This window comes from Grammomys surdaster, unplaced genomic scaffold (genome assembly GCF_004785775.1).
Source record: "Grammomys surdaster isolate TR1022 unplaced genomic scaffold, NIH_TR_1.0 125941, whole genome shotgun sequence".
In the NCBI taxonomy this organism is placed as follows: domain Eukaryota; kingdom Metazoa; phylum Chordata; class Mammalia; order Rodentia; family Muridae; genus Grammomys; species Grammomys surdaster.
The window spans coordinates 1981695-2053598 of record NW_021620763.1 but is presented as its reverse complement, the minus strand read 5'-3'; the positions used below and the strand labels follow the sequence as shown (position 1 = coordinate 2053598).

Below are 71904 nucleotides of genomic sequence, written 5' to 3'. Positions count from 1 at the left end.
CAATTGAGAGAATGACTCCATCAGATTGTCCTGTAAGCAAATGAGGCAGTTTCTTGATTAATGATTGACATGGGAGGGCCCAACTCATTGTGAGTGCTGCCATTCCTAGACAGGTAGTCTTGAGTTGCATAAAAATGTAGGTTAAGCAGCCCATGTGCAAGCCAGTAAGCAGCACTACCCATAGTCCCTGCTTCAGGTCCTGCCTTGACTTCCCTTCATGATGGATCTTAGTGTTTCCTCTCCAAGTTGCTTTTGATCATAGCATTTATCACAGCAACAGAATCAAGTAAGGATATTATATAAAACTGCTTGTATTACATTATAGTTACTAACTGAACATTGCTGATATGCCAGAAAGCTATTACATTTTTTTTCGAAATCACCCTTTTTTTTCTGTATTTTATTTTGTGCTGGGTATTAAATCCAAGGCCTCATGAATGCTATGACTGAGTACATCCCCAAACCATTTTTAATCATTTTTAATTGACTAACTGTGTGTGTGTGTGTGTGTGTGTGTGTGTGTGTGTTTGAGACAAGATCTCATCGTGTAGCTTTGGCTGGCCTGGAACTTGGTATGTAGACCAGATTGGTCTTGAATTCATAGAAATCAGCCTGACTCTGCCTCCTTAGTGCTGGGATTTCATTAAATAATTACTTTTTTTTAGAAGTGGGTCTTAATTGCTTAGGCTGACCTGGAACTTGTAGCAATCCTCCTGCATCAGACTCCTGAGAGCTGAGATAACAGGCATGAGCCATAATGGCCGGTTCTATTTCAGTTGCTTCTCTTGGTGCTGTACTGGACAGTTCTACATTGCGTGGACTCTTTGATTTGCACTTTACACATGTTAGTGCCTTGTCATAACCACCCTTGGAAGGATTCATTTCTATTGTCCCTGTTCATTTGTTTTTTTACAGAGAGACCAATTGACTTAATTAAAGCCATGCTGGTAAAGGCTTGCCTCAGTGTTCCCTCTGTACAATGTTACTTACAAATAATACATTTACGTCTAATTCTGCAAGGATTCTGCCTCATTTTTTTCTCTTTTACTCTTTTTGAGTGTTATGTTGACGAAAACCCTAAGAATTTGATTGACAAGAGCAACATCTGGTCCTATGACTAGGTAAACAAGGCACTTACTGTAGGTGCAGAATTTGTGAAGCTTCAGAAAGTTCTACACTCAGAACTGAAGCATTTTAATAGAGTTCCTACTGTTTCAGGTTGGAATCAAGAACAAATCACTGATGATATTAATTGAAATTTATGGATTTTGTCCTTTAAGGACTTTTTTTTTTTTTTTTTTTTTTTTTTGGTTTTTCGAGACAGGGTTTCTCTGTATAGCCCTGGCTATCCTGGAACTCACTCTGCAGATCGGGCTGGCCTGGAACTCAGAAATCCACCTGCCTCTGCCTCCCAAGTGCTGGGATTAAAGGCATGCACCACCACTGCCTGGCCTTTAAGGACTTTTTAATATTAACTTTTATTTTAAAATATTTTGTTTTACAGATGACTGAAAGGGTCTTTTGGCATGTGCAGTTTTAGCTGGCATGAATATTTTCATGCTTCTTGAGGTTGTCAGCTGTTCTCAGTTTCTCTATTCTGGGCCACTAGGTCTTCTCTCTTGTCCCTATAGTCCCATCTCTGAGAATCTGTAGGGCGTCCCCTCACTCTCTGAGAGGCAGGTTGCTTCTGTTTCCTTTCCACTAGACTATTTCTCATATGCATGTGTCCGTGTGAGGCCCATGTGTCCTTCATAACTAAAGGGATATGCTTTGATTCCTAGATCACTAAAATCCTTCATTAGAAATGGCATTGAATGGGGATAAGGAGATGGCTCAGTAGTTGGAGTGTATACTGCACAACCATGAAGATCGGAATTCAAATCCCCAGCACTTACGGGAAAAGCCAGCCATGGCTGCTCACACATTTCATACATATTCACACGTAAGTATGAATGTTTTATGTACATATATGTATGTGTGCCATGTGTATGTCTGGTGCCCAGAGGGGTCAGAAGAGAATGTTGGATTCCCTGGAACTAGAGTTACAGAAGGTTATAATCTGCCCTCTGGATATTGGGAACCAAAATTCTTCTGCAAGAATGAATGCTATTAACCGCTTAGCCATCTCTCCAGCCCCCCCCCCCAACACATTCATAATCCCAGAACAGGATGGGCGGAGACAGGATTTCTGGGGCTCACTAGCCAGCCAATTCAGCCAAAATATGATTAGCTCCAAGTTCAATGAGCGACCTTGCCTGAAGGGAATAAGGCAGAACACAACAGAGCAGGACACTCAAGCCCTCCTCTGACCTCTGCACACACATTCGTGGAGTGCACACATCCACAATCATGTGCAAACACATGCATGTGCATGTAACACACATATATACACCTACACACACACATTCTCAGGATCATAGAAGCTGATCAAGTTGTTTTGTTGTTGTCATTTTAAGACAAGATCTCAGTGAGTAGGTCTGAATGCATGAAACTCATTATGTAGATCAGGTGGGCCTCAAACTCACAAAGATCTGTCTTCCAAGTTCTAGGATTAAAGGCATATGCCATCAAACCTGGCAATTATTTTTAAATTCTCAGCAAAAAGATCACATGGGACTGAATTTCACAGGAAGCAAAAATCATCTCCCATTGTTTGGTTACCCATAGAATTAGTGGATTGCCATGTTTTCTTATTTACTTATTCTTTTTGTAATGCTTGGACTCAACCCTGAAACCTTGTGAATGCTAGGCAAGGGCTCTACCATGGAACTTCCTCCTTAGCCCTTGATTTTGGAGAAAAATCCAAAATGTACTATGTACCACAAGGCTAGCCTTAAATTCATTATCCCTCCTGTCTCAGCTTCCCAGATGCTGGGATTGCAGATGTATATTAGTTTCTTATCATGATGTAGCAATAAAATTTATTTTTTTCTTTTTTTAATGGATATTTTATTTATTTACATTTCAGTTGTCATCTCCTTTCCCAATTTCCTCTCCCTAGAACCTCCATATCCCATCCCCACGCCTCCTTTCCGCTTTTATACCATTTTAATTACATGCAAGTATTAAGGTCAGTTCTACTTTGAGGGACTAGCAAGACAATAAACACAAATAGTCAAAGAACAAGCAAGGCAATAAACAAAATTCCACGAATACTCCTGTGATCACTGTTTCTAAGGGCTTATCAGGATGATCAAAATATCTGAGCCAAGTTCTCTGTCCTGGTCCAAAGTCATTTTTATGTCTGAAGCCTACTTCCTTATTCTAGCCTAAAATTTAGATTCCTATCTGAAATTACTTCTTTGTTCTAGCCTAATATTTAGATTCCTGCCTCAAATTGCTTCTTTGTTCTAGCCTAATATCAGATTCCTGCCTGAAGCCTACTTCTTTGTCTTTGGCCAATGTCATATTCCTGCCAAGCAGCCCATTTCCTTGTCCTTGGCCCATGTCAGATTCTTGCCAAGCAGCTCCAAAAGCTCTCCACCTCTCCCCCTTTTATATTTCATTAACAAGATTGAGCCTGTCTTAGGTCATTCTGACAAGAATGCCTTCCTTACCCATCATGGAATATGCATTATCAAAAGCAATGCACTTCTGTCATAGGTTGGTAAGGCTCTGAGCAGAATCTTACCAGTCCTTGGCTTACAAAAGCAAGGTAAGGGAGGAAGAGTTTATTTGGCTTGCACTTTGAGGAAAGAGTCCTTCACAGAAATGGAGGCATGGTAGTAGGAGAGTGGGGTAGCTGGTTACACAGAGTCAACAGTCAAGAAAGCAGAGAGATAAAAGCTGGTGCTCCACCTACTTTCTCCTTTTTATTTGGTTCAGGACCTCAGCCCATGGAGTGCTGCCACCACATTAGGGTATGTCTCCCCACCCCAAATAATGTAGAAACTTCTCATTAGACATGCCCAGAGGTTTGTTTCAATGGTGATTCTAAATTCCATCAAAGGATAATCAAGGTTAACATTTACACAGGTGTGCAGCACGACCCCAGTTTATAGAAGGAAGGGTTTTTATCCTTCTAGACAGAAGGAGTCTGCTGTGCTGGGGAAGCATGGGACAAGCAAGCATGACAGCAGGAGCAGGAAGGTGAGAGTTCACATCCTGGACCACAAGCAGGAAACAGAGAGCAAACTGGGACTAGCACAAAGCTTTAAAATCTCAAAGCCCTCTCCCAGTGACATATTTCCTGCAAGGCCACACCTCTCAAAGCTACTCAAGCACCACCACCAACTGGGGACGAAGTGTTTAAATATTTATATAAGCCTATAGAGACCTATTTGCATTCAAACCACCACACCTGGCTACCGCCATTTTGTTTTAAACTCCTTTATTTTACATTAGTCCTGAGTGAAGTACACTTTCAGTGATGCTCTTATCAACCTTAGCAGATTTTCTTCCCTGACAGTCTAGAGAAATTTGGCTCATACTTCCCCATGGTGAGGGAGGCATGGCTAAGACTGTCACTCAATAGCTTTGCCTGCCTCCTGAGATCTTTCACTATGTTTTACAGGAAACCACAGAAAGTTATCCCATACAGCAATGCTCTACAGAACAACTTCCTTCTCCCTGGTCTCCTGGGATCTGAGTAGTTAGTGCGGGAAGACAATGATGGGGCTTGTGAACTGGAAAAGGCAGCCACCCATCCTCTGTCTTCTCACGGTTTAGCTGGGTTGGCCGGGTTGGCCGGCTCGGCTGGGAGTGTCGTGAAGATCTTTGACTGACTCAAGCAGGGCAGTCCTGTGTCATTTTTTTTCCCCCAGGAGGACTTGCTGACTGGATTGCCACTGACATACAAGTAAGGCCTGCATGGGAAAGCAAGCCCTAAGTAACAGGGAGACTCCCTGATGGTGTAGACCAACACACAGGAGCACTCCTTTGTGACCAGCAAATGAATACAGCATTCCCATCCTGCCAGCGTGCCCTGGAGGACTGAACAGACAAGAAGGAAGACAAGGCATGCTCACCAATGAGAGTATCTTAAGTAGAGGGAAGGGTCAGAATTGCAGTAAATTAACAGAATGGTAGCAGTTACAGAACATTTTGATTGTGGATAAAAGAAAAATATCAGAACATCTTTTTAAAAAGAAGAGATTTTCACATTGTATACTGGGGTACATGACAGGAAGTTCAACACACCTCCAGAGACGCACCTCCTTCTTTTTCTTTTCTACTCATAGTGTATTGGCTTTTCTATGTTATAAAAGGGCGACTAGGCCTCCAGTAATTGTGCCCATATCCATAGTAGGAAAAGTAGGGAGGCCAAGGAGCAAGTTAGCTGGGTCTGGCCTTTTTCTGTAGAAATGCCTAAGCATCCCCAGAGTATGCTTTTGGTTTCTTTCTTTGACAAGACTTGTGTCCTGGGGTCATCATCCCTGGATCAATTCCCTAGCAAAGTCTCGAGAGTTCCTGGTTGTTTTAACCAGGCAGTTTAACCATCTCTGTGTTTCTCCTTGTCATTAGAGGTCCCCAAGGGTAACTGGAGAGACTGGGATTCTGTTGAGGAGAAGGGACAGATGTTGGGTAATATCTGTTAACAAAAATTGTATGTCAGAAAGGCTGTAACAGCATTGACCACATTGTTTGCAAACTGAGAAAGCAGAATCCTGTGTTCAAAAATTAAGAGTCTCAGACTACCAGTGGTTAAGTCATTGTGGGACCCTTCTGAGTTCACGGACCTGTGTGACCTTGGAAGCATGGGGCGCATGAGGGGGGCAGAGACAGGACCCCTGCACTTCTTAGAGAAAATAGCTTGAGGAAAGCTGACAAAATGGGGACATAGAAGACAGTGAATAGATGCCAAATGCATGCACACTTTCTTTCTCTGCCCTGAGTAGCTTGGGTTGGAGCTTGGGGGTGCTGTATGTTCACATTGGGCAGATAGGAGAGGGACTGCAGATGGGTGCTGCATTCACCTAGGGCCCCCAGAGGTGGGACATAGTCCTTCAGAGGGAGGAGCCAGTTGGATGCAGCCCCACTCTTCCCAGACACTCACTGGACCCAGCCTCAAGGTGCCTTAGGCAGTTCACCTGCAATACAAGCTAGCAACGAGTGTTGCAGGGGTCATCTGAGGAGAACTCACTCCAGAGGAAAGACCTCATTGTTCCCTTCTGCGTGGATATGGAGGCCACCCACCCCTGCCTAGTGTCTTCCCACCACCACTGTCCCCAGGCCTGCAATACTAATTTGGAGGATGTCAGCTTTCAGAGACTGAGTATGAATGGTAGATGGCTGGGTTCAGGGAGAGGAGGGAAAGAACAGGCCCTGGGAGCAGGATTTGTTTATGCAAACCCATCCTGCCCCTTCCACCTTAGCCATCACCCCAGCAGCTGTGCCCTACAGTGATGAGCACAGGGCTTTGGTGACGTCACCCCCTCTGCTGCCAGGAGACATAAATTCCATTTCCCAGAAGATGCAGCAGACTGTAGCTTCTGGGCAAACAGTAACACTAGCAGTAAACATTGGCAGAGAGATTTTCAAATGGAAGAACTGTGTAGACCTGGAGCAGTCAGGCTGCAAATCCCCTAATGGGGAAGGGTCTCATGCTTCAGACAAGAAGACAGGATTCACAGTGGCCAAAACAGTAATTTGAAGCCTCGCCCAAACATATCAGCTCCTAAGCCTAATCATTAAACAACAACAACAAAAAATCATGTTTAACTGAGGGAGGAAACTATAGAAACCAGGCAGAAACCCCCTCCAGAAAAACAAACAAACAACCCACCAGGTCACCATTCATTCATAGAGGAGTGACAGAAAAGATGTCACTCTGGAAGGGGAGCAGTGGAAGGAAGAGGGAGGGGGAAGAGAGAGGAGCAAGGGGGGGCAGTCATTGCCCAAGGGAAGTCTAGGAGGTCACAGTTTTAGTCACCTCTGAAGGAGGTCATCAAACAGTCCACAGACTCTGCCATGTAGACAGGCAGGGTTCACCTGGAACACACACACACAAACACACAGGGGCAGGGGGTAAACTTCAAGCTGTCTTCTAGAGATAACTTGTGGACTTGTGGGAAAAGGCCACCTGTGACGTTTTTAAGTAATTGAAGTCAAGTTCACTCGGTGTCCCTCTGAAGAGTCAGTCACTCCCAACCCACCAGAGGAGGGAGGCAGAGACTGCCTTCATCTTGCACACTGTCATGGTACTTAACATTTCCCAGAATGCCTTTACCAAAGGAGAGGCTTGCATCTGGGACAGACTCCAGCTGTGCCAGGCCTATCACACACAGCCTCAGGTTGAGGACAACCCTGCCTAGGGAGCTGTCAGGACCACCTAATGTAGCAGTGTTAATACAGCTTCCGGTGCCATTCACTCCATCTCAAACCCCTGTGCAGTGAGTTTGAAACCTCCAGGGATTCCCAGTGGAACCTGACACTAAGTCCTATTCTAGATTCTTTTTTTTTTCTTTTATCAGCTGAGAATGTAGCTCAGTTGGTAGAGTACTTGCCTAACGTGTATGAAGCCCTGAACTTACTTTCCAATGTTTCATGAATGTGGGGCCTGGTGTTCACTTATAATCCTAGCACTTGGGAGGTAGAAGCAAGAGGGACAGAAATTTAGGGTTATCCTTAACTGCCTAGAGAGTTGGAGGACAGCTTAGGCTACAAGAATCCTTGTTTGAAAAATAAAATGATATATTTTTTAAAAAATGATATTTTTTTTTTAAAAAAAGGACATGAAACTCTGTCTCAAAAATAAGAGACCAAATATAAAAGAATGGGCGCTTACCAGAGACTGGAGGTGGGGGGGGGGAATGCATCAAAAGGGAGATGTGGATCAGAGGGGGTTAAATTGAGTTAGACAAGAGGGAGAAACCATTCTGGAGATCTACTGTTCAGCACTAATAGCATTAATCATGCATTGGTAAAAGATACATAGACGTTCTCATACAGCCAGACGTGATGGTAAAGGCGTGAGGCTTGAGAAGCTGAGAGAGGTGGTCAGCAGGTGTTTGGTCACAGCCGGGGCTGGAGAGAGAGCTCCTGGCCTGTTGGAGCCATATAGCAAGATCCTATCTCAAACAAGTAGGTATAAAAATAAATATGACTTGGAATACAAATTGGAGGAGAGAGGGAGAAATAGATCTCCCCTGACTGAAGGAGCTTGCCCTGTTTTAGGGAGTTGGTCTTTCCTGAGCCTTAAGCTGGGTCAGAGCTGCTGGGAATGAGAAAGACTTGGTCCAAGGCTTTTTCTCCACAGGGTGTTTGATCCATCCAGAAACCTAAGCCTTTGGTACCTCAGCCAAGAGCTCTCCTGGGAGAGTCAAGGCAAGAGCAGATGGGGAACCAGGCAGTGGTTATACCTGGGGGAATGACACTGTTTCTCTTTCATCTTTATGTCACAAAGGCTAACATTTACTACACCCAAAACTGTTTACTGACTACATGAGCAATCCATTTGAGATAAACAAACAAACAAACAAACAAACAAACAAACTTAATCTGATTTTTGACTCTGCAACTCAAGCAAACCCCAAAGCTCTCTCAACTCCTTCCTTTGGCAAGGTGCTTCATCCATTGTTGGGAGTCAGAGAACTGAAACCATGAAGAAGCTGATCAACTAAAATGTTCTAGAGGGGCTGGAGAGGTGGCTCAGCAGCTAAGGGCTTTGTTGATCTGGCAGATCCCAGTACCCAAATGGCAGCTCACCACCATCTGTAATTTCCACTCCAGGAAATCTGATGCCCTCTTCTGATCTCTGTGGACACACACACACACACACACACACACACACACACACACGTGTGTGTGTGGTGCACTTAAATTCAGGCAACACACACTTATAAGTATAAAAATAAACATAATTTTTTGAAGTGTGCTAGAGATGTAAACGTTTAAGAGGACTGAGGCTAAGGTTGGACATGTTTCCCTTGCTGTTTGTCTGACTGTAGACATGCCATGCTGGTCTGTGGTTTCCACCTTGGTCTAATAAGCATTGAAGAGATGGCAGGTGAAGGCTGGGAAGAGAACCCAGAATCAATCTCCCCTTTCTTACTTAGGAGCAGCAATGTCCCTAAAAGAGCATCCGCAGTTACCATGGCAACCCAGACTCTTTCCACTTCACATCCTCATGTCCAGAACAATAACCCATCTTAGCCCTCTGTGTTTGTGTCTATGAGTGTGCCTTGTGGGAGTGAGAGTGATCTAATATTAGGACACTGTGCACTCAGTGCTCATTAAGAGACCAGAAAGTGCTCACAAGGAAGACTTTTATTTACCTCATCTAATAGGACACAGGAAATGGGCCATCTTTGATACGTTAGACCAGAGTGAGGGTACACTGCTGCCTCTAGACTCCTGTGTGGTTTTGCCAGCTTATGAGCTGAGAATGGCTTTCATATTTTTAAGTGTTTGAAAACTCAGAGCAGTGGTTCGTGACACTGTGTGACCAAGCGTCTCTGCACACGCGTCTCTGTGCAGAGCAGTGTTCTCTCAGCCCACAGTTCCTTTCTTTATGAGTTGTCCGTGGCTTCTTTCTTAATTAGGACAGAGCTGAGAGTGAGGCTATCTGATCCACCAAGCCCCAGGTTTTGGGTCTCATTGTTCAACTCAAGAAGCTTTCACTGAGAGTGGACACATGGAAGGCTCTGCCCAGCCCAGGGTCACTAGAGACCAAGTGTTGCCTCCAAGAGGCCATGGCCAGGATCTGAATGCTAACACAATACACTTCTAGGGAATCTGGGTCTTTGCAAAGAGTCCTGCATGCTTGTTTATACAAAGGAATTCTAGAAGAAAGTGATGTGGACCTTGTCAAGGTCTAGACCAGTCTGCTTCCAGGAGATTTCGGTTCCTTAGCAGAGCCCTCTGGTCTGTTGGCACAAGTCTAATTGGTAGCACTCTTTATGGCTGCCTATATATGGGTGGTTCTCACATCCAGGTGTTTCCCTGTGCCAACCTGTTCCAACTGGCATTTTGCAAATAGGTGCAGGTATACCCAACCTTGATATGCTGAAGGCCCTTGGGCCACAACTTCAATAGTCCATTGGTCCCCTGCCCTCTGTGGATAGCTGTGTCCCTGTTCCTCCAGTGGATTGCTTTATGGCTTCTCTGTCGCCCTTTTATTACACTTACTGCCTGCAATCAGCTCTCTCCCTCCTATTCTCAGCCTGCCTCCCACAGACTTATGTCTCCTTCCCTGGTGTCCTCACTGAGCCTTTCCTGATGTCACCTTTAGGAATGCTTCTCATGAGAGACATAGGTCAGATTCAAGCACATTCAACATCAATAAACTATTAAAGTAGCAAGCTAATGTTCAGAGCTGGCCAAGTATAGTTCAAGGTCTCACAGGCCCAGGGACACTGGGCTCCAGGCCTGGTGAGTGTGCAGTGTTTGTACAGTGGCATTTGTGAGCTGCTTTACAACACTGGAGAGTCTAAGTGGGCTCTGGAAATTACTAACTGTAAGTTGCATTGACTTTTGACTAGGTAAGGACTTGATAAGATCCAGGGGAAGGTGCAAAAGACAGCAGTCTATATGGTGCACGATGAGGACGCGATAGGATAAAGGATATACCCAGGCCCCACCAGAGGTCGTGATGGGTGATGCGTTCATCGCTTTTCTCATTGCACTGACAAAATGCCTGGAAACAGCAGCACAAAGAAGGAAGGGTTTATTGTGGCTCCGGGTTGAATGGTACCATCCATCATGTGAGGAAGGCAAGATAGCAGGGGTGTAAGGCAGCTCATCACACCACTGTGTGCTCAGTCCGGGACCCCAGCCCATGGGATGGTGCCACACACAGTCAGGGAGGATCGTTCCACATCAATTAACCTAATCTAGACAATGCTTCACAGACATTCGAAGAGGGTTGTTTCTAAATCTCATCAAGGCTACAATCAAATTGACTATCACATATGACAAAGTAACAGGAATGGCACTTCGGCAAAATAAACTCTGATTTTAGGGGTCTACATTGGCTTTCTATTGCTGGGATAAATATTGTGACCAAAAGCAACTTGGAGAGGAAAGGCTTTATTTGAATTATATTTCCAGATCACAGTCTATAATCGAGAAAAGCCAAGATAGGAACTAAAGCAGAGACTATGGAGAAACACTGCTCCTCACTGGTTTGCTCTCCAGGCTCACATTCAGTTACTTTTCTTACACCTATCAGGTCTGCCAGCCCAGCAGTGACATGGCTCACAGCAGGCTAGCCTTACTCCAACCAGGAGCAATCAAGAAAATGCCCCCACAGACATGCCATAGGCCAACCCGTGAAGGCAATTCCACAATCGAGGTTTTCTCTTCCCAGATGTCTCGAGTTTGTGTCAAGTTGACAAAAACTAACCATCCTATTGGGAAAGGGCTGAAAGGGTTGTAAAATACCCACACAGGTTAAAGACTCAGACTGAAGGCTGTGTTGTTCTGGGTTGTGTGACCTGCTCTTCTATACCTGCTCTGGGGTTCTCCTTGGCCTACCTGGGAAGCAAGCTTCTTTGTATACTGATCCAATGTGCCAGACTCCCTGAGTTCTCAGCAGTACCTCTGTGAGGGCGAAGGGTGGGGTTGAAGGATACGTCTGGTCTGAAGGATTTGCAAAGTGGCAGATGACTTGATATGAGAACCTCCTATTACAGTCTCTTACATAGTTTCTATGCCCTCTGAACTTCCTGGTGTAAACTTAAGTTCTCAGAAAAAAATAATGTTTAGTCAAGAGTCAAATCATCCCAGGCTACTTTTAGCTGCTTAGAAAGTCATTCACAACTTACCCCTGTGCCTCACCTAATGTCCTTATGACTGTCAAAACCCTTAAGATATATTCTTAGAAGCTTACAACATTATGGAGGGCATCTGAGTCCTATAGCAAAGTCATCCTCACTTTGCTTTAACCACCCACCTATGGCCCTTACCAATGTAGTTGGTAAATGCTTTGATTTATGACTTTCTTTGCTCTGCTAATAAAAATCTCATAGAACCACTTCCATGGTGGAACATGTCTTTGGAAACATTCTAAGTTAATGTTCCTGGGCTATTGTGATTTATCTTTGACTCCAGAATAAACTATTCCTTATTTCCTTTGAAGTGAAAGCTCTCTCTCTCTCTCTCTCTCTCTCTCTCTCTCTCTCTCTCTCTCTCTCTCTCTCTCTGTGTGTGTGTGCGTGTGTATCCAGTGGAAAGGTGTGTATGAACAAAATGTATGTGTTTCGAATAGAATATACATGTAGTATTGACATTACACCTGTGTAGATCTCTGTGTTATAAACTACTTTCAAAGGCATAGTTTTGACACTGAGGGGATGCAGCTAATTATCAGCATTAACAAATAAGATGGTGAGAAGACTATTGAGACAATGGTCCAAGGCTGCCTCCATCCATTGTAACATAGATGCAGAGTGCTAGACTGCTTTGATGAGAAGTGAAAATGGGTTTTCTTTAGTAGACAGACAGACAGACAGACAGAGACAGACAGACAGACAGTTACTTAGTTTTAGATAGCATCTAACTCTGTAGCCCAGGCTAACCCCAAACTGCATCCTCCCACCCCAGCCTTTTGAATGCTAGGATCCTAAGCATCTAAGATCCCAGCAAACCCAGAGTGCTGGGCTAATTTTCAAGACAGAAAACCTTCCCTGCAGACTCTTCTTCTGGCTGTATTAGGTTAAAGGGCTTGGTATTCTTCTTGGCTCAGTCACTGGATGAAGATGGAGAACTGGCTTGGATGGAGGCCAAAACTGGAGACTCTGCAAATTTATCATCACTGATGCCAGCAAGGCTCCTCATATCACTTTGCCTTTATACCTTGCTGTACCATGTTTTTGTAAACTAGTGACTCTCATGCTTAAGTGTATATCACACTCACCTAGATGATTTATTGAGGCCCAAATTACTGGACCTACAGAGTTTTGGACTTTTGAAGTTGGAAGAGAGGCCTGGCATTCTTCATTGTCAAACCATCCTCAGGAGAAGTGAATCCCGTGAGTACTAGAAATTCAAATTGGGAAACCAATCCTTGGGGATATTACTGTTCAAGACAACCACCATTTCTTTAAGCTAACGCATCCCCACAACCTGTTCCTCAATCCGTCCTCCTGTTCCTGTTGCCTGTTTCACTGGGAAGAGAGAAACATGGCCGCACCATCAATTTCCCTTTGCCCTGTGCTGTGTCTTACTTTGTGCTGCTGTGGATGATCTAATGCTCCCACTAACAATCTCTCTGTCTCAGCCATTGGACTGCATCTCCTTCACTTGCCCAAGGACATCACTCCTAGACACGACCCAGTCTATGGGTCATTAAAACAGCTAACAAGAACAATACACAACCAAACAACAAAACTATTATCTTCGGTCTCAACTTTCTCTGCATCAAAACTCTGAGGATCTCTCTTCTCATCCTTTCCATCCACACGTCCTTTCCTGCCATTCTGTCTTGGGTCCAGTCCAATTAGACCTTTGTTCTCACTTCTGCACTGACATTGTTCGTGCTGAAGTTATCGTACCTCTTGCTTGTTGTTTCTGGAACAAGATGTCTGAGACTGGGTAATGTTCAGTCTGACACTGGGGCAGGAAACAGATGACTTTCAAGGGGGCTAAAAATAACCTAAGATAATTTGGCTGTGACCCTCAACATTTAAACTCCCCCTGACCGTGAGGTTCAGTCAGTTAACAAAAATGTTAACTCCCATCTACCTACACTTTCTCTTGAGGTAGCTTTATCTAGTGTCTCAATTTGAAATGTCACCACTCTGCCACAACTCCTATTTTATATTTTCAGCCCAGACTTTTCCACTGAATTCCCAACGCTGGTATCTTCTACTACCTTCAAGGTGGGCTTGACACAATTAACATTTCCAGACTGATTTCCTTACTCCTTCCCAGCAACATGGGAGGCACAGTGATATAGACAGACAGACAGACAGACAGACAGACGGATGGACGGAACACACGAGACACACACAGACACACACAGATACACACACAGACACACACACACAGACACACACACGGAGTTTCTTCCCTCCTACTCTGAGCTGAGCAATGGAACTCCATTCCTCAGTTCCTTGGGGTCACCTTTGTCCTCTCTCTCTCTCTCTCTCTCTCTCTCTCTCTCTCTCTCTCTCTCTCTTTCTCTCTGTTCCCAATGACAGGACCCAAACACAAGCACAGACCGCTACGCTACATTCACTTTCAGAATGTATCTAGGACCTGACCCTTTCTTGGAACCATTTTTATTTTCTCCCTGCTTTTTTCCTCACCTGTGGCATCATTTCAAAGAAATTCAACTCAAGTCTGCATTTAATGTCAATCCTGTCCTAGAACCCCACACCTCAGAATCCCACCCACAGAGAAAAAGTCCACAGGCCTCTGAGAGGACTGCAAGGCTTGACATGGCTCCGCTCTGACTTTGCCATGAGAACCTCCTGGCTATTTCCTGCACATATCAAGCATGGCTTATCATTTACTGTTTCTGACACTGCTGGGAATAGACCCCATCTCAAGTAGAAAATCAGAGACAGTATTAGCTTTTCAATCAAATGCTTTAAATTAATTGATGGAAAAGGTAGTTCCTACATAAATCAAGAAATTGGTGACTAAATTTCACCTTGGGCATGAGTTAGATCAGGTATAGTCAGTTCTCTAAAGTCCCGCTAGCTATGTCCAGACCCATAAATAGACCATGTATCTAGTCACTCCTGTGGTTGCTGTCATACTAAGATGCCTGACCAGCCAGCTTTCCTCAATGTTTTTTTCTGGGCTCTGGGGGTTGAACTGCGGTTCACAAGCACTGAGTCACCTCAATTCACCAATTCTGCTGCAAAACAAGAATGTCTCGTTGATTGATCTAGTTTGCCAATACTTTTTCGCCAACACCATCTCAAAGCTGGTCATTTGTATTTGCACTGAAAACATCCAACCTGGCACAGTCCTCCCTCACCTGTGCTCCTACAAGATGATATACCTAATTAAAGCATTCTAGTCAGGCAGGGAAGAGTCATTCTGACGGTTGCTTCTAGTCACAGCCCAGCCATGTGTATCTCAACAAGGAAATGGATTACTCTAACAGGACAAATCACTCTTCCATTGACATTGATGTGACTTTCTTCTTTCATAAAAGCCAAAACCTTTTCTTATCTCCCAGACAATGTTCTTTGTTAAAAATAGAAAAACACAGCATCCTGTGAAAATGGCAGACATCTCCATTAGGAACTGACTTGCTAGGAGCCCAGCCAACCCGGCACTGAATAGAGTCCTACAGTGCTGGGGACCTGATGGGCATTTTCACGTGGACTCCTGTGCCTTCTCTTCAGGTGAGATGGTGAGGTTGTTGAAGGGGTTCGAGCAGATGCTCTACTGCAACCTACTGGGATTCACTGGCCAAAAGACTAAAAAGGAGTCTCTTGTGTTGCGTGAAGGCAACACTCCTTTGGGGCTAGTGGTCCTTGGCAGATTCCTTTGACCTCCTCCTCTCTTTTTATCCTTCAGCATGGTTGCTTTTCCTTCATGCTGCTTTGGTAAATAATAGAGGCTCCTTTCTTACCCCAGCATTGTAAGTTCTAAAGAGAAGCCTGATCTAAGGTTAAGATGTTAAGTACAAAATAATCTTTCATCAGGTTTCAGGACTCAGAGTATATGAGGACTTTTGCAATGCCATTCCTTAGACTTTGGCCTAATACATCAAGGAATGCAAAGCATGTAATTGTTTGTAAAGTTGAACTCAGAAGAAAAGGTCGAGGTAGCTTGTGATGTTTTGGCCATGGGAGTTGGGGGCAGGGGCATGCCCTAGACCATGTTGCTGCTGCTCAGTACAATGCCTTGTCTGGTTTTCTTCCTCTCCCTTGAAGCCCTTTGATTAAACTTGGTTCCTTCCTCCAGACTCTCCATCATGAACACTAGCTTTTGGACAGTGACAGTCTACACGTAATGTCAGAACCAGATGGGTGAGGAGACTCATTGTCTTACCATGTTTGATCACATTGCTGTCACTTACATAGGAGGTTTAGTTAGTTTAAAGCAAGCCATAGATTCCAAATGTGCCAGGGAAAATATTAGCAAATTAACTATTAGTTTTCCCTACTGACAAGTAGGAGAAAGCTCTCTATAATAAGGCACTGAGAGGCAGGTGGGGGCATTTAGGAACAGAGCAATGTGAGGAAGACAATCAGAATCTGAATTCGAAACAGCAGTTTTACCCTATCTGGAACTGGGCCAGTGGAGGAACCCCTCCCCCATCCATGTTGGAATTTGACTGGCTTGATTTTGTACAGATGTCATGCAGATAACTACAGCTGCAGTGTGTTAATACCTCAGCCCTGTCATGCCGACTATTCTCCCCATCTACCTTACATTCTTTCCATCCCATCTTCCACGTTGTTCCCTGAGCCTTAGATGGAGGCAGGGCTGGTGTAGATGAGGCCTCCATTGCTGAGTACTCCAAGTTACTGATGCTCAGTATATCGACCAGCCCTGAATCTGTAAATTAACAACCACCCAGTTAAAAATGGAAGCTTCTAAGACACTATTCTCCATGACCCAGTTACCCAGAGTTCATGTGAAGGTTTGATCACACAAGTGGGGGCAGCTAGGGCCTGAGTCCCTGGAACAGCTTCGAGGGGACCCAGCGCAACCAGTGGGTCCAGCCCCAGGCAGCGGTGCGCCTGTCCTGGAGCAGCGGCGGAGGCAGCCCGTCAGGGTGCAGCTGCTCAGGCAGTCCTCGGACTGCTGCTCTGGGGGTAGGGAGTCCCGTGGACCACGGCGGCGGAGTCCACAGAGCTTTTCCCGAGGCGGAGTTTTCCCACATGCACAAGAAAGTCCAAAGTTCCAGGAGACATGTGGAATCCAAGATGAAAGTTTATTGTCCATGATGGTAGTTGTATCTGAATGTGGATGCGCCCCCGGCAAATGCCAGGAGGAGCTCTCTTATATTGGGAAAGAGGAGGGGCTAGGGAGGGGAAAACTTAGTTAACTATGTTCCCTGGCCTTTAGATCGAGGCAGAGGCCTGTTAGTCACGCCCTCTACGTGTGCTTTACATGACTGACCGTAAAGGTGACATGGAGATGAGACGGCCTGTTATATCCCTGGGTTCTGGGGGCGTGGCCAAACACCCCAGGATGTCCTTCTACAGTTCGACGTCCATGTTGTTCTGTTTGTCTTTCTAACACACTGGGAACTCACGATCTAACTGCCTGGGGTCAGCTTTCTGATGTACTCCGTCTGCTTCTCAACACTGACTGCAGATTGCTGTTGCCATGATTGCTTTGAACATATCCTGATGGGACAGCACGACAGCCATGGGTTCTCTAAGTGGGACACAGTTGCTGATTTGATTGTTGTAACTGATTTTAGTGAGTTCAAATTGTAACGTACATTAGAATCTTCACCTGGAGGCCTTATCAAAACTGGAGTAAAATTTCTGGAATTTTTTTAACAACACAGAAATATTATAAGAATATGTTTCCATTTTAATTCCATGTGTGGGATATTCGGGTGCTTCAGATTTTCCACAGCTGCTGACTATGATATGCCTCATGCTCTAGCAAGGGGCCCGATTTTGCCAGCTGTGATGAATTCTGGGCACTCTTCAGAGGGCATTAAGTGTGAGGGCTCTGAGAGGTGGTCTGGGGTGTTGTTGGTTGTAGTTTGTTAAGTAGTCATAGGAAATAAGAAATAACAAGAAGAAAAAATTAGATATTCTGACACCAAAGATCAAATTTGCCCCAGGGAACCCTTTCCCTAATTAGCAGGAAATAGTCTAGGGATAACATTGGCCCCTTTCCTACTCCTGACTTTATTCAGGAATTTCTTTCTTTTCCTTTTTCTCTTTTATCTAGTGTTGGGGATTAAAAGGATGAAAAAAAGGGGGGGCACAGAAGGGTGAAGGAACCCACTAAGTAGACAAAGACAAATAACAGGGTCTCACCCCTAGAATTTCTGGGACCCCAAAATTAAGATTTCTAACAAGTTCTCAGGCAATGCCCATGTCACATAGCTCTTGGCAAAACTTTCATAACCAGCATGTCACATGAACCAAGCTGTGAGCAAACACATTGTATAATTGAGGACCACATAAACCATTTGCCATATTGGGATTCACAAAAATGTTCTTTCATAGAGATGGGCAATATGGGCTTTGTGTGCCCTGATCTTCAGTCCTGGGTCCCTAAACTTCTATGCATGAATTCTGACCTCCTTGCTAGAGCAACTGTGTAGAGAAGCCCCGGGACTATATGGAGGAAGAGGACTTTATGGAGTCCAGCCTCATAGCCTTCTTGGACAAGATATTAGTCATGTGGTTAAAACTGTTTTGGGTCTTCTAGACCAGCCTTGGCACTGAATATCATCAGATGACTCCAGTCAGAGCCACCCTTGAGCATGAGAGTCACCCAGCTGAGCCCTACCCTAACTCCTGACAAAATCATGTTGCATAATACAGGGGTTGATATGTAAGCCACTGAATTCAGAGTGCTTGGTTCTGTTGCAATAGGCAACCAGGACCATGGGCCAATAACTATTACCCTTATGTGTGAAATTCATGCAGTAGACTGTACAGCTATTTGACTGATGTCAGAAGAACAGATGCAGATATGTGTGATGTTAGCAGGAACTGGTGAAGGTCTGTGACATTTTTGTACTATTCCAACTAACTTTGAGTCCTGCGGCCAGTTAATGTCCCATAGATACACCCCTGCAGCAAAATATGCAACCACTGCAAACAAGGCCTCCTTGTGAATTGTGTAGAGGCTCATGAGTTAGCATTAAGTTCAAAGCTGGGACTCATCAGGAGGATGTAGGAAGAGGTGGCCAATTGTGAGGAAGGCTGGACAACATGGACCCCTTAAACAAGGAGGGCTCTGTCTGCTCCCGAGCACAGTGTGCCTGTTCTCAAGGTGGAGTTTTGAGTTTGGGAGCAATTCTCATTCTGAAGAAGGGGGTTTTTATTTCCTCCTCTCTCCAACTCACTTAAACCTCCCTCAGCCCAAGGGGAATTTTTAGAACTGTATAATAAGTACACTTTCAGAATCACAGCCTCTTTTTCTGAATGTGTTTCTTATGTTAATGCTATATCAGAGAAACTTCCCTCTGCTTTACACTTCAATCCTGCTTTGAAAACCTGCAAAATTGAAACAGAAAAAGACACCTTGAAAACGCATTGGGTTTCATCTGTTTTCCATTTTTACCTAAGGCTCCTACCCACCCTGTGCCCGCCCTCCCCACAAAGCCTCAATTCTTCTAGTTACGATTAATTTTAAATCATCTCATGTTGAACTGGAAGAGCAAAGAAAAAGGATGGTTCCTGTACATTCGTTCCATCCAAATATATTGAGGTGAAGCCTTCACAACAAGCTACTAATCCTTGGAAAACTGAAGTGACATGGGGTACCCCATAGCAGGGCTCAGTCAAAGAGGCTCCATCAGATGACTGGGTCTCTCCCCCAGGACATGGACCTGTGGAGGAAGGGAAGCAACCTGAATTCACAGTTGGCCTTCAAGACTTCCTTCTTATCCTCCTCGCTCTCTTCCCACCCCTTGGTACAGTAGTTTGTTTACAAGTCTGTTTGCCCTGCCTTGGGAACCCAGCAGTGAGAGGAGGATTCCTCTTTATCCCTACACAGAAGCGCACAGCCAAATAGTATTAAAGTAAATAGTATTTAAATAAAGAATAAATGAATGTGCTTAGCCGAGCAGTGCTTGAATGAATGAGTTTGAATCCCAACTCAGGCACTTACTGGCTGCATGAAGATAACTTTTAGAGGGGATGGAATACTTCAAGCTGTTATACAGTGTAATGTGCACTGGCTCCAGAACCTTCTCATTGAACACATAATAATGAAGTGGTGAGCGGAGGGCGAATTCAAGCTGGTGACAGACGTTAAGGAGAAAACTGAGAAAGCTTCAAAGAAAGGAGTCCTTTTGTGGAGACTGGTTACCCTAGGGGAGACGGATCAATCAGACAAGTGGTGTGAGAGCATCAAGAGGACTCCCCTGGATCCCACCCAGGAAACAGATAATGGAGACCACGCCTTCTAATTTTAGTACTTTGGTGGTGAAGAACGGTGGAGGAGAGACAGGAGCTGGGAGAGGGACACACTGTCAGCTGCCTAGTCAAATCAGGTAGTTCCAGGTTCGGGGAGAAACCCTGTCTCCAAAAATCAGATGCCTCTGGCTTCCACATGCACCTGGACTGAAGGACACAGGTGAACTCATACACATTCATATTTCCTTCTGTGCATGTACACGAAACGTCTTTAGGGGCTGTAGGTAAAGAGGGGCTGTGTGACACAGAAGATAACAATGTGTGGCAGTGTCATTGTGTGACTCCACGCTCGGGCAGCAGGCTGAGCCTTTAGCTGTGGTCGGTGTAGGCTGTGGTTATCGCTTCCTTTCCCTCGGCTCAAGATCTCAAGCAGTGTTCTTTGCCTGGAGCCAGCTCCGGCCCCGGGGACAGCCATCTGAATTGATTATGAGAGATTGCATTATTTTTTCCATCCTCAGATTCCAAACCAGAAACAGAGGGGAAAGTACAATAATAATTTACTGCTGTCCAGGAAGGAAACAGTGAAATCAGTCCATTCAAGGGAAAGCTAGGAGAAAACTGAGAAGAGTTGGTTGTTCCTCAGACCGACAGGGAGTGCCATTGAGTCAGACTGCCACTCTTGAACCCCGCGGGTGTCAGCCTGCTTTCTTCATCTCTCAGCCTTCTAGCTGGGATGTCTCTAGCCTTGATATTTGTCACCCCACCCAGCCCAGCCCTGCCCTTTGGATGACGTCACCCATTGTTCTGGTGTCTCCTCCAGAGGAGTCCCAGTGAGCCCCCACTCAGGGTGGAGGACGCGAGGTATCATACCCTCCCCGTCCCTCCTTTACACATATACCTCTTTCTCGACTCTTTCCAGGCGTCCCATTGTCCCTTCTCCTTTATGCAAGGGCCCAAGACTGCAGGTGCTACAGACGTGTTTAACCACTCTTTGACCATGTCTCATCTAAGAAGGATACTTGGATATCTGAGGTCCCAGCTTTCTAGGAGTGCTGCAAGCAACCCCTTTCACCACCGTTTGGCCCCTGCATCCCTAGATGAACTCACTGCTCTCGCTGAAAGCTACATTCTAAAGATTGAAAGGAGGCAACAGACGGGCTGTGGCCAGACAGTAGAGCAGGGCTCCATTGTGCCTTGGGTGTGGTGGGCTGCAGGGACCACCCAGGGTGTGGCTAAGGGCCCCTGCACTGAGGCAGCAGATCCTTGAAGCCAGGCTAGTCCCCAGGATGACCTTCTCCCGGGATCCACTTCCACATTCTGAAGCCTTTTACATTTCCTCTTCTGTGCCTCCCTATAGGTCACGCTGCTCCAGCAAGAAGAGAATAGTGATCCAAATTGTTGTTGAGAAAATGTTTACTTAAAATCCTATTGAAGTCTAATTTTAGACCCGTGTCTGCCAGCCTTATCAAGAAACAAGTTCTAGAGAGAGGGGCTCTGTGCTCCATGACCTTTAAGGAAAGATTTCAGAGTAGGCCGGGCTAGGTACACTGTCCTAGGAGGCGGGTCTTCACCAGAATGTATCCTTACCTACCATGACAGAGAGGCAGCCCCAGGGGGGATTCCGACCACAGTGGGTGCTTCCCAGGGGTAACAGGGCTATGTCCTTTCTCTCTACCCATCTCAGACACAGCAAAAGATAACTGTCCTTTCTTCCCTCCATTAGACCCAGAGAAAAGTCAGTATGGCTGGCAGAGACTGCCTCCTAACAACAGACATTAATGTCTCCCACCTGTCAGATATTGTTTGGATTGCTTAGCAAAGAGTGGCTACTTTTATTCTTACTCTTCCCCATTTTACAGACAGACAAAACAAGTCATGTAGGCATTGGCAATATATTTCTGGTTGTAAAGCTTCTTGCTGCTTTCCTCACCAAACAAAAGCCCCATGTGGAGGCACATTGCCCACCAATTTTCCAAGAGAAGTCAGAGGGTGACCCTGCCCAGCTAGGAAAGGCTGGAGCTACGGAAGGAAGCTCCTCTGAGTGGCAAGGGCTGCTCTCCCAGACCGGGTTTCAGAGCATCTGCCTCACAGGGTCAGTAGACCAGTCTCCAGCTCTCCCAACTGTACAGGGCAGGAAGGACTGGGATCCTTAAGCTCTGGGGGTTGAGGGGGAGGAAGCCACTGGCAATATCAAGTGAAGAGTGCTGCCCCCCTCCCAACCACCCAGATGCTGGATGAGGAGAGCCTTCTCGTAGGTTTCTCCCACCCTGGTAGGAGGGAGACTCAAGTCAGAAAGGGATGGTAAGATATGGAAATCTGTGGCCACACCCTCCAGGCTCCAGGGATCCTGAGTACTGGCCCCTTTTATCTGTTCAAGAATGAATGTTCTCCAATAAACAGCATGGTACCCAGCTTCATCCTGATGCAGCCTGGGGGATGCCAGGAAAGCCTGGATGGGGTAGTGGAGAGCAGAAACCAGGGTGAGGACAGGAGAGCTGGGAGGCTGTGTCCTCCAGGAACACAGCTGAACAGAACACTGCTGAGGGCTGAGAGCAGAGGCAAAGGGAACAATGTCTCTCACCACTGTTGAAACTTCCAGGAGAATAGACCCCTATCCACAGGGACACACAACCATAAGCCCAACCTCCTTACACATGCAGACATATAGATACATAGCCTACCCGTGCCCCTTACAGACACATACACACACACACAAACACACACACACACACACACATACTTTGGCACACTTAGATTATCTTAATGTAGGAAGGCCCAGCCCACTGGGGATAGTTTCATTTCCTAGGCAGGTAGTCCTGGGGTATAAGAAAGCTAGCCAGGCATGAGCCTGTGAGTGAGCCCACTAGCAAGCAGTACTCTCGTGGTTCCTGGATTACTTCCTTGGTTGTGCATGAGTTTCCTGGCTGGAGGTAATGTTGTATGGAAGAGGAAGTGTGTCTGCCTTAGGTTTCCTGTCCTGACCTCCCTCAGTGACAAAAAGTGACCTGGAAGTGTAAGCTGAATAAGCCCTTTCCTCTCTCCTCCGTTGCTTTTGGTCAGTGTTCTATCAAAGCACCAGATTGAAACTGGAATGGTCTCCTTGGCTAATGGCCATGCTCAGGGAGCTGGCCGAGAGCTTTCGAGCAGCAGCTGGCACTCCTAGCTCAGCTGCTCTACACAAGGCTGCTTCTGGGGGGCCCTGGCAACCCTGGCAATGTCTCGGGAATTTTATTTATCTCATAAATTAAATTCATGAAATTCAAAAAGAAAGCAAAACAAACACAAAGTCTATCCAAAGGTACAAAAACTTATACATGGAAAGTAGGAATTGTTTAGACAATTGTATTAGTCTCATCATCCATGAGATTTTGCTTCAGTCAGAACATACATAACAATGGACTCAAAGCTGCTCACCACCTACCACCACCACCAAAACAGCTACACTCTGCCTGCGCAGTGCAAAGTGGACTTCAGCGCTCTCCTGTTTCTGTATATGTGGAAACATTGTTTTATTAAACTGACATTCTGAAGGGCATTCATACAAAAGCCATACTATGGAGCAAAATTCAGCAAAATAAATAATAATTTGTTCAGATCCTTAAAAACAATATATTTCCTAATTTAATCCCACCCCTCCTTCTCAATGGCTGTCACTTTTATCAGCTCTAGGAGCTCAAGCTTAAAGTTAGCACATTCTCCGAGTTACTCTAAACTCATATTTGAAGGGGAGGGGTGTCCCTGTCCAGTAGGTCTGTTAATGGATGTATGCAAGAAGCTAATAGAATCTCTCGGTGTTAGGATGACATTAGGTTGTAGGGTGGGATGGGCTTCCTTTTAGCACTACATGCAATAGAAGTAGGGAGGTAGTGAAGGAGGTGGCTGAGACCGGAGGCTCTCTGTCCACTCTTGCCTGGGGGCTCTCCCTCCTACACAGCCGGGGTGCTCATCAATAGTACTTCTTGGCTCCATAGCACCCCATGCTCAGGACTCCAAGCACCGTGATGACTACAATTTATTCTGCATCTAGACCCGCACAGAAGCCCCAAACTGGGGCTGCAAAGCATGGAGTCCAATCACCTGTTTATGGAGCCCCGTTACATCCCAGGTGTGCCACTGGCCAAGTAGTGACTTTAACCACTCCAGGCCTGACTTTTACTTTGTGTGTAAAATTAAAGCAAACTTTGCCTAACCCCTGGTTCTGTCACAGCAACAGAACAAGGAAATATAAGCCAAGTGTTTGCACAGTTGCTGTACATCCCGAACTCGGAGTGGAGGGAAGACAGGTAGGAAGGCACCCGGCCTGAGCAGCCAGCAGCCGAGATCAGAGGAGGTTGAAGGAGGACCAGATAGGTGACCTGGAAATGACCACAGGCCTGAGTCCCGGCTGTCACCTTTGATATCCTGGAGGGAAGATACATAAGAGCATGATTCCTGTAACTGTATTTCCTTGCAGAGTACACTGTGCTCTGCCAGAAAGCGCTGCCACAGGACCATTTTCTCATTACTATATAATAACATCAGCGCTAATGTCCTCTTTCTCAAAGGAGTCCAGAGCACTTAGAGATTGCATGCTCAGTGCCCAATGCACAGGCCTGGGGCTGGTGGCAGAGGCTGCCAGATACCTCAATCAGGCTTCACTGCAGTAAAGAGAGCAGAAGCCAAGGGTGCCACAGAGTCATGGCACTCAGCATCTTTGGTGCTCTGGGGACTCACTCAGAAAGGTCACTTGCTTGAAGACATCACTGAAGACAACAAAGGAAGTGTTCATCAGTGTATCTTTCCAGAGCTCCTGACTTGCTGCACTTGAGGGTCATATGCCTGCACTAGAGACCTGAGTACTGAACACCTTCACTGACCCCTGGGTCTCACAGCTCTAGCATGTGGGAAGCCCACGACCACACATGTTATCTGTGTTTCCGCAGGGTGTAGGTTGCACTCAGATGCCCCCGGGCAAGGAAAACTAGTGCCTGAGGGCTCCATGCTCAGCGGTGGGTAGAAGGTGCTCAGACTTTTGTGACTTCCTGTTGCTGATGACATGGGGGGTGGGGGGGTGGGGGGGGGCAACCCCAGGGGGGGGGGGTGGGGGGGACTGGCTGAAGTAGCAATGGCCTCCGGGGCTGAGGTGAATCATAGTCTCCAACAATCCTCAATTTTCACCCACAGGAGCTCTTTTAGTGTCGCCAGAGCACCTTGGAGGCAGGGCCTCCTAACCAAATGCTAAGATGAAGAGGGTAATGAGGAGCTGGGACCCAGGAGAGTTGGGGACCCAGGAGGGTTGGGCTAGCTATTTTACTTGAAGCCCCACAACTGCTTATTGGGGTCATCATCTGTCCCCAGCGAAGGCCAAGCATCTGCTGTGAGAAGCCTGTGGCCCTGATCCCACTGGCACCTGGTACCCGATTAACAGCCTTTGTGCATCAACCTTTGCCCCCACCCTCCCTGGTCCGGCCCCCTCCCTTCCTCCAGCTTTATGCTACCCACTTCCTAGCTATTCTTGTTTCTCTATCTAGACTTCACCTCACCAGAGCGACCCCTTGACTCTCTGCTCCACTATCACTAGGTTAAAACAAACAAACAAACAAACAAACCCCAAACAACTTGTAAACACCAACAAAAGAATTCTGATCCAACTAATTTATTCTGGGGGTGGTGGGGTGAGAGGGTAGGGGGTGGGGAATGGGGGATAAGAGGTCAGGAGTGGGAGCTACCCAGGAATTTTTTAAAATGAGGGGACAGTCATAGATCCGTGTTTTCTGACTATCACAGTGGAAAGCTGGGGGCGGGGTGTCCACCACTTACAGTCCAGGGGTATTGAACAGTCAACAATGCACATGGTAGCAGCAAAACTGCCTTGAACTTTCTGTAAAAGAAACGATGTTAGGGGACCACTTTTGTCTCAAACTCAATATGGGGGTGGGGGAGGGTCATGTTTAGCTCACTTTCCCTTTCTTGTACAGTTCAGGATCCAGGCTATGGTGTTATCCTCTTTCAGACTGGTCTTCTTCCCACATCAAAACTAACATAGTCAAGACAATCTGCTACAGGTGTGCCCGTAGGCGAGGCTATTTAGACGGCACCTCTTTAAGACTCATCTCTGCAGCAAATCGGGATCACGTCAAGCTGACAATTAAAGCTGACAATTACCACGTGTACTAGCATGGCGTTTCCCATGCTCTCGCTTATGGATGCAGCCAGCTGCATCAAACTCCCGTTGCCCTGACTGTCCCACAGTGATGGGCTGTAACCTGGAATCGAGGCCGATAAACTCCTTCTCCATTAGCAGAGTCCGTCGGAGCATTTTAATCACAGCAACAGGAAATGAAACTAACACACACACTAATGAACCCAGGCTGCTGCCAAAAGAGCTTCTCACCAACTGGCTCTGGCTCTGTGTTTCTTTCCAGGTGGAGATGGAAGTGAAATCCTCTGTCACACAGAAAGTGAACACAGGAGCAGTGGCAAAGGTCAGAAAGTCCATCCCTCGCTTGCAGAGAGTAAGCACGCCCGTGGGGTCTTACTGGAAGTGCTTGGGAGAATCGGATGAGGAGGGTGAAAGGTCAGGCTAAGAATAAGGGATATACTCAAGCACTGCTGTATGTACATTTGCATATCTTTCCTCTCCTTTCAAGTCAACTAACACTCATCAAATGCTGGTATTTGTCAGAGACACAGATCCCAACCTTCGGGAGTCATGGCAGGAGACTGACTTAATTTTTAAAAGACCCAAAATGCTGTAGAGCATTTACCAAAGCCCTGGAAACTTGGGTCAACCAAGGGCTGAGTCTGCTCCCTGATGGTCCCCAGCACGGCCCTGACACTGAAGAACTTACATCTTGTTGGAGTGACACAGTGCTTCAAGAGAGGTTGTGCCAGCTGACCCATCTTGGGGCTAAGCTCTTCCCTGCCATGCTGACCCCAGAGTGGAGTCTGCAGGGTTTTCAGGGAGAGTGGAAGCTGGAAATTTGAACTGTCACAGTGCTGGGACAGGAGAGAAGCTTGCCAGCTATTTGTGACCTGTGCTCCGTGAGTGGCAGCATTCACAGCCACCTGCAGTCATATTGTCTATTTTCTGGATCACAAAGCAGAGGGCATACCTTCTAGCCAGGGCGATCATAAGGCTTCTGTCGGTGAAGAAACAAACCTTAAAGACTAAAAGAAGCAGAACCCGGGAGACAGATGCGATGTGGGAGGGTAAGAAAGAAACACTTGCTTCTCGGGCAGCTTAGGAGCATCCCGGGAATATATGGGTTCTTCTTTCATCATAATCTAGAAGGGTAGATTTAGATGTAAGATTTTTTTAAAGAGCCTTCTGTCCTTCTGAACGGTGTCTGCATTGGGGTGGGTAGCTTACTCCACTGGTCTCAGAGCACAGTCTGTCCAGGGTCACTCAATTTCATGGCAGGAGAGAGGGAGGCACTTCCTCTTCAGTTAGCTTAGCACTTTCCCCTCCTTGTCTCACTTGGAGTTCCAGGTCAGTAAGGCAGGCTTTATGAGAACCATTTCAGGGCCAGCAAAATGACTCAGCTGGCAAAGGAACGTGCTGCCAAACCTGATGAGCTGACTTTAATCCCTAAGACCCATGGGATAGAAGGAGAGAATTGATCCCTAAAAGTTGTCCTCTGGCATCACCCCCCACCCCCACGCACACACAGCCCTCATTTATAAAATGATGCCTTAGAAAGATTAAGGGTTTTGTTTATATGGCACACAGGCTAAGTTGCTTTTCTCTCTGTTGTGTCTAAATGGCCGACAGGAAGTAACTTCAAGGAAGACGGGTTTATTTGGGGCCTGTGGTTTGGAGGTACAATCCATCATGGCCCAGAAGGCTTGGTTGAAGAGGCTTCTTCATATCTGAGTGGATTAGGAAGCAGAGACAGGGGCATGATGGCACTTGTAGGTCTCTCTCATTCATTCTCTCTCTCTCTCTCTCTCTCTCTCTCTCTCTCTCTCTCTCTCTCTCTCTCTCTCTCCTGTGCCTGTGGCAAAGCATCACCTACATTCAATGTGCTCCCTGGATTAAACCTTTCTGGAGGCTCCCTTATGCTCAGAGGTAATTCTGACCCCTGTCCAGTTGACAATTAGAAGTGTCCATCACAGAGACACAGACATGATGCAACTGGGTATCTTAAGATCAGCAGGACTCAGATGCCTTCCTCGAGGGTCCTAAGGGAGAACTTTGCAACACAGGAGTACCGCTCAAGTAGACAATGGTCGAGGGCTCCTCCCACCACCCACCTGCAGCCTACAGGGTTTTGTTTATTTACCTGTTTAGTTCTGTCACCTAGCAACAGCAAGCTCCCCAAGGGCAGACAGAACTCAACGCTCTCATTTGCTATTGAGTTTCCGGTGCCTGGAAGAGAATCTGGCATGATATTCATGCACGATATCTATTTTTGGCTAAATAAACAAAGGAGAATAGGATCCTTAGTGAAAGTTTGTTTTGTTGGTCTCGGATGGTGAACCCAGGACTCTGCACGAACCTCTGAAAAGCTTTGAGAAAGAGGTCCTTAGAGCTGAGCCATCATTAGAAGGCTGGAGATTTTACAGGCTGGTAGAAGGACCACTGGTGTTCCAGGCTGAATATGGAGGAGAAGGCAGAAAGCAGGGCTGTGTTGAGCATCAGGGAGTCTGGCTGCCGACTCAGAGAGCTGTTTCATGGAGGGTCCTAAGTGTCCATTGCAGATCCTGCCCCAAAGGAGAGGCTGGCCAGACCTACGAATCTGTGGCTGCCTCTGAGTGAGGAAGGAGAGATGTCAAACTTCTGGGGTTGGGGGTGGAGTGTTGGCAGCAGGAGCCCACATTAACAGGTGACAAGGGTGTCCAGGCAGAGATGCTGGTACTATTAATAGGAACATATGTCACAGATAACATGTTTGTGTGTCAGGAACATGGCCACTGAGGGATTGTGAGACTTCAAAGACGACTTTGAAGTTCTGAGGTCAGGTGCTAGGAAGAGAAAACAGAACTGGGAGGGGTCGGCAGCCAAAGCCCCATGGTGTGTCTGCTCTGTGCATCGCAGGTTTGAGAGTCTCATGGGAACTAGCTTGTGGGGATCTCCAGCTAGTTGCCAAAATAGGAGATACAGAGTGGTCCAGCCTGTCCTTCTGGACCTCTGAGCCACAAATAGTCAAGAGGACACAAATGGGGCAACTAAAGGGGGGGGGGTTCCATTTTGTCTTGGATGGAGTCGCATTATGAAGACTAGGCTAGTCATGAATTCATAGAGACCCAGTTGCCTCTGCCTCCTAAGTGCTAAGATTAATGGTGTGTACCTCTATTCCCAGCTAGGGAGCTTTTTGAGACAGCCTTCAGGATGCCAACCTGCAGAAAGCTGGCCTGGTAAGGGACTGGGAGGCTCATTCCTTCAGGAAGGACAAAAGAGAATGGGAACCCTCTGAGCTGGGGGTGGGGTGGGGGGTGGGGTGGGGTGGAGTAGGGGGTGGGGGGAGGATGGAGAGGTGAGGTAGGGGGTGTGGTGATGGCCTGTGTCCTATGACTTGCTGGATCAGGTAGACATTTTGTCTCCTGTGGTTCTTAGAAGAGGCCATTGAACTTCTGATGATTTGAGTTTCAAAGCTTTTGTCAGACCTTCTGTTTTAACAGAAAGATCCATAATTCTCACCCCTCTCCATGTGCACAACTGGTTAACAAGTCATACCCAAAAATACAGTCCTCCTCTTCTGAGCACGATGGTGATAGATTGGACTTTATTGTTGCTGTTCTTGGAATATTTTTGTTTGCTAGGATCTCCGCGAGACAGAAAGGTATAGAAGATCAATTCCCTGTTCCTCACTCTTAGTCTTAATGTTATACACTGTACTGGAGGAAATATGGCTCTGGAGGTGAAGGGCTGGAAGAAAACCAAGTCCTTCTGGACCCTCAAATTCCTTTCTTCCTGGCCTAAGGGGCATTGTTTGGATCATAAATTACAGGCCTTTTAAGAAAAGCAAACAAATGCTAACTGCACTGCAAAGGTCGCCAGGCCTGTGGAGAGAGTGCGTCAATGATTAGCTTTTGCAACAGAAGGCTTTGAGGACTTTACAGGGTTCAAAGGTGCGACCAGAAAATTTCAGTCCAGGGCAAATCCTAAGAAGTCTTCCTCCCCTATCTGTCACCTCAAGAGCTCCGCCCATCTGCCTTCTGGGAGGACTTGCTGCTGCTGCTGCTAACATGGCGGGTCAAGCAAGGGCAGGCACCTGCCCCACGCCCTACCCTCAGACCAGGCCAGGAACCTGGGAGGTTTCCACTCAGAAAGCCATCCTGTTCGGCTTCTCCACGTGCCTCCCTGTCACCTGTACTGTGAATGACTAGTAATGACATATACACATGCCCAGGCGGTGGGTGACCTTGAATTATTTTTTGTCTGTGATTTTCAAATGTTTATGAGTAAATTGATAATGCCTACCCTAGTTCAAAGGATGGTTTAAGGGGTCAAATGAGACAAAGCACAAAACACTGAAAATGTACAGAACACATATCCGTGAATCTTAGGGGCCTGACCTGTCCTTTTCTGGAACACTCTTACCCTCCACCCATCTGTTCTCTGTGTGCCGAGTAGGGTGGGGTACGGTACGCTTGCACTTTCCACTGTGTCCAGGGTGGACTGTACTGTAATTGTCCCCATGCAATCAACGTTCCCCCTTGCCAGCCTCATCCAGAGCATGGAGAGCCTGTGGGTCAGGATAGCCTGTCTACTTGGGTGAGAGCCACAGGGTGGCCAGCTGATCTCCGCCACTGCCACTGACCTCAGTCAGCAGACAGCCAGAGAGGAGCCGCGAGCGCCCCCTGGCGTGTCCACGGCGCGGCACAGGCAGGGCTGCCACAGCCGAGCTGCAGATCACAATCAGCCAGCAGTGATGGTCAAGGATACCCTGTGCATCTCCTTCTCTTCTGCTGTAGGTCCTTACCCCATTTGGAACACGAGTCCTGGTCACAAAGGACAGCCTTCACATATATGGATCCTACATAGAGAGAGGCTAGGGTAGAGAACATTTTTGATGACCATCACCACGGAGACAAAAGAAGAATCTTCTAGAAGGAGGCAAAAGAGGAAAGGGCAAAGTAAGAGAAAAATATGGGCTTGGGTGAAGAAGAAAAGTGGCCCAGACCCCTTTGGGCCCATGGCTCACTAAGTGAGTTCCCCATCCGCGGTTACCTCTTGGGCCTGAAACCACAGGTTAAGTTTTGTTGAGGGTACTAATGCTGGCTGCTGCACAGAATACTACCATCACCCTGCAGGTGGGAAGGCAGTGGCTTCAGTCTACACTCAGAGCAAGTTTGGGCTGTCTTTGGGAGAGGCACTTTGTTCAATTAGCTCAGAATTCCCTGACACCCAGCACCAATCTCTTGTTCCTTTGTATCCAAGCACCCGTGGGCTGGGTTCTGACAGGAGAGAGTCGTGAGCTACGATCTGAGGACTTAAAATCTAAAGCTGGCAAAGGAAAGTGACTCCCTCTCAGAGCAAAGCTGTTGAATGAGAGGAAATGAATGGTCTAGACTCAGAAACAAAGCAACGGGGAGGGAAGGCTGCTGCCAAGACCACTACTATTTGTTCCCAGGCTTGGCAGGAAGGGAGAAAGCCTGAAAGCTTTTCTGACATGCATTGTATACAAGCAGAGAGTGTGTGTTGTCCACACAGCCCTGAAAGTGCACCTTGGATCCCTGTTAGGACAGCAGACACCAGCTGTAGGGAGCTGCAATGCAGGACCATAAGCATGTCTTCTCTGGTCTGCTGTATCAGGCTTCACTCTGCACAGACAGAGGAGGCTGGCTCTTCTGAGAAGACAGGCTTTTGGAGCCAGAGGTCTTTCTCATTGTGATTTTTCAACATCTCAAAATTACTTTATGAAAAGCCTCTCCTGAGCATTGGAAAACTTGAGATCAGGTCCAGCTCCCCTGAACTAACGCAGCAAATACATGTCACAGAGCAAACCCCATCTTCCATCCATCCATCTATCCATCCATCATCCATCCATCATCCATCCATCCATCATCCATCCATCATCCATCCATCCATCATCCATCCATCATCCATATATCATCCATCCATCATCCATATATCCATCCATCATCCATCCATCCATCCATCCATCATCCATCCATCCATCCATCCATCCAGCCATCCAGCCAGCCAGCCAGCCATCTGAGTATGCATTTAGCAAGCTTCTATGAAGCATCTGCTCTGCACAAAGCATAGTTCTGGGTGCAGAATACAGTAGTGAATGATTAAAACAAACCCCATCTGAGTGGAGTTATTTTCCAGTAGAAAAACAAGCCAACCAGATAGGGATGGTAACAGGGTGGTGGGGAGCTCGCTGAGTTAAGCTGGTCTGGAAAGGCTGAGCCATGTCAACATATGGCATGGAAGGTTTGTGAGCCAAGGGACAAACAGGTGCAAGGTGTGAAGGAATGTACTTGATACATTCAAAACAAAGCGAGTGAGCTAGTGTGGGGGGACAGCTTGCAGGAGACTGGTGGCAGGCGCCAGACCGTGTGGGCCTTGCAGGCCATGGTAGAGAGTTTTAAATGAGCTGATGAAAGGCTACTGGGAGGGGTAGAGCCCTGAAAGAACATGACTCAATATGCAAGTATTTAAGTATTCGGCAAGTATTAGGTAATACGGGAGAGACCAGTGGGATAGGAGACAAGACAGGATCTGCAGCAGCCTAGATGGGCAAGGTGATGGCTTGGTCTAGATATCTGAAGAATACTGACTCAGGACCATAGTTAGAAAGCAGGGACAGGAAACATGGGATCCATCTGGCCTGGATAAGGCTACTGCAGACCAGTAGCTCATCAGAATAGCTCTCAGCATAGCACCTTCTCACCTGACAGGGCTACAATGCTGGGTTAAGTGTATGGATTCTAAAACCTTTCAAAATGCATTCTTGATGTAGAAATAGGATGCCACCAGCTCTCAAGATGAAGCAAATACAAGTACCAACCCTGGCTGATAGCCAGGTAGGCAGCTGTGTTGGTCCTTGGGGCCAGGTGTGGAGTCCTGGAGGTCTGCAGCCTTTCATCAATGGCCCTGGTCCTCCAGGGATGGAGAAGAATGCCTAGGGCTTGCTTGAGAGGAAAATCTAGCAGTTTCTGGATTCTCCTGATTAAGTTGGGTTGAAAGGCAACGTTTCCAGAACATGTTGGATGAGAGCAAGTGTGCTCTGAAGGAGACTTGGACACCTAGGCATTATCACCGGTTGGTGGAAAATTATGTAGACACTCCCTAAGGATCTGTGACCACAGGTGACCTTGAATGCTCTCTCTCTCTGGACCTGTTTATTTGTTGGCTTGAAAATCCACAAGCATCAAATGTAATTGAAATGATCTTGGCTGTGCTGTTGGATAACTGGCAGGTTTAAAGTAAATCTTTTTATGTAGTTCAGCTTTAATCTAGACCTCAAACAATCCCCACAGATGATGTTTAAAGGAAGAATACACAATTCACATTAAAAATTAACAAAGCACACAAAGAAACTATCATTGGTTGTAAAAAACAAAACAGAAATGACTCTTTGGTGATTTCAGATATTAGAATGGTCTTACATGCAATAAAATCATTTATTATATTTAAAGATATAAAAGAGAAGCTTAGAACATGACGTGAATAGGAAGGAGACCCAAAAGCTGTGGTTCTCAACCTGTGGATCATGACATTTAGGGGTTCCATATCAGATATCCTGCATATTAGATATTTATGTAATAGTTCATAATAGAAGCAAAATTACAGTTATGAAATAGTAAAGAATTTTATGGTTGGGGTTGCCACAGCATGAGGTGCTGTGTTACAGGGTTGTAGCCTTAGGAAGGTTGTGATACTGCCCTAAAGCATAAACACACAAATTTGAGAAATGACCAAACAGACTCTTAAAACAAGAACCAGAATAGTAGAGTTATATTCATGGACACAACCACTACAATTAGATTCAGCTTAAGAAAGTTAAGAAAAGTCAGTTAAGAACGTCAATTGAAAGATGGGAAATGTATATCTATCCAGAATGCAGTTCTGAAAGATAAAATAGTGTAAACTGTCAAAGCGGAAAGTCACAAAGGGTAGAATCTTGAGTTAACGTCACAACCATATTAGATTTCCCACAGGAAGAATGAATAAAGATAGTTTTAGAGTTAAATGCTAATGAGTCCTTAGAACTATTGGAAATTGTTTTCCAAAATTAGAAAATCTAATAATAAAAAAGGAGAAACACAACACACACGACACACACACACACACACACACACACACACACACAATGGGGAGAGACTGTTCAAAACAGAAAGAAAGGGAAGATACTTTATAGACAAATGGTCAACTGATGACTTACTAATAGTCATAATGGAAGCCAGAAGGTTGCAGAAGACATGTTTTTAATGTACTAAGAACAATTGTGTAACCAAGAGTAGACATTTTCTCTGAAGAGTGAAAATGAGGCACTCTCAGCCTGCTCGCTGCCCCTGCTGTGTGAGAACTCTCAACACAGAAAATGCTAGCATGCATATTAGGGACTGAGAAGGGATGACATAAAGTCTGAAATTCCAGAAAGTAAAGACAGTGTTCGATGTGCGGACCAAATAAAATTGAACTTTATGAAGTAATGGATATGAAAAAGCTCCATTTTTGTTTATTTACTTGTGTGTGTGAAGTGTCAGGTGGGCTAAAACCAACATCCTGATTGACAGAAGCAGACAGGGAAGGAGCGATAGGAACCCCAGCCTGCTAAGGTCCTTGTCAGATTAGAGTAGGGATGTTGGCCAACTCTGGATTTTATTCCATAGCCTGATAACTGTTACGAGAACCTAGACAAAGACAGAAAGTCCCAGTAAGTGATGAAAAGAAAGGGAAGGGAAGAGGAGGGAAGGGGAGGGGAGGGGAGGGAAGGGAAGACAAAAAGACAAAGACAAAGATCTTAATTTCAACAGGGGCAAGAAAGTGGGTTAAGAGGCATAGAGTGGGTCAGCTGGAATCCAAGTGGAAAGAGGGGAGCAACCAAGCCATGTGTGTATTTAATCATGAAACATAAACACAGGCTGGTAAGCTCAACTTCCACCATTAAAGCAAAAGGTTCAAAAGCAAAAGAAGTGACCAGAAGGTAGAGCTAAGCCAAGAAAAAGATGGAGCCTCTCCAACAAAATGCAGGCAAAGTGTTTACAGAGTTCAAAAAGGCCTCTGTTGTCTGGGCAGATAGTAACACTACTGAACCTACATGTCTCTAACAACATAGTCTCAACATTAAACAAAAGTTCCATGAAAATCATAAGAAATTGAAAACTTGTGACATCATGGGAGATTTAAAAAACAATTTGTTCAGTAAATGTTGGAAAAATGTAGAGAAATCAGAGATACAGAAATGTTAAGCAGCGTGTAACCAGGTGACCTGACATTTATTGAACTTCACATTTATATTTGCATATCTTCTTGGCATGCACATAGAATAACGAGGAAATGCTGACTTAAAAGCTGGCTGCATAGAACGTGAAGGGATTGGGGTTCCTCAGATCATCTCTGTGGTTAAGAATGTGAACAAAACCAAGCAACCTTCCTTGGTTATTTTTCAATGGCTGTGACAAAGTACCATGACCAACGCAACTTATATAAGACAATGTTTACTTTGGGACTCATAACTAGAGTTCAGGACCTGCTATCATGGTGGAGAGCATGGCAGCAGGCAGGCAGACATGGTGCTGGAGGAGGAGCTGAGAATTTACATCCTTCTCTGCAAGTAGGAGGGAGAGAAAGGACTAACTGGGAATGGGTGGGCTTCTGGAACCTTCAAGCTGTCCCCAGTGACACACTTCCTCCAGCTAAGCCTGTCAATTCTTCCCAAACAGTTCTACCAACAAGGGATCAAATATTCAAACATATAAGCCCAAGGAGCCATATGTATTCAAGCCACCACACAACTCAATGTGTTTGTCAGGAATAGCATTTTTAAAACTTTAAAAACCCATGGGGTCCTACTGAGCATCTACTGTTAACCTTAGGTCTGTTGTTTCTCAAATAGCTTCTGGATACAACTAACACCATTTTCTTAAGTTCTGTGAATTGTCGTTTCTGGTAGAAACCACAGGGGGCTCTACAGCAGAAACCTTTTCTGTAGTGGTAGTTTAGATTATTTACACTTTTCTCTCTTGTAGACCTATCTACCTTTTCCTAGAAAACAACAACAACAAACACTCCAGAATTTAATATAAAAACTAAGTTAAAACTTCAAAACAGCTTACATGTGCTCTACCCCTGAGCTACACCCCTCCCCATCTCATGGCTGTGTTTTTATTGTTATGAAGAGTGTGTTTGGGATGGTGAGGCTATGAGGAGTGGGGGACCATAAGGGAGGAGAAGACACTGATATGACAAATATTTCCATAGACATCATCCTGTACCAAGGACTAGGTTTCCATATCTATTTGTCCCCTTTATTGATTTCAATGTGCTAGGGAGAATTTTTTTTTAAAAGACATTTATTTTCTCAAGGGTCTGGAGGTCAAGAGTTCAAGGTCAAGGTATGGGCAGGACTAAATTCTCTGGCCTCTGTAACTAGTCCTTGCTGTCCTCTGACACCGAGTAGCTCGTCTCTCCCTTCGGCATATCTCTAGTGCCCCCTCCGTAAACTTTAGTCCCTTTCTGAGGACACCATCCAGACTGGATTGAGGATCTACCAACTGGCGACAGAACTTTAACTTAATTCGCTCTTTAACAGCTGTCCTGTGGGATATGGGGGTATCAGTCAGTGAACTGGGGGAGTTTATGACTTATGCACCAGCAGCTGTTTGGGGAGACAGGAAACTTGGAGACTCAGAGAAGCCAAGCAACTGGTGAAGGCCATGTGCTCGCCCAGAATCACAGGTGAGAGGCACACAGCTAGGCTCATCTGAATGGCTGAATGCCTACCATGCCCTGAGCTAGCATAGCCCCACTATCACATGTGAGTGGGAGATGGAAAAGGTCCTTAAGAGAATTTTTAGGAAGTAAAGGAGGAAAACACACAGATAGGGCCAGCATCTAGGAAGGAAAGAAGGAAGGAAAGGAGAAAAGGAAGAAAGGAAGGAAGGAAGGAAGGAAGGAAGGAAGGAAGGAAGAAGGAAGGAAAGAAGGAAAACACAGAGAGATGGACCAGCATCTAAGAGCGCTTGCTGCTCTGACAGGGGTCCCAAGTTCAGTTCCCAGCACCCATGTCGAGTGTTGTATCCTGCCTGTGGCCCCAGTGCTGGGAATCATTCCAATGTCCTCTTTCTGGAATCCTCAGGCACCTGCACACACATGGCATGTACACAGAGACACACAAACATGTCTCTATTATTGTAAAAAGGAAGACAGAAACTGACCAAAGCCAAGGAGTGCTGTGAGCAGACGTTGTGCTGTCCAACTCAGCCTCAGAAACACTGAAGCAGAACATCTGCAGGCTGGGCTGTTTTGCAGGCTCCCCTTTCAGAGCTCAGCTTTGAGCACAGACTGGAGCTTTAACTGAGACACTATAAAAGGTCAGCAGTTTAGCATCAGGGGAAGATCGCCTGTTTGCAGGAATCTGGGTTTGGGTTTTAGACTAACACAGTCCTGAAAATGAAGGACCTGTAAGGCCTGGCTCTTTTCATTTGTGAGTGCCTGCTGCCCTCTGCTGGCCAGATGTAGGAACAGCCAGGAATCGACAGGACATTCTACAACTTCCACAGTGCACAACTCTAATGGAAAACACTTGGTCTCACAGGCCTATGGGTCCACCCTCTCTAAACTCCACACAGTTTTTAAGTAACAGCACGTCCAGCTTCCCTCTTTGCATACTGTTACTGCATATATGTTTTAATGTAGTCAGCTCGATGACTAGAAGGCAAGTCTTGGTGATTTAACGTAGTATTTGCTTTCTTCATGCTTCCAAGAAAAAAAAAAGCCGTAAGGTTAAATAAGACACACTTTCAACCTTTTCAAACTATGATTTACTGAGTGATAATTTGGGGTTCCCACTATTTTGTTGCAACACTTTGGAAAAAATAATATTCATTTTCACCAAAAAGGAATCAGAAGTGGTGATACAGGACCGTCGTTCCTTGGAGAACTGAGGCAGGAGGATTGCAAGTTCAAAGCTTGTCTGAGTTACACAGTGAGTTCAAAGCCAGCTTAGGCTATTGGTTTGGGAAATGTCATGGGGTGGGAAGAATGGCTGAGGGACAGGGTGGAGTGTTGTGGACTGCAGTTGAAGAAGAACTTTGGAACACTTGTCCCCCCTCCCCACCACCACCACCATGAGAGAGGCTAATTAACATTCCTGGTCAGAGGACACTTGCTTGATTATAGAGAAGGAAGGAGAGGCTGATTAACATTCCTCAGACCACATGGAAGGGAACCCACCTGTGAGTGGGGAAGGCCCAGAGCACCCGTAGACACTTTGCGCAGGACCAACCAACCCTTGCCACCTACAGACAAGGGAGGTCCTTGCCGCTTCATTTCCCCAAAGACCAATCAGTTTAAAGTCACACTGTTCTGCCAATCACATTGTGCCTAATGGCTGCTGCCCTAAGGACTGTATAAAACTGAACTTGAACTTGCAAATCACTGAACAAGCAACACAGGGTGCAGGGTGGCCCCAGTATGCTGGAACATTAAAAGTTCCTCTTGTATTTTGCAGCAATCTCTCATGTCCGTGAGGTTCTCTCAGGGGGTCTCCGGTAAACTAAGGCTCTGCTCGCTAGAGTCTTATACGGTCTCCAGCTATAACATAGTCATGATACTATTGAAGGCTCAGAGGCCATGCTCGCTCAACAGTTGTCACCATTCTGTCACAGGCAAGGTATGCTCACAAGTGCCCAACCCTTCCTGATGACTTATAAGCAGTTAGTGGCAGTTTCTTCAGTGGTGTAACCACTAGAAGGTGCCCATTCTCTGTAACTAGTCCCTTACCCATGTTCCTGGAGGAAACCCTTATTAAAGTCATTGGCTCACACATATGTGCACACACTCATACACAAAATTTTATACATGCATGAAAATATCACATGAAACCAATCATTATGTATAATTAATATATTCTAATAAAAAAACTAATAAAAAAATAGAGCCATCCTGGGCAACTTAGTGAGATCCAGCCTCTAAATAAAAGGTCAGTGCAGCTCATTGGCAGGGCGCATGCTCAACACGTCAACGGCCTGGGGCTCAGTCTTCCCCATGGGGGTTTCTTCAAAGCCTCCAAAGGCATGTTTGTGTCTTTAAGAATATTACTTTGTTAAGCAAATTTGGGAAGAATGTTCAAAATTCATAAAGGATTCCCTGAAGTTGAGAAGCATTAAGAAAATGCCAGAGGAAGCCATTTGCTCTAAGATCACTGTCTCCAGACTGCAGATGAGTGCTGCTGTAGGGTTCGGTATTCTCTGAAGGAGGAAGAGTAGGGCCCACCGAGTCCCTCCTGACACGGTCACCAAAGCCACCATCTGTAATGTGCTTCAGACCACAAAGTCTTTCTTCTTGTTGGAGGTAAATGTTGCACCTTTGATCCCAGGACACAATAGTACCGATTCCAGCCCAGCTTCTCACAGCCAGAGATGCCGGCCCATCCCAGCCTGCCTGAGGTCACCATGGTGGCCTCTCTCAGCTGTCCACACTCTCTCCCTCACTCCTTAAGCTGTGTGTGGTGACAGAGTTTACCGGTCTGCTGTTTGCTTCCTGTCTTCTCCACTGAGTCTGTCTTGCTCATTCCTGTAGTCTCAGTATTTATGTGTCAGCGAGTGAGCGAATGGGTTGCGCTAACATCCGGATGTGAAGGACATGGAGGTGGATTCACGCAGAGCCACAACACAGAGCTCACTCCTGAAATGGGTTCGAGTTCTAGGCTTGACTGTGGCAGAGAGGGGTGTAACTGGAGTCAGGTGACAGGTAGAGAGAGTTCCAGCTGCATCCTTCTCTGGGATTTTCCCTAAGCCTCACGATGACTCCCCACACTTGAGAGAGGAACAGGAGAACAGCTCCGGAGCCTGGACCACTGGCCTCTGCTTGGAGTTGGAGCACAGAGACTTATAAAGGACACCAGCCACCAGTGAGCTGTCTGTCATCGTATGGGTTCTGGTCCAGCCACCTGGAGAATTCGCCAGCAGCAGGCTAATGTCTGGCCTGCCCTGAGTCCATCTCTTGAGCAAGGAAAATCAGCCACTGGGGAAGCTGTCCCCACAAGAGGTAGGGAAGATGAAATGCTTGTGTGGCTTGGGGCAGGAGTAGTTTTTGTCTCTGATGAGCTAGCTGATGGCCTGATTCATTCTCTCTGTCATTGGCAGCCATTCTCTAGCATAGGATCCTGGCAGCTGACAGAGGAACCACCCTGAGAACAAAGTCAAGCAGGAAGGAATGAAGCAAGGATTCCTTGGGCCATCTCAGGGCAACTCGACCTGTGGATTCTTTAGGAAAAAGGCCATTTTCTGGGCCACAGCATCCAGCTCACTTGGGTTAGCTGACTGAAGGAGGTTGCCCTTTGGAACAAAATAGTGCTTCAGGAAGTGCTGGCTCACACATCTGTGCAGCTTCCGAACCAGACGCAGGAGTGCCCGCTGGAAGACCTGCCAATCCTTGAGGTGGGGGTATTTCTCACAAGTCCAGAAGAGCACGGTCTGGGTAAGAGAGACATTGGGAACAAGTTGAGTTTACATGGGAGGTGGAACAAGGCATCCTGGGAAAACTGGATTCATCAGGAACTAATGATCCATTGCTTCACCTGGGCCTGGGGCTCACCTAGCTGGCTCAAACCTCCAAGTTACTCTCTCTTTCTTCCCTCTGACCCCCAACCATCAACACTCTCCTGGTGAGTCATACCATTATCCAAGCCCTTTGCCTCCTATCTTATAGGGTTACATGGAAGCCCTCATCTCCTGGAGCAAAGAGTTCTGCCAACATGGCAGTCTCTTCCTCTCGGTAGTCTCTCACTGACTCTGCCTCCCAGGAACCCTATAGGAGAGACTCCCTTCTTAGAAGATGGCCTCTTGGCCTGGTCAAAGCTGCCTGCTCTCCCCTGGCCACCTTCTCCCCTGTAGGTCCAGGCACCCTGCTTAATTCCCCTGTGCCCACTCACTCCGTCCCTCATCTACTCCAGTGGGGAGCCTTCTGCCATTAATCCTAAATGCTGCTCTCTTAGCCCAAGCTCTCCAAGCAGCAAACCACAGGCCCTCCTCAGCCTCACCCCTGCTGCTTGTCAGTGGATCAGTTGGCCCAAACCCTTTCTCTCCAACCAACTCTTCCTTTGGCCTCCAAGACAATGGTCTTCCAGGCTTTCTCCTCTCAACCCAGCTACTCCTCTGCATGGCACCCATCTGTGCCTTCTCTGCTTTGGGGATCCCTGAGGGTCCCTCCAAGGCCTATTCTGTTCTTGCCCCTCCTCCACCTAGTGCTCAGTGTAGAACAGTCTTCTCAGTAAGATGGAGGACTCACACACGGCACCTTCTCCAGCTCAGACTCTGCCTCTGACCTGCTTAGTCTTGGGTATTGGCAAGTTACCTCAGTTTCAACATGCCCAGACTGAACTCATGGCCTTTGCCACAAACCAGCTCTGTCTTTAGACCTGCTCATCCAGCCAGCTGTGCCAGACACAACCTGGGGCAGCATGCTCCTGTCACTCACAGCCCAACCTACCCATCTTCCTACTCATTGGTTTCAGACCTGCCACTCAGATTCACCTCCCTCCCACCGTCCTCCCCACCACACTTTGGTAGCCTAACCATTCTGTGCCTATTCCAATTACCAGCCGAGCTGAAGTTCTTTGTAAAGTACAGATCTTTATGGTTTATTTGTCAAATTGACAGTTTCTATCACTGTTAGCTAACTAAGAATACAAGACAGAGTCTCACTATGTAGCCCTCGCTGGCCTGGAGCTGTGTAGAGCAGGCTGGCCCATTTGTATTCACAGATATCCTCCTGTTCTTAACTCCTGTGTGCTGGTCATGTGAGCACCTGGTTAAGGATACACTCCTTAATACGCTCTGTGAGTTTGGTCCCTGCCTTGCTTGCCAGCCTTCTGACCAACACTGGTGTCTACAGAATCAGGCCAACTGCCACCAACAGATAGACAGGAAAAACAGGGCACTAAGACACAATGGAGGACTGTTTATCCAGAAAGAGAAACCCTGTCCTTTACAGCAGCAATACGGAAGGACATGTGTTAAGTAGAATGAGCCAGACTCGGAAAGACGGACACTGCGTGTTCTTCCCACATGTGAAAACTAAAAGTTAAAGTTGATCTGAGCCGGGCAGTGGTGGCGCACGCCTTTAATCCCTGCACTTGGGAGGCAGAGGCAGGCGGATTTCTGAGTTCAAGGCCAGCTTGGTCTACAGAGTGAGTTCCAGGACAGCCAGAACTACACAGAGAAACCCTGTCTCAAAAAAACCAAAAAAAAAAAAAAAAAAAAAAAAAAAGTTGATCTGAATGTGGTGGGATGAGGGCTGGGAATTCGGAGAGGGGTGGGGTGAAGGGGGTAGGATGAAAGGGGATAGAGAAGAGTGGGGTGAAGGAGGATGGGGTGAAGGGGGTGGAGAGGAGTGGGGTGAAGGAGGATGGGGTGAAGGGGGTGGAGAGGAGTGGGGTTAAGTGGAATGGGGTGAAGGGGGTGGAGAGGGGTGAGGTGAAGAGGGTAGGGTAAAAGGGGATAGAGAGGAGTGGGGTGAAGGGGGATGGGGTGAAGGGGGTGGAGCGGAGGGGTGAAGGGGGTGGGGTGAGGGGGGTGGGGCGAAGGGGTGGAGAGGGGTGGGGTGAAGGGAATGGGGTGAAAGGGGCACTGCAGAGGGAGGTTGGATTTGAGTGTTGTCCTTGTCCACGTATGCAAAGATGTCACACCACACCCAATTATATATGCAATTAAACATGGTAACCAAAAATAATCAATTTCAAAAGAGTGTATATTTGAAGTTCTGGGTGGATGAAGAACACTTGGCGCTCATCCAGAGGACCTGAGTTCAGTCCCCAGTACTCTGCTCTGGCAGCTCACAATAGCCTGTAAAGCAGCTCCAGCATCTGACTCCCTCTTCTGGCCCCCTAGTGCACCTGCATGCGCATGGCATATGCTCACACAGACACATATACATGAGTAAAAAAAATAATAATACATATTTGAGATTTTAAAGAGTGGATAATCTTTTCAATTAAAGTGGGCCTGGTAAAACACAGAAGGGAGGGAGGGAGGGAGGGAGGGAGGGAGGGAGGGAGGGAGGGAGGGAGGGAGGGAGAAGGAGGGTGGAGAGTGAGTGAGAGAGATTCCATGGGGCGGTCGAGCACACACACACACACACACACACACACACACTCCAAAGAACGAAACTGATGACACCTCTCACCAGATACAAAACTCAAAATGGATTGTGGTGTTAAAAGATAAGGCCTGAAACTATGAAACTAGAAAAAGCACGGCATTATCATAGGCAAAGATTTTTCAGAGAAGACCCAACAGTATAGTCAACAAAAGAGAAAGTAGACGAACGTGAACACATGGAACTCAGCTGCGTCTGCACTGCAGAGCTGTCACCAGGGTCAGCTGGGACTGGAGGGGACGTTAGTGAGCTGCACGCCATTGATATTCAGAATACGCAGAGCTCAACAGCAAAAGAACAAATAACACCAGGAAAAGTGGGCGACTGAGAGGAAGTTCCATTTCTCAAAAGAACACGCACAAGTAAGTGGACAAGCACCTAAGTCAGTCTTCCCTGCCGGTCAAAACCACAGTGAGATGCCACGTCACCCAGTGAGAGCGGCTGAGTTAAACACAAAAGATGAAGAAAGATGAGGAGACAGTGAGGACGGGGCACTCCTGCAGGGCTGGTGAGAATATAAGTTAGTGTAGCTCTTATGGAAAACAGACTGGAGGCTCCTACAAAATATACAATTTGGTTATGCATACCAAGGAAACAAAATTAGAACATTGAAGAGATCTCTACACTCTATGGGTACTGTGGTATTATTCACAATGGCCGAGAAAAAAATGAACAACCTAGGTGTCCGCCAACAAAAGAATAAAGAAAACGTGGTATGTCTACACGGTGGACTATTTCTCATCCATGAACCCTCGTGGAATCCTGTTATGCACAGCATCGTGGAGGAAATGGGGGTGGGGAGCAGGAGATAAGAAAGCAACAGGCAAACAAACACGGCACACTCTCCGTCACCAATACAGTGGGTTCCACAGAAGAAAACAGCGATTATGAGAAGTTAGGAAGGAAGTGGAGAGGGGACAAAGGAAGGTTGGGTGGTGCTATCAAATCCTCGGACGGGACGGGAATACGTTCACACACTCACCAGAACAGCAGTGTGCAGAGGGCTATATTCACGTGCTCGCCGTCACAGCAGAATGCTTGCACTTTACAACAATTCATTAGTTTGAAATAAGTAGGGGAGTTCAAAGGCTCCCAACATGCAGACAGGATAAACATTCGAGAAGGGAATTCTCGTCACCTGGCTTCACATGGTGGATGTTCTGTGTGTCTCAACTTTTACTCTGCATATTATGCATTACAACGTTTTAATTTGTACAATAAATCATTCCTAGTGATACATCAAAAAAAAAAAAAAAGGTGACGAGGGAGAGGGCTGAGAAGAGGAGGCAGGAAGGCAGGTAAGAAAACCCAGTTGCTATGATGCACAGCTGGGGTTTATATGTCTCTGTGAGCTGAGATGCATGCAGTGTGGAAATCTTGGAACTAAAAACAATTCCCAAGGCCCCATCCTGATCCCATCACACACTAGGACTCACCTAGAGACAGTTGCCCCGACTCCCCCTACCACACCCCTGCTCACCTGCAGGTGGTGGGTGGTGATGACCGGCCTCCTCCCTGGACACCACACATCCTCCTTCAGCTGCCTCAGGACCTGAAAACATTGCCTGCGGCAGCCTCCATCTTCATCCAGCTGCTCAAACAACATCTGCTCGGCCTGGGAGAAACTCAGCTGCCAGTGATAGCTGGACTGGGCCACCAAGTTAAACCCAAATGACTGAAAACGAAACAGGATTGGGAAGATGAGAAGCACAGGGCTGGCTAATGTAGACAGAAGCTCAGATAGCTGGAAGGACCCACGGCCCGCAGCTTGTGGTATGTCTATGCAATGGAATATTATTCAGCCAATAAAAAAGAACCAAACCCAGTCATTCACAGGGACATGGATGGGACTGGAGTATAATATGCAAAGTGCAATAAGCTAGAAAAAGACAAACATACTGAATATTCTCTCTTACACATGGATGTCAAAACTTGGAGATCTCAAGGCATCATGGGAGAACAGGAAGCATCTTGGTATACTCAGGGAGCAGGGTGGCTCAGACCCCTTTATGGCAGTTGTCATAGCCCATGTCAGAGCCCTTGAGGACTTACCAGCCTTTTCTGATAAGAAACCTGCATTTCTGACAAGTTCGTCCTCAGTGCTGCTATGGTGGGAGGGGGGCACGTGCATGGGGGCAGGCTCCAAGGAACCCCCTGCTTCCTAAGAAGCTGACACACAGTCACTGATGTGATTGGCAAAGCTGATGGCACTCTACTGAATGGATCCCCGCCTGGTCACCCATACCTTGATACACTCCACTCTCTCTGGGGAAGGCCACCGCTTCAGACACCGAGGCCACTGGGCTTTTTCAGGCCAGGTGGTGGGGATCTCCACAGTGGGGGCCAGCTCCAGCTCCACCTGACCTGTGGACGTTTCCACAGCAACCCAAACAGTAGTGCGTTTTTCTAGCACAGTGACTTTGCCTGATGGGAAAGAACCAGAGGGACACTTGAGAAGAAAGCCTTGCTCTACAGAAGCAGCAGGGCAGGAAGCGGTGAGCGAATGCTCTGGGAGCTGTCAGTGCAACGGTCACAGTGTCAGTTCTGTAGACACCAGATAGTCAGCTACGATCACAGGGTCACAAGGAGGGCCCATGGCTGGTAGGTCTTTGCTTTTTCTCCCCACTCCTCCAAAGCTTTGAAGCACATTCTTTTAGGGTGCATGTGTGCATGTATGTGTGTTTTGCTGGAGATCCTGCATGGGTGCAAATGTGAGTGTCTCGGGAGATTGAACCCAGGGCCTCACACATGCTGATCACAAATACCTCTGAGTTATAATCCAGCAGATTTCCATTTAAATTGATGGGTTCTTTTCAGAAAGTTCAATGAAGGAAGGTCATGGAATAAGATAGGAAAGGGGCATATTGGCTATTGTGTGATCTCGGTGCTGGTTTGGCAGGGAAGGCAGGTGAGGATAAGGACAGAGCTCTTTAATCTCCTGTCAGGATCTTGTTGAAGGGTGGCTCTGACCCCACCCTCACCCAGGGGCCTTCCAGGGGAGTCCTACTAACCTGCTTTTCATTTGAATCAGTCTCATGGATGGTGTTTGCTTCTACCATTCATCTTGGGAGCCATCTTTGCCTGGATGTATTTATCAACCTAAGTCTACCAGATCATAAAAGCCCTCAGAGCATGTCACAGCTAGAAGGGAATCACATGAGTGGGAGGGGTCACAGCTGGAAGGGTGCCAGGTGAGTGGGAGGGATAACAGTTGGAAGGGGTCAGGTGAATGAGAAGGGTCACAGCTGGAAGGGGTCAAGTGAGTGGGAGGGGTCACAGCTGGAAGAGGTCTGGTGAATGAGAGGGGTCACAGCTGGAAGAGGTCAGGTGAGTGAGAGGGACTTCCTATTATTTCATTTTCCAAGCAGGTGAGAAAGAAATCTGTGTGGTGAGTTTTCTAGCTCACGAGCCAGCCAGCCCTCATTGCCAGGGGAATCTCTTTTCAAAACAATAAGTTTTTATTTAATTTTAATCTATGTGCATTTGTGTGCCTGCATGAGTTTATATGCACCACATACATGTAGCAGCCTGCAGAGGCCTGGGGAACGCATCAGATCCCCTGGAACTAGAGTTACAGACAGAATCCCAGGAACCAAACCCAGGTCCTCGGTAAGAGCAGTGAGTGCTCCTAACCACTGAGCATCTCTCCAGCCCCATCAAATGTGTGTTTTGTTTTTTTTGTTTTTGTTTTTTTTTTTTTTGGCTTTGTTACAGATAAGAATGGGTGTCTGGAACTTAGGTCTGTCATTTCAATCTTTCCTTCTGAGGGAATGGAAGCTGTTAACTGTGTTTGGCTGTTCTGAGGAAAGCAAGCTGTCATGAGCTAGATATGATGCATGGCCCATGGTCTATATCTCACCAGAGAGGCCTGGTCATTACCCCAGTCTCAGAGAAGGCAAGGATGAGGAGTATGGCTTTAGCTTTGTTCACTGGAAGCTCCTCACTGGTCTTGCCCGGCTGGCCTCTCCCGTCCCTCCTTTCACTTGTAGACCATCTCTAAGTGTTAGGATTGAACTTGGAGCTAGACTGCCAGGACCACTTCCTGCTTCTGCAGATGAGACAGGTTCCAGTCATGACCCTCAGCCAGGAACAGAAAAGAACTCTTTTCTTTCTCCCTCCCTCCTTTCTTTCTTCCCTTTCTCTCTCTCTCTCTCTCTCTCTCTCTCTCTCTCTCTTTCTTTCTTCCTTTCTTTTTAATAAGGTCTCCAGTATCCCAGGCTGGCCTTGAACTTTCTATGCAGAGAACGGATGGCCCTGAATTTCTGATCCTCCCTCTCCATCTCCCAGGGTGTGGTAAGCAGAGGTGCATCAACATGTCACATGTATGAAGTGCTGGGGATCGAATTCCAGGTGTTGTCCATGCCAGGCAAATATTCCACCAACTAAGTTGCACATTACCCCAGTCTCAGATTGCCACAAGAATTAAATAATCCACAGAAGTACCTTCTATAACACCCATGAGATATGACCCGGATGGAGACTTTCTCGGAACTATTCTGTTCAGACAAGCAAACATTTACAAATGTATTATCCGACACTGAGTTCTGTAGCCTGTATAATTTTTCATAAGATGTGTGTGCATGTGTGTGTCTCTCTTGGCAGAGGCTGCATACAGTCTGCCAGGCAAAGGTGCCATCATTCATTGGACCAATTATCTTGGATAGTCAATTCGATTTCTTTTTTCCTAGTTGGTTACTATTTTCAAACCTAGGGCAGAGGATATTCTTGGCCATATTTCTTTGAGTGTTTGCAAAAGCTTATTTGTTGAACAGCCAAGTAAGCTCTTCATAAAAATAAATAATGGATAAATTGCCCTTTAAAAATGAAATGCTCCCAAATTTCCTGCTCCCAAGAACAACATGAAAGTGCCTGTTTCAGCTGACCCACCCACCCGTACCCAGCAGGACCACACTGCTCAGACTTCTTATAGCTGTTAATCTGCTAAGCATTTTTAATGTTTCTATTCTTGTTGGGATTCTTTGCCATTGTTGTTTTCTTTTAGATTTATTTTATTTTTAATTCTATGATGTGTGTGGCTGTATTATGCATACATGCATGCAGGTACCCATGGAGATTAGCAGAGGGCATCAGACTCCTGGAGCTGGAGTCACCTGAGGTCGGTGCTGGGAACTGAACTCGGGTCTTTTACAAGGGCAGCCACTGCTCTTAACCACTGTGCATCTCTCAGGCCCCAGTTGTTTAATTTTATAAGACAGGTTCTCATTATGTTATCCAAGATGGCTTCAAACTTGTAGTAATCCTCCTGCCTCAGCCTTCGCAGTTCTGGGATTACAGACATGTACCAGCCACCATGCCTAGCAATCTGCTGGAATTTTTAACATTTTTTAAAATCTACATTTTTTCCTTTAACTACTTATATTCTCCTCCAAGATCCCTGTTCTTTCCTTTTTTCCTTCCTTTCTGATCTCTCTCTCTCTCTCTCTCTCTCTCTCTCTCTCTCTCTCTCTCTCTCTCTCTTTCTCTCTGTGTGTGTGTGTGTGTGTGTGTGTGTGTATGTGTGTTTCTGCTGATCAGTTCATCTTCCTTACTGGTTTATAACTACTTTTGTAATTAAGGAATTTAGTCAGTTTTCCCACACATGCCTGTATGTTTATGTGTGTGTGTCTCTGTGTACATGTCACCCTGTAATGTGGTCAGTGTTTGCAGTTGTCAAGGTCCGTCTGTCCTCTGCTGTGGTAGCTTTCCGAGCATTCTGCTTCCACACCCTGTGTGCAGTCAGATGCTTGGTACACAGAAATGCGCTGCTGACCAAGGTCTGGGGGGGGGGGGGAGTGAGTAATTTCCTGCTTTAAATAAGTATGATGAGTTTGGAGATGAGCCACCAAACCCACAGCCTGAGGTGTGTTTGGCAAGGCAGTAATTTCTAAGTCATGGAGGTTCCTGAGAATGAATCCCTGCCCTAGGGACTTCATTAACAGACTAGTGCCCCCCGCCACCCCATCGACACAAAGTAAAAGGTGACTGGCTATAGCTCCCCTCTCACCTTCCCTCCATCGGCTCACCTGAGAGGTGACAGGTTCTCACTGCATTTTCCACCAGGGTCCGGAACACCTTGAGGACTTTGGCTGGCACGATGTCCCCCTCAATGTTCACATCTGCCTTGTGCCACTGCCACAGGGTCTTCATGAACATCTCAGTCTCCAGCCACTGCTGCAGGCCTTCGGGGTCCCGCAAAGGGCAGGTGAGCTTGGTGCCCTGCAAGTTGTAGTACCGCCAGCGCTGCGTCCGGGCCCCCTTGTACCCTGCAAGGCCTTTCAGTGGGACGGTGACATGGAAGAGGCTGGGGGCCAAAACCTGAGGTCAGAAAACGAGAGAAGAGGAGCTGAGCTCACACGCTGTGGGGAGGCGATCGACAGAGGGGTGCCAACCTGTCCAGTCAGGCAGCTCAAGGCGGCCATGTAACCCTCAGCGATGTGATGAGGTGCTTAGAAACCGCATGGGGACTGCTGAGAAGTACGGTTTTGTTTTGCCACTAACCCACCTGGGGCTGTGGCAGACAGAGTGACTTAACTCAAGGAGTTCTGGGGTTTGTGAGGCCACAAGATAAGCATGAAGAAAACCTAGAACTCTGGAGGGAACCCGAAGCTCAGGAGAGAGGAAAGGAAAGTGGGAATAAATCCACTGAGTCTCACACACAACCCAAATCTCTGGCTGTGCCCATCTCTTCTCTGAAGTCACACCAGTAGGTAACCTGGATACCACTTCCTCCAGAGAGTGACCTAGGGCTCAGAGGGGCTACAGACCTCGTGGGGAAACTGACAGCATCCGGAAGAGCAGGGTAGTTTTTTCAGTGGTTCTAGTCTTGGGATAACTGAGCATTCTAGTATTACGGAGAAGGTGACAGGACTTTAAAGTGTCATGCTTTCTTTTCTCCTGTCACAATGACCCAGGGTCAGTATGAATGACTAACCCTTACAGAATCCAAGGTGAGATGAAAGTCTGTCTGTCCGGACAATGTGAGCCATTGACATGATTGTGTGTTCAGTGGGAAAATGGATGTGAATCCACCCACTCCTACTCTCCAGAAACCAGTTAAACAGTCCAGGAAGAAAGCAGGCAGGCATACAAAGCAAAGGACACTGTAAACTGGTTGACGGTGCAGATATTCTCGAGGGACTCTGAACTCTGGCTGGAGCCAGGCAGCTCACTGGGAGCCTCTTTGTTCATCCAGCTACATCTTCTTTGAAGAAAGTTATAGAAAGTCTAACAAATATCGAACTTTGGTCTCTGGTCTGGGCAGTGACTAACTCAACGGCAACTGATTCCGCCTCACTTTCAGAGAACATTTGATGCTTTAAATGATGATACCACATGACTTCTTGTGTTCAGAGATTGGGCTAAATAGTGAAGTCAGACATCTAAACTACAAACGTAGTATTCACGTGATTTGAATCCACTTGCACAGGAGTTCAAACATGCAACTGTGGGGCCGGGCAGGTGGTCTGCCAATTCAGTGCTTGTCATGTGAGCATGAATATCAATCACTAGCACCTACCAAAGAGTCAGGTGTGTAGCTGCATGCCAGTAATCACAGCACTGGTGTGGGGGGAAGAGAGGCAGAAACAGGTGAATCCCTAGGACTTGTTGACTTATATCCACTATAAGTGAATCACAGAATACCAGGTTCAGTGGGAGACATTGTCTGAAAATGTAGACTAGAGAGCCACTGAGGCAGACAGCTGATGCTGACTTCTATAGCTTCCACAGGTACGTCCACACACAGAACACACACCTGAACAGGTGGATCCACCCACACCCACACCCCCCAACAACAACAGCAAATAAAGACTAAAACTACTACATCACCAGTCACACAAATGCTGCTCAGTAAATACGTATCCAACTCAGCCCAAGATAATATTAAAGGCATTTTATGTGTCTTTTGTTTTGTTCTGTTTTTGTTTTCAAACAGGGTCTCCCATATCCCAGGCTGGCGTCAAATTTGATATGGATATTCTCTCAGAGGCTCAGGTATTTTACACTTGGTCCCCAGGTGACAGCACTATTCGGGGAGGTGGTGTGCTTGCTGGAGGACGTACGCCACCTGGGGTGGGGGTGGGCCGTGAGAGCTCAGAACCTGGCTCCACTTCCACTTCCTTCTGTTTGATGTTTGTGGTTGAAGACCCACAGTGCGCTCCGATGCCTTAGCCACCAAGATAAGCTCAAAAGAATTATTTCTTCCATAGGTGGCTTTGGCCATAGTATTTTATCACAGCAACAGTAAAGTAAAACAACACACTAAAACAGATGTCAAAGGTGACCAAGCGTGTCCCATCCTCCAGCTTTTGCTTCCCAAATGCTGAGATCACAGGTACGCTGGGGGTTGAACCTAGGCTTCGAGCATGCCAGGCAAGTACTTTACCAACTAAGCTATATCTGCAATCCCATTCCGAAGCTTAATATACAGGACATAGTGTTAGTTGACACAGGATATATTCCAAGCTATCAATCTAACTAGGACCATATAAGGGAACTTTTTTGGCCCAGGTTCAGGGAGAATGATGTGGTGTCTGCTCTCTCTAGTCCTGGGCTGTATTTGCCTGACTGAGATTGGCCTGGGAAGGAAGAGGTGGGCAAGTGTTCTAAAATGACAGGATCAATGCTAGTCTTACAATCTTCACTCTAGAGTCAGTTTCCTGAAATCTGATTCTGCCTCAAAGTCCACAAGTCTTAGAACCTTGTGAGTGGACCTTGTATCCACCAGCCTGAGAGGCACGTGGCCAGTCACAGTTCTTGGTGCCAAGCTCATTCTTTATAGGCTGAATGTGCACGTGCTGATTCTTAAAATCAAAGATCTTACAGACGGGTGGGAAAACACGTAAAACTAATGCAAGGTGAAAGAGGTTGGTATGCAGAAAAAACTGAGATCAAGAATAGTGAAGGTTCAGAGGCATACAGAACCTCCCTTCCTGTTTCTTAGTGGAGATGAGTGTGCAGTCCTGGTTAGGGTCTGAGTGAGATCACTGCTGACTGTCCTCCACTAGCCTTGGTGGTTAGACTCAGTGGGATCCCTCGGCAGGGAGGGGCTACAGTGTATCCCTATTGTTCCCCAGGGCTGCCTCAGAGCCTTCCTGCTCCCCCTCATCAGTACCCCAGAGTCTATCACCTTCAACAGCTTCCCCATGAGTTCCCTCACCTCCCTCTGCCTAGCTTCTCATCTATTCAGTTGTGTTTAACAAATGACCAGGTGCTTAACTGAGCTTGGACCACAATGCAGCATGCTTCGCCATTAGTCTTTGGAATGAGATCTGGCTTTGGGGGCAAATGGGACTCAGTCATGCCTTTGGCTTCCTCACTCCTAGCCTCTGTGGTCTAGGCATGTGTGGACTCCTACAGGGAACTTCATGTTTCATGTGTGTAACCTGTGCCTGGGAGAGCAGCAGTGGAAACCTAGGTCAGTACCACGTTCTCAGTGGCCGCAGTACTGCACACACACGGAGTCTCTCCTATCCCAGGGTTTGGGTGCTTCCTGGAGCTCCTCAGATAGGGGGAGCCCTGCTTATTACCTTAATGCTGTCATTGTATGTGTCAGAGGCAGGCACGGCTTCGAATCGACTGTCCTGGTGGCTGATTTCTGCAGTCAGGAGGTGGATGATTTTCTGTACCTCCTCCACAGTCTGAGAAATCTGCTGTCGCCTCAGGTCTACCTGAGTGTGAGGAGATCAGGAAAACAGTTATAGGGCCTGAGGAGGCACCAGCACACCGGTGACAAAGCAAAGGCGCACTGCTGCCTGACCCAAATTCAGGGTGAAAATCCTGCCTCCCAGGACTCCAAAGGAGTTGAGCTGCTTAGGCCTGACAGTGACCAACATGATGCTTGCTTTCTTCTGAAACAGGTGCCCTTGCTCAGTATTTACCCAGGACTTATTCCTGGGCAAAGGCTGGGAATATAACAACAATCAAAGCAACAGCAAAGGCAGGAGGTAAGGGTCGGGGTGGTGGAGAGTGGGGACACATTGTAGTACACACCTGTAATCCCAGTACATGGGAGGTAGAGGCAGGAAGATCTGAAGTTCAGGGCCAGCCTTGGCTCTCTAGTGAGTTCAAGGCCAGCATGGGCCACATGAGATGGCCACAGAGACATCCCTTGGAGAGACAGAATGCAAGGCTGAGACCACACCCACTTGCATAGGTTTCATGGCCCTTAGGGTTAGTCCACTGATAAATATGCATTTAGCATTGGTCGTACAGCTTCATGCAGTGTCACAGCAGAGCAGACAGACATGACTATGTACTTCCAGCACAGGGGAAGCTACATGAAAGAGAACACATGTCGGGGCTCCATCATGGGGACATGTGGGGTGCTGACCGATACAACAGAGAGGGCATCCCCAATCTGCATGCTGAGATCACTCTGATATGTACACATCCATATACAAAGTACTGTCTTTGGAAAATAACCTTGTATTGTCCAGATGGCCAACACTATACTAAGTGGCAAGAGACAAAAATGAGGTCCTTAAAGCTACAGGCCAGAGAATCTCATGGGAAATATCAAACACACAAAATGCTCCTTTTAAAGCCCACACATCTTGCTTGGTCTTCAATATGGCAGTTGTATCTGCAGGGTCATAAGCTTCTTTTTGCCACTAGCAGTCACCCCCCCATTTCTAATCCTGTAACGCCCACCCTGAAATATCCAATATGAGTAACAGGGCTGAGGGATGCTCTTTTAATAGCCATTAAGAAGCCCATGAGGGGACTGTGCATCTTCTAAACTGCAAGTGGAAGAAATAAGGTGCTCACAGAAGGGCAGGAAGGGCAGGATGTCAGAAATAAAGGAGGGTGCTTTGGGGAACCTTTGGTTAAAGGTCCCCACAGATAGAACTTCCCTTGTGTGCCTGATTCAATTGCATTTGGCCAGTTTTCACTGAATGCCCACTTTTTGCTGGAACTATTTACTGCACGGTAAGAGATTTACAGATAGACTGCCTAAGTAGGATGGACTAAAATAGTCCATAGTCAGGTGCTGGGAAAGGCATTCATAGGATGCCACAGAACAGCAGGAGAACAGCTGTATAATCTGGAGGCCAAGGGTCCTTCCTGGAGGCAGGAGGTAAGAGTGTTAGCTAGGGAGCTAGGGATCTGCCTCGGTTGGCAGAGTGAGCCCTGGCCTAGCATACATGAAGCCCTGGATTCCACCTGCAGCCTTACAGACACTGAGCATGGTGTGCATGGCTGTAGTCCTGGTGCTTCAGAAGTGGAAGCAGGAAGACCATTCTGGGCTTCTCAGCAAGTCCTGGGATACATGGGACCTTGTCTCTTGTCTCTGTGTGGTCTGTAAGGTGGCAGGGCTGGAAATAGAGGAAGGGGTCAGGGCCCCACAAGTGTCTGTAGAGTTTCCCAACCAGAGCAGGATGAGGAACTCATGAGGACAAAGGATCACCATTCCTCAAGAAGCTGGACCACCACGGAGCAAACAGATTACATAAAGCCAGCATGGCCAGAGACTGGTTGTCTCAAACTGATTGATACACGGGCTGAGGCAGGTTTAAACATAGAGAGAGGCATGTCAGTGGAAGAGGAAGAGGCTGCACACTGTGGAGGAATTTCCCAGGAGAAAGGCTCATGCAAATCTTCAGGTACTCACCCCCACATCACTTAAGAGGGAAAAAAGGGAGGAGGGGGACAGGGGACCGAGAACGGATGCTGGGAACTGGAGAGGTTTCCTGCTTGGAGTCTACTTTCTTTACAGGATAGAAGACAAAGTAATAAGGAAACAGGAAGCCAGAGAGGTGGCATTTCCCAGGGGGATGAGGGATGGCGTGGGGACATGTATAAAGAGGGCCAGGTTGTGGGATATGAGTGGGCTCAGTTGTAAGATACAGTGAAGCACCTCTTAACCCTGACATCAGGCTGTGAGTTTGGGTGTGCTAGGCAGGAGTCTGAGGGGTGGAAGCTAGGTAGGGTTTTAATTATTGATTTTTTTCCCAGACTAAGAAGGGAATGCATATATGTTCAGGCTGCTAGATTACAGGGCACTGAACAGGGTCTACTTTATACTATATGAGTGTAGTGGGGGGAAATAATATAGGGTAATAATATAGGGTAATAATATAGGGTAATAATATAGGGTAATAATATAGGGTAAGTAACACAATACAAAAGCCATGTGAGATGTTCTGACTAGGTAGAACACTGCGGTCAGAGTAGCTGGCATGGGGGATCAAGGCTAATAATCCCAAACTCCCCAAATCTTTAAGTTTGTGGATCTGATTCCACAGAACTTGAATGTGAGAAATTCAATGGATGAACACGTGTGCACGCGTGTGCGCGCGCGCACACACACACACACACACACACTAAGAAGCCAGGTGTCCTAGGTTGCTTTCCATTGCTATGGAGAAAAGTGTATGACTTGGCTTACACATTCCAATCATATTCTAACAGCAGGGAAGGCAAGGCAGGAAGGCAAGCAGAGTAGGAACTTGGACACAGAAACTCCAGCAGGAGCTGTAGAAGAGAGCTGCTTACTGTCTTACTCTCCACGGCTTGCTCAGCTATCTTTCTTAAACAACCCTGGACCACCTGCCCACAGTGAGCTGCACCCTCCCACACCAGTCATCAGTCAAGAAAACACCACCACAGACTTGCCTACAAGCCAATCTGATGGTGCCATGTTCTCACCCAATGTTCCCTCTTCAAAATGACTCTAGCTAGGTGAAGCATGGTGGTGAATTCCAGCACTTGAGAGGCAGAGAAGCAGGGAGATCTCTGATTCGAGGCCAGTCTGGTCTACAGAGTGAGTTCCAGAACAGCCAGGGGTACAAGGAAAAACCTTGTCTCAAAAAACACACCAAAACAGCAACAACAAAGACAAAAAAAAGACTCAAACTTTTGTCAAGTTGAAAAAAAGGAAAGAATCAGCACAGTAAGAGAAGAGCCATTATAATGCTGGTATTACCAAGAAGGGATGGGAGCAAAGCACCCAGGGGAGCAGCCCTCCTTAGGGAAAAATTCATCATTATGAACTAGAGCACAGACTGGGCAGTGACTGGTCAGAACAAGATTGAACACATACTGGAAGGCGCCTATAACCACTTTCATTATCTGGTGCTTAGCTCATCCTCCCGATGTGTTTTCATCTGCAGACATGAAAGTCAGAATAGAGGACTCAGCTGTCTAGAAGGTAAGACTACAAATTTTTCTCTGCCACTTCTTACACGTAGATGCCTTAAACTTAGCAACTCAGAATTATTTCGACTTCAGAAATCATCTTATCTGGTGTCACAGGATAGAGTACCAGAGTAGCAGGTGGCTGCCTATGACACCTGGCAATTAGAAGTAGAACTACACCAAGTGCACGGGGTTTCCAATGCCATTTCCAGCACTCCCTGACACACCCTCCATGACAGTCCTGCAGATAGAATGGACCTCTGATCTTCTTCCTGGACCTAGAGAAGGCCTCCAGTCTGCGGCTAGTGCTCATAAAAACAGCAAGTCACAAGCACATAAAGGTAACACGGCAGGGGCCAGCAGTGATGTAGGCATAGACCAGCGTCTCAGACATGTCTGTCCCGTGGTCCCTTGGCTGCTGAAGCAGGGTGCAGTTCTCTTTAGGTGATGCTTCGCCCGGTCCTCCCACACCACTGGCTATCTGTGCAGTGTCAAGTTCTCACTAGGTTAGGAACATCACCGAGCCATCCATGGACCCCAAATGATTGGTGCTAGGGTTCCCAGGCCTGTGGCAGGTTGTAAGCCCAGCCTGGACCCTGGCACTCCTCTGGACTGTTGCCTTCACTAGCCTTGACTGAACCCAGAGAGACAGAACAAGAGGATTTGTATTTGACTTCTGGGTGAGGAAATGCAGAGACGAGGCCTGAGGGTGATTGCAGGGAGTGATTTTAGTGAAAGATAGATATTTTGCCACAGTACAGACCCCTCCAAAACCAATCCAGAATCCTTTTTAAAAAAACAAAACAAAACAAAACAAAACAACAACAAAAAAAACAGTAGTCTCTCAGGTGTCAATGAGCCCGCAATACAGACTCATCACCAAATGTATTTCAGGCAAAGAAAAGCTTGAAAATAAATATAAGAGGGAAATGAAGAAAATGGATGTAAAACTGTAATTCAATCCAAGCCTGACCTTGGAGGCCTATCCAGGTTTCAACCTTGCTGATAAAGTCTATGAACCAAAAGGGGTCCTTCCTCTCTTTTCAAAGGCTACATTTTTGAGTGTGGCAGAGCCTAGGCAGAACCAAGCCACACAGAATCAACCAGGCACAAAAGGCTGGATGCTCCAAGGTCACAGAGAGCAGCAGGTGACTGCTTCCCGTCACAGCTTTGCCCAGGGCCTCCTTCTCTCCAGGTGTGTCTACGTGCCTGACCTCACGTCCCGGTCTCATCCCAGGCTCCCTCCCTCCGTCCCTCCTTCCCAGCCTCTGGCTTATTGTTGACCCACAAGTCATTTGCTACTATTAATAGTTCAGGTTTGTGAATAATTTACTGTTTCAAATATAAAGTATTGGGAATTCAGGGCTGTTCCCTGTAACAACGCCACGCTGACTCATGGTGTTGCAACCCCCTTCCTTGAACTCCATGGAAGGGCACTTGAGCAGCATGCGGGAAAAGCTGTTTTGGGGGCATGGCTGCATCCACAGCAGGTGGTCTACATGCATGAGAATCAACCAGGCAGAGGACAGGGAGGAAAAATGGCTGAGAACTTCCTCCCAGACAACAGAAAGTTAGGCTGTTAACAGGTTACACAGAATAACCAGGCACTTTCTGTGTTCTCCAGAGCTTGCCAGTTTAAAGAAAGACATGCATTTAATGGACAGATGCAGAGGAGACAGTGGGCCTTCATCTCTGCTAAGGCTAATTTTGTGAAGACTGTCTTGACCACCTGGTGTTTGTTCTCTGAGTACAGCAGCAGCAGCAGCAGCAGCACGACCCATGTGGAGCTTGGGTTTTTCAGTCTTCCCAGAAGCCCCTGGACCTTCTATACTCTAATATTTGCTCATGGTTCCTACTTTATAGATGGGGACATTGAGGCTCAGGAGGTAACCTGCACCAGAGCTAGTAAGTTACAGATAGATCATATTTGCTACCTTAGATTCTGCTCCCTAAAAGAAAGCATAGCTGAGTGCAAACCCCCATGGAATGGGGGTGGGTGGGTAAATGGGTTTCCTCCTGTACTTTCCTTTTCATCTACTGAAACCTAACACATCCTCTAAGGCCTCATCTCCATCCCTTTTTCTGTGGACCACTCTTCTCACATCAAAGCCAAGGCCCTTCCTTTTGCTCTTCAGAGTTCTGTATGGCAGCCTGGGGTCTGCCACACACTGCAGTTAGCACCTTGACTGTACACAAAAACATCCCACTTCCTCCTTGGAGTTAAGGACAGACTCTGCAGGCATGGCTGGCCATCCCTCAGGCATGCAGGGCATTTCTTTCCCCTTTAGCAGAACACCTCTCAGGTTCTGAGCTTCCGCAAATCACAAAGCAGGATCTGATATAAAGTGGGGTTCCATGTGTGTCTGTGAGAGTCTGTGAGATGGAGAACTTCAGCAGGGGGGATATGGCCTCTAGGCCTAGCCAGCTGTGCTGAGACCTCAGCATCTTCACCACACAGCCATGGGACTTTAGCCAAGTCCTTTCATCTCTATGAACCTCTTTCTTCCTCTATAGAAACGGAGGTTGGTTGACGGCTACATTAAATAAATGTTATGGGCACCTCAGCCTGTTAGCATCTTTGGGTTTCTTTCTTTCTTTCTTTCTTTCTTTCTTTCTTTCTTTCTTTCTTTCTTTCTTTCTCTCTCTCTCTCTTTCTTTCTTTCTTTCTTTTTAATTTATTTATTTTCAGGGACTCTGAAGATATTTCAGACCACATCTTTGCAAGACACTCTGGGACTATGGAAGGATAGGAATATGTCCAGGACACTATTGGGCCCTCTGAAAGGGTAGATGGAACAGTCAAGGTTTAAGTCAGTAGCCAAGGCAGGGATAGGAAGAGTTAGTGCCTAACCAGTGAGCACTATCAGCTGCACAGCTGCCAGGATGACAGAAGTGTCCTGTGCCTGGGTGGTAGAGAACATTTTAGGACAACTCTGAGCTGTGTGAGAAGGGATTAAAATGAACCAAAAAGAAAGAAACAAACCAAACAAAAGAAAAAGCTGGGTCTGAGGTCTGTTTAGGACATAGCTCTTAGGGGGAGAAGAGGCTGACCCACCTTCGGGGACAAGAGATGAACAGGGACAGAGCTGTCAGACTGGTGGCTAGGGGCTGCAACCTGCTGAGAACTGGCTGTCACACATGCTAACACTCAGACCACCATTTCCAGGCCAGACACCCGGGCTGCAGTTTCCAGGTACCCTGATTCTTTCTATCGCCACAGGAGACAGAAGCCTAGATTCCTATCCAGACATCTTAGTGTTTTAAAATGTCTATGAGAGAAAACTTTAGAAAATGCTCTAGAGACCAAATAGACCATGAATCCAGGTTGGATTCCATGCTGGGAATACCATTTGTGATTTCTGCTGGCGAGACTGCCCAGAGATAGAGGGTTAGAGAAGATCACTTGAATGCCAAGCTAAAAAAATTGGAATGCTGCTGATTTTCCAGACAACACAGGACTCCAGGAAGACGCTCGCCAACACTGCCTCGGTGTGGAGGACTGCTGGGGAACCACTTTGCTGGTGATTGTTTTTGGTACAGGTAGATTTTCCTTATTCTCCCTTGATGTTTGAAAATTGCACTCATGTCTCATAGTGATAATAATCTTTGCTTTGTTTATATATAAAGGCATGAAAGCTAGAGACCAGTCCCCCACCTCTCAGTTTAAACCTCTTTGTTTAAACATTAACAACATGCCTTAGCAGCTTCATGTGCAAGTGGAACAATGGAACAGATTAAATTAAATACTATTTAAGGTCCTTACAAAGTCTAACATCAAAAGAGCCTAAAACTGGAATTAGTCCTTCTCTTTCTTCCTATTCCCGTTTCCTCTCTTTTCCCCTTTCTTTCTTCCTGTCTGTCTTCTTTGTTCTTGAGACAAGGTTTCACTATATAGTACAGGCTAGTCAGAAACCCACTCAATAGACTAGGCTGGCCTTTGAACTAACAGAGATCTGCCTATCTCTGCCTTCTGAGTGCTGGAACTAAAGGTGGGTACCACCATGCCAAGCTTACAAATGAAGTAATATTTGTTAAAAGATTTTTAAAAAATTTATATATATATGTGTTTTGCCTGCATGCATGTCCATGCACCACAAGTGGGTCTGGTACACGTGGCAACAGAAGAGGGCATCAGATCCCCTGGAACTGGAATTACAGATGCTTGTGAGCCACCATGAGGATGCTGGGAATCAAACTTGGGTCCTCTGGAAGAGCAATCAATGCTCTTAACTGCTGAGCCATCTCTCCAGCCCCCAAACAAAAATTTAAAACTATCAGTTTTGTAGTTAAAAAACAAAAAACAAAAAACAAAAAAACCCCTTTGTCTTTGTTGTTTGTTTTTTTGAGGCAAGGACTCAGAAAAGTCCAAAATACTCTCAACTTCTGCTCCACATGCCTGTCATCTGCATGTCTGTCATTGTGCTGCCCCTGGCTAGCCATTCCCCAGTGATCCCATTCAGATCCTCATTTTATGGAAAGAAATCTGAGGCTCAGGTAATTAACTGGCAACATGAACCTCCTCAGTATGCTGAGGGTCACCATCCTGTGTTCCTGAGGATGGTCTATGGTCTCCAGAAGCAGGGGATTCCTTCTGATCACTGTCCCTGGGGTGGAGAATTAGAGGGTGTGCCCAGGAGAGTCTGGCTCTGGCTCACCTTACTCAGCAGGCAATGGTCTAAGTCTCCCTCTGGAAGAGACGTCATGGCTTCTTGGTCAATCCCCAGTATAGCAGCAACTTTCTGCTTCTTTTCCCGATGGAAGACAAATCTGGTGGGCAGCTTTCTCAGCAACATTACTCTCTGGATGAAATGTCTCTGGAGTTGTGAATGTGAACCAGAAACTTGGCTTCTTCTCACCTGCTCACTGCAGTTTGCCTCTCCAACATGGGAAGATTCATCTGCCATCTCTCAGGGAACTGTAGAAAGATTAAAAAGGAGACGTGATGAAAACGAGTTGGAGCGTATCCTGTTTTTCTTCTTTGTCCTGTTGTCCTGACACCAGGTGCACCTTGGTGCCTGGTATCTTTACATCTACTTGTCCTTACCTTGTTGACAGTAAATATCCCTTGCCCCCCACTCCTAAAAATTCTGCAATTGATTTACTTCCTTACCATAAACAAATAAGAAATTGCAAACAAGCCGCCTGGTTTCTCATCATGCTCAACTCAAGCCTTGTCAATCAGATGAGGGCTGCCCGGACTGGCATTTACAAAAGCATGAGCTCACAGAGCCACTTGTGTATATACAGAGGCAAGTTCACATGCTTACACGCTCACACACACACATGAACTCACAGAGATACTTGTGTATACAGAGGCAAGCTTACACACACACACACACACACACACACACACACACAAGACAGAGAGAGACAGAGAGAGAGACAAATACACGCAGAGAAAAGTAGGGCAGAGAGTCCTGCCTCTCACCTGCTGACCTTAGAATGTGATTTCCTTTTCGCACTTGAACGCTGGCATTCAAAATATACTCGGTATAAACAGGCCCCTTAAGAGTCTAAGACACATCTAGTTTTACCAGTAAAACCCATCCTAGAAAACAGTAAGTTCCAAGTCTGACTGGCTGGGGCTAGTTTTAATACTGGGGGGAAATATCCCAGCAGCTTTATCTTCCTAAAGCTCGTGAGTATCTCTGTCTTTGATCCTACAGACTGACAGAAAAGCTGACAATCCACCTCACGTCTGAGCAAGGATTCCAGGCAGGCAGCTCCCCAAACCAACCTCCTCAACGCTCAACCCCAGCCAATCCAGCCCTTCCACTCTCTCCCTTGGCCCCGCATTTGCATATCCTCCCAGACAGCTCTGAGTGAGAGCCACATCAGACCCCACCCACCTCCTCCCTCCAGGCGTTGGGACTGCCTTCTCCCTGCTCCATCTGCCAATCCAAGGTCCTAATACCAGTCCTGAAAAGCTGAGGGTCGCAAAGGTTCTCAGAATCCCCCTGCACACGGCCTTGACTTTCCACCTGCTTTTCCATGTCCTGGAAATCCCCTTCTTTTTACGGCACGTGCTCTGAAATGGTCTGGGAATCTCCATCCCTAAACTTCTGTAGCCATGGTCATCATTCCGAATCTACCACATCAGTTTTTTCACCAATGAAACAAGAAGCTCTCCCTCCTAACCTGCCTTTTGGAATTCTCTTTCCACGTCACTTTCAACTCTGCTGAAGTACCCCCACCCTCAGGCCCCTCCCCACACACATACTTTTGGTTTTGCCTTTACTTCTGCTTTTGCCAGAATCACTACTGCATAGTCCCTGTCCTAAAGGCCATAGAGACTTTCCCAATAACCACCAAGTTCTGGAATCAAATGCCCACACCTTCACCACTCTCAACAACGCCAGCCAACCCATCTCAGTCACTCAGTACCACAGATTCAAATGTTGCATCTGGAGATGGCTTAGCCAATATAAGCGCTGCCACCAAGCCGGAGGAGCTGAGTTCTCTCCCCACCACCCAGGATCCATTTTGTAGAAGGAAAGAGTCAGCTGCCTCAGATACTGCCTCCACACACACACACAAAAAAGAGGTAGATAAATGTAGTAGATTTCGAGGAGCAATAAATAATGTCTGCTTATGAAAGTATTCACAACGTTTTATTTACAGTTTTGTATTGGGGTCGGGTAGCACAGTGTGCACACAGAGGTCGGAGGACCAGCTCGGGTGTCAGTCCTCAGATACCTTCTACCTTTTCCCTGAGAGTCTTTCATTGTCTGGAAACTTTGCCACTTTTTCCAGGCCTTCTGGGGCCCACCTCCCATTTCACCGTTGCTGGATCACAGGCATGTGCCTCTGCACCCAGATTTTTACACAGGTTCTGGGGATCTGAACTCATGTTCTCGTGCTCTCAAGACAAGACCCTCATTACCTGAGCCAGTTCAAGGTTTTCAAAAATCTTAAATCAAACCTAAAATTCCCCCTGAGGCCTGAAGCTCCTATTTTCAAAGTGATGTCTAACTGAGTGGTGAGGCCAAACAGAGGAATTCAGTCAGAGGTGGAGAGAGAAGTCAGATTGAATCGGCCATTTTGGAGAGGAGTTTGAGTCAGAACAGCTGATTTGAACTAGCCATCCAGAGCCCAGGAAGACCTAGAAAGGGTGAGCTTATTCAGCAGTAAGTCTCAGAGGCTGAAAACATTCTGGGCCTAGATAAGATTGTACAGAGGCTAGAAGCTTCCGGGACTAGGTTATCAGACAGAGGCAGTAAGCCTCGGAGACGACAATGACATCAGGTGAATAAAAGTTACTCTTGCCATCTGCTTTACTCGCCGAAGGCAGGGGGCCGTCCTGTAATGTGTGGGGTCACTCTCCCATCTTTCTGTTGCACCAGATCACTCAGTGAGTCACCCGCCACAGTTCCACCACAAAGCTGTGTCTGTTCCTCGTGTGCTGAGGTCATTTGACATTTTGTCTGGGTTCAGAAGCAAAGGTTCCCTGACTCATACACACTGGTGTGGGTGAGCATAATCTAAATAACTGTAGACCCTGTAGTAATAGAATATGCTGAGACCTAGGGTGATTTCAGGAGCATAAACCCAGGACAGGAGGGACGGCTCTGTCAGTAAAGTACATGTTCAAGAATGGGGGTTTAAGTTTGAATCCCAGAACCTGTGTAAAATGTCAAATGTAGTGGTCCATGGGGAAGAGACGGAGAAAGGAGCATCTGTAGGGCTTGCTGGTCAACCAGTCTAGCTTAGTCAGGGAAGTCCAGGCCAGGGAGACATCCCTGTCTGAAAATAACCAGAGTGGAGGAGATCTAAGCAACTATAACACACACACACACACACACACACACAGAGAGAGAGAAAGAGAGAGAGAGAGAGAGAGAGAGAGAGAGAGAGAGAGAGAGAGTGCTGACTTCAACCCAGAAGGAGCAAAGCAACAGGAGATGTGTCTGCACCTGAGGGAAGCCACCTTTCACAGCCTAATGCTGGCAGGAATGCTGAAAAACAGCCCAATGAGAACATGTTAGGAGTCCAACGTCCTGTTTCTGTGAAAGCCACTGCTTCATCTGGCCATCTGAAGAACAGTATACTGTTTCCTAGCTACTACAATTATCCCAGCGCTCCAGAAAGAGCAGCACCCCTCACAAAAAAAGAAGTTGGATGCTTACTTAATGGCCATGGCTCTGCCCCGTGCACAGCTAGAGGTCAGCGAGAGTGGGAAAAACCAGGCAGTGAGGTCCAGCTTTCCACAGGGCAAACATGATCCGGCTTAGATGCAAAAATGGGCCTGAAGAGATTGCCCAGCAGTTGAGAGTCCACACTGCTTATAGAGGACTTGGGTTTGGTCCCGGGCTCCTAGATTCAACAGCTCACAGCTGCCTGCAATTCCAGCTCCTGGAGATCTATCGCCCTCTTCTGGACACCTTAGGCACTGCACTCACAGCGGTGCATACCTACATTCACATAATTTAAAAGAAGACAAATTGTTTAAAAAGAGAGGAAGTGTGAAAGATGATTCAGTGTAGGCTGTGGCAGGCACATTTCCCAGGTCTGTGTCCATCCAAGTGTACAAGATCACTAGTATACTTTTCCTCATTCAGGGGACTGAGCCCACAAATCACCCCAGAGACTTTCTTCTACAGAAGACAGCCATCCAAAGCCATGAAGCTCTTGTTATAGCTTGGATAACATTTTATTTTAAATCAAACCTCTCTGCCTATTTAGGGGGAGGCAGGGGAAGAACATTGTATTTTCATTCAAAACTCTTCCTAATCCACCATCCTAGTCATGTGAGGTCAGATATTTTTAAGTTGCTCTCACCAGAGACAGTAAGAGAGTGAGGAAAGCAGCTCAGGAGGTGGGCCGCTTTTTGCTCATATTTTTTTTTCCTTCCCTGATGCCGTCCGGTGACTGCTGACCTGCTCACCTGAGTTCCTGGGATACCTGAGTCAGGAGGAAACACCTGGCTCTTGGGCAAACAAAGGAAAGCCCCCTCCCCCATCCTACTCATTGTTGCTTACGAAGCATGACAAATCTGTCTGACTGCTTACTCTACAGAGACCAGCAAGAGGATATAAGGGCAATAAAAGCTTCCAGGCAGAGATTTATGCAAATATGGCCATTTGATCTTTGGCAAAGAATAAACAAAACCAAACCCACTGAAGAAAAGGTATTCAACTGGTGGTGTGATCAACGGATGGGGGTGAGCGATGGGTGGGGCCAGCAATGGACCCACCACAGGAAAGGAAGTCAGCCTTTTAAAGAAGACAGATTGGACGTGGCTCACAGACCTCAGTGAGAAACATAAGCCCTAAGGCTTGTGGAAGGAAAAGCAGGGTAAGCCCCGTGACTTTGGGTTAAACAAAGACTTCTCAGAAGTGACAATCCAATAGCGCTGGTATCATTCATTGTAAAAGGGACACGATGCCCAACAGGTGTGTGCACGCAGGAAAAAATTCTCAGGAGAATCACTTCTGTTGATTAGCCAGCCCAGCCTGTGGTGGTCTACAGCAGCCCAGGAAGAGTGGCGCTCTCTGTGGAAGAACTCACTTGCGTTTGACAGAGCTAGCCAAAAGCATCTTAGGGGCTCCACCCACCGACCCATCAATCATCAGTTGCCCCAGGCACAGACTCCAGTCTTTCAGCCAGCATCTTTGGATACTTTGTGTCTCCCTTTTCCCTCCTTGACCCTAGGTTGACCTCACCTGCGCTAGGTAAGCATTCAAGCACTGAGCTCTATGCCCAGCCCGCCTGGGGGATCTTACTTTTTTGAAATATGCTTCTGCTGCTTTCCTCACCCCCACAAGCATCAGAGGGCAGCTTTATCTTCTCTGTTTTGTTAAGGGAACCTGTCTGTTACCACCTGACCCCCCAGAGGGCCTCATGCCCTCTATCATTGCTCTTCAGAAGACTTAGTAAGTACTCTGTAAATAAGACTCCTGACGCTCAGGTGCTCAGAGTTCCCAAGTAGAGGGACCAGTGATGGTACAGGAAGGGGCAGGTGCATCTCCAGGACTTGCATACTGAAACTCATCCATTAGCAGCATGGTCTCCAGCATCCTGATGCTGAGAGGAAGTATGGAGCCCTGAGGAGATGGACACTACAAGGAGGTCATTGTCTTGGGGAACACTGACTGTCCTTGGCTGGGTTGATGACATTCTCATAGCATCTTGGGTTGGTTTTCATGAGTGAGTCTTTAGAAAAAAGCATGTCTGGCTCCTCTCCATACTCTGGCTTTGTGTCCCACCTTATGACTGCCATGATGCCATCTGCCATAGAGTCCTCGATCAAAAAATAAGGCCAAAAATAAGGGACTAATATGTTTTGAAACCTCCAGAACCAGAATTTAACAATGTTCTTTAAAAAGTATCCATCATCGAGTATTTTGTTACAACAGCTTAAAAAAATGGACTATTCAAGTGTCCTAATTAAGAATGTACTAAAATAAAAGAAAAGAAAAGAAAAAAAAAGAATGTACTAAAATGAAACTTTCTTCCATATTTCCCTTGGAACTTCAGGAAACTAAGAAAGCACACAGTGGATACCCAGGAATATACTAGGTTCTTCCTGGGAGAGATAACAACTTCTCAAAGTAGTGCTGGGAGGGCCTCACCGGAAGGGTGGACCCTCCTCCCCTTCACCACTCAGAGAGCACTGAGTTTGTTGTTGACAAGCAACTGATAAGGCCGTCAAGTGCCAAGGAAAATGTGGCTCTCCCCAGACAGGCTTATTAGAACAGATGCTCTACAGCCAATGCTAAGAAAATAAATCTTGGCCTTTGGGAGGGGCTCCTTCAGTAAATGTGATCAAGGTCAGCCCATCCACACAAAGGACAATGGCAGGAAGTGTGGAGGAGAGATGAAGGAGGATTCCCAGCACCAGTCAGCTGTCACGATTAAACTACTCACAAAATATGACCAGGACAGGGCCTAATGGCAGGTACTAATTAGGATAGCTTTACTTCCTAAACTTACTGTAAAATAATCTGAAAGTTTCCTTGGACCAGGTCTAGTCTCAGTGCCTACACTTCTTAGAGGTCATAGGAGAATGGAGGAGAGACAGGAACAAGCTGATCCCCAGAACTGTAGGATTCTTGCATTGTCTTCATAGAATACCTCTCATGTCTGGAAGGGCAACATAACACTTCATGCCCTAGTTGACAAAGTAAAGTCCTACTAACAAATGATGTGTATGCTGTTCTCATCTTCTCTAATGTGGCATTCATCATTGTCACTTCCCAGTGCATTTCCACTATCACTATGGCAACCCCATCCATCATAAGCAACTAGTACAACAGTATCCATCAGAAGGAAAAAGGAGGCCCCTTATCTCCAGCGCTCATGTGGTTTCATTTCAAACAATGACCTTGCCTCTTCATGAATTCTGATCATATTATAACTCCGGATAGCCAGTTGCAGACACTGGAGGGCTCCAAGGACTTCTGGGATTTTGGCATGAAGGACCGATCAGATTTCTGGTTCCTTTTTAATGTCCAATTAAGAGCAAGATTATACAAAGTCTCAACTTCTGTAGTTAGTCTCTGCCATAGTCATTAAATGAGACTACAATAGTCAAAGACAGAGACCATGCTGACTGACACAGGGCAGCCCAAGGCCCCTCCAAATGGATAGCATGGGAATGTTATACAGCTCAGTCAACCTGCAGCTCTGTGCCCAGGCCAGTTCATATAACTCCTATTGATTAATTACTTCTAGAAGCTTCCACAAACAAAGTATCTATTATAACTTCTTCAGGTTAATGGAAATGACCCAGTTAGAGATACACCCACTGAGGCATGGCTGAAATTACTACGGTGTTATAATAGCTTTCCAACATGAGCTGGGGACATAGTAATTCTTCTTCATAGAGTTTATAACTCCAAGTTAGGGAAGAGCCCAGATCTCCCAGAAACACTATAGCCAAGGCAGACAGAAGAATACATAAATAACACTGCTGTCTGTCCTCATGGGTCTACTGATACCTTGCTTTTATTGTCGTGGTAAGTGGGTTTCACATTTGCCTCCTTAAAGCCCTAAGTCAAGACTCTCAGGGCAGCAGAGGGCATCTGTATTCAGCTGTGGGACATTGCTGACACTACACTGAACCTGGTGCTTCACAGCGGAGTTGTCAATATATGAGACAGAAAGCATCTAGTCAAGGCCGAGGCACTCAACTGCAAGGCAGGATGACAGCAAACCATAAGTCAAATACACATGCGCTGGACTATTAGCTAGGAAGTCACAGAAGAAGCATTTACATCGATTCAGGAATGGTAGGAAGGTTGGTGAGACAGTTTAGAAAGAAAAGATGTTCAGATAAAAGCAGGTCAAAAACAAAAGCCAATGAAGTTAGGGCATCGTCTGGGATGGACAGAGAGACCATCCAGACCCTCAAGACTTCCCAGACTCAGACAGACATCAGCTGTCTCCTTTCATTTGTATTTCTTGGATTTTATGAGCTGTCATATGGATATATTAAATTACACGTAGACATGTGGCATGACATGGATGCTAAGCTGTCTAGGAGAACATAGGACTGCTGAGGGGTGGTGTGGGTATGGGGGACTATGCTCAAAGTACAGCATATAGCTGTATAGAAATGTCCTTATCCAACCTACTACCATGTACATACCTCAATAGGAATACATCACAAAGATAAAAAGGAAAATCGCACTACAAAAATCTAGTGAGGAAACAGGTAAACCTTGATGGAATATATTTTTTAAAATGAGATTAAAGATGTTTTTCCTTTTTTCCTTTCTTTTTTTAATTGATTTTATTTTATTATTTTTAGTGCTGGAGATAGAACTCAGGGCCTCTCACATGCTAGGCAAGTGCTCTCCCACTGAGCTGAGTCCCCAGCCCTGAGAAATTAAAGACTTTTGACAATCTGGGGGACTATTTCCTGAGTTAGGAAAACGAGCTTCGTGCCTTTTGATGTTTCTTGTTTATTCATTAATTCCATTCCTATTACAGTATTCAACTCTGCTGTAGCATTGCCACTTAATTATGGAGACTCTTGGTGAAAGATCAGTGTTTTGTCAGGCCCCAGGGGAGTCAAAGGGGACTTGAGGTCCTTCGAGGTGTTGTCTGCCAGAACTTTACCTGCTGCGGCATTCCCCACTTCCAGGACCAGAGCCTCATCTGCTGCATCATTTCCAGTTTCCCAGGCATGGTTCCTGCCACTCAGCATCATACCAGTCTTGCCTGGTGAGTCTCGCCAGAGCCTAGCCTGCCCATACCATCTCCATAGGCCTAGGCCTGGGCCTGGATGTGCAGGGCATGTGATGGCCTTGCCTAATTTGGCTTACAGCTTGTTTTCTCAGTAGATGAACACCAGCACAGAAATCCACAACTGGGCGAAAAATGCCGAGAACAGTTGCCTGTGGGAGATACTGGCATCTATGACACAATCCCTATGCCTGAGGCACAGGGAACACTGCAGAAGGGGGGTAGAAAAATTGCAAGAGCAGGAAGACCTGAAGGACCACTGTGAGACAAGAATCTTCAGGACATGACGGAGAAACTGCAATCACAAAATTTCAGCGCTATAGTCACCTAAAGAAGACCGGCATGACAACACCAACTGGACCACCATTGTGGATGGGGAAATCTCACAAGGCCCTGCCCCTAGCTGAAGAGCCAGGCAAACAACGCCTGCTGTAAGAAGCAGACTCAGTCTTCTCTATGGTCAAGCCCTGTGATCCATTACACTATCCCCAGTGGTCAGCCCTAAACACATGCATATGGACAACACTAAACAGATTGAACAGGGTGTATGTATATATATACACACACACACACACACAAACACACAAAGATGAGCTCATGAGTTGGAGATAGTTTGGAGAAAACATGGAGGAGTTGGGGGAGAGGAAGAAGGGTACTCATGAGTAAAATTCTCAAAACATATTAAAAAAACACACACACACAAAAAAAACAAAAAAAGTGTCATAATCTTGCAGCTGTTTGGTGCCCCCTCCCTAAAGACTTTTCCTTGAAGGGATTTTTCTAAACAGTTACAGGCAATAATTTAGTTTCATAACTGCCCAAACAAATGGGCAATAAGGTGAATGACACATTAGCAAAGAGCTTAAAAAGGAATGTCAGGGAGTGGGATGTCCACAGAGTCTTTAGTAAGCACCTACCTATCTCTGAACCTAAAAGTCCATATCTGCATGAGCTGAAACTGTGCCAAAGGCTGAAGAGGCCCCAAGTTCTCAATTCTGCTGACTAAAGGCTCTGCACAAGCAGGAAAAGATGGAGTCAGAACTGCTCGCATCCTGGATGCTCTTAAAGACACAGGTCAAACCACAGTGGAGTTTCTTGGCAACAGCTGGAAAACTTACTGTGATTCCTACTGTCCAATTATTAGTTGATGAACAATAAAAGCTTCGTGATCAGAGGCTTCAGTAGTCATTCACAGTAAAGAACGATTTTTACAGAATTCATTCAGAAAAGTCACTAAACAAGCGAGAATAACCTTCGTGGCAAACAGTAAAAGAAACCAACATTTTGACAGTGGGGATTATAAAACACAAAACTGATGTAATGAATGGGTCAGAATCAATAAAGAAAAAGGCCTGACTATGAAATGAATAAGTATGAGCTATACCACATAAGCAGGGAGACGTGGGGATGTCCAGAAAAGTCTATATGATGAACAAAGAATCTACAAGGAGATAAAAATAAAATAAAATAATACAATGGGTGAAGAATTGAGGGCCTCAGCCTGCTCTGTGACAACACTCGATGACAATCGATACTGTGGATAAAAGGTGGGAGAGAGGAGCTGTCACACAAACAGGAAGGCAGCAAGAACACTCTCAGGTGCATCAGACTTCAGAGGGCACACAAGCACACACCTATCTGGAAACTGCACTCCAGTTCACACTGGGGATATTAAGATACTCATTTGCAGATGAATACTGTCTGATCCTTACCTCATACCACATGCAAAACTTTAAGTGGATGAAAGATCTAGATGCTAACACCGGGACCACAAAACTCATAGCAGAGAACAGGACGGGAGGGGAGGGAAGGTTTTGGATTTGGGAATGACTGTGATACTGAAAACACTCACAACAAAACAAAACAGATAAATAAAATCTAAATCCCTCACATCAACAGTGCTGTCAGGAAAGTGAAATGATAACAAAATGAAAGATGATATCTGAGTATCTGATATGAAATTGAAATATGGGGTAAACACAGGATCCTGCACCCCTTCAAGGACAGAAAGCCCTGATTTCAAATGGCCAAAGGGTTTCAAGAGCTATTTCTTCAAAAAAAGACCTAAAAAGGCCAGCAAGCACACGGAAAGATGAGGAACATCACTGCTCATAAGAAAGCGCAAATCAAAGCCACAGGAAGATGTCACCTCCATCATGATGGCTGGGATTGAAAAATTAGAGGTTATCAGCTGCCCATAGGGACATGGACAGATCAGAACACTTGTGTGTTACTGGTGGGAGGATGAAATATGGTACAACCCCTATGGGTGACCCTTTCCCCAGATTAAACACAACTATGGGCTAATCTAGCATTTTATTGTTGGGGACACAGTTGAAATCAAAGTAGAGGCTTGAGGACTTATTCATGTGACCACACACATTCATGGCAGCATCATTTACAATGGCT

At 46.5% G+C, this 71904-nt stretch overlaps 1 protein-coding gene across 2 annotated transcripts; it reads right to left on the bottom strand.

Moving 5' to 3' along the window:
* Nucleotides 1–38980: 38980 nt before the first annotated feature.
* On the bottom strand, nucleotides 38981–62262 carry Mab21l3 (mab-21 like 3). 2 transcript variants are annotated; one of them, XM_028753025.1, is made up of 7 exons: nucleotides 62157–62262; nucleotides 60963–61222; nucleotides 52698–52838; nucleotides 49194–49485; nucleotides 45416–45594; nucleotides 44651–44845; nucleotides 38981–40487 (listed from the first exon to the last, which is right to left on the bottom strand). In XM_028753025.1, exons 2-7 carry the CDS (start codon nucleotides 61209–61211, stop codon nucleotides 40254–40256), a joined length of 1290 nt encoding a protein of 429 aa, XP_028608858.1. In that variant the 5' UTR covers nucleotides 61212–61222; nucleotides 62157–62262; the 3' UTR covers nucleotides 38981–40253. The 2 variants fall into 2 exon arrangements, with proteins under 2 accessions (XP_028608858.1, XP_028608859.1); XM_028753026.1 differs by lacking the exon at nucleotides 62157–62262 and adding an exon at nucleotides 61744–61830.
* Nucleotides 62263–71904: the final 9642 nt, after the last annotated feature.

Excerpts from the sequence above, each read along its gene's own strand:
- Mab21l3 (XM_028753025.1), bottom strand. The coding sequence starts at position 61,211 with ATGGCAGATGAATCTTCCCATGTTGGAGAGGCAAACTGCAGTGAGCAG. Across the intron at positions 45,595-49,193 it reads GAGAACCTGTCACCTCTCAG|GCAAAGTCACTGTGCTAGAA; the intron begins GTGAGCCGATGG and ends CTTTCCCATCAG. Across the intron at positions 44,846-45,415 it reads AGAGAGTGGAGTGTATCAAG|TCATTTGGGTTTAACTTGGT; the intron begins GTATGGGTGACC and ends TTTCGTTTTCAG.